Genomic DNA, 72089 nt, shown 5'->3' with positions numbered 1-72089 from the left:
TTTGCAGGACTATGTGTAACTGCAGAAGGAAGCAGTCAATGGTTTTACAGCTGAATATCTGATCTAATTTTACTTAATTTAACTTAAGGAAATAGGAAGTCACACAACGACCTTCTATCCTTATACCTAATTTGTAAAACAGGGCTAAAATGAGTCACCTTTCTTCACAGCATGCTGCAAAAGCTAATTCATATCTTACAGAACCTTTAGCCTAACTTTCTAGTTTTACTTCTAGAGTTTCAGATCTCTCTTCACTTGTGTATTAACTCTCTTGTTGCCATATATTTTCATGTAGCAAACGTCATGTAAGTAAAAGAAAATGGACATTTTATTAAGGTGACTGGAAAATGTGATCTACTACTTACTGGGACAACACCTGGGAGTCTCTGAAACCTCCTGCTTTTTCCTCCCTTTGGGAATTCTCTTTAGCACCATTTTGTTTAGTTTGTATAAGTTCAAGTTTCATCAAAGTAGTATTTATTTGTATAAAACTGTACACCAGATGTCTGCAACCATGAAGCCTATAAAGTATTTTGTTGCCAATGTGACCCTGGTGGTTGCAACAATTATAAACTGAAGCAGGTCTGTTTACACAAGGCTTTAATGTTAAACTATATGCAAATATAACTATGTGGACTCAGAGTCTCTAAGACAGACACATCCAGTTTCACAAATATTCCAGCAGATGAAATCTTAGGACTTGTAAGCTACTAAGTATAGCACAAAGAACAGGAAAATCACGATGCAGTAGTACTTAGCACTTATATATATAGCACTTTACATCTTCAAAGTACTGTGCTAACAATATCTAATTAATCCTCCTCAACTAATTAATCCTTTCCAGATCAGGAAGCTGAGACACATTAATTACAATTATTATTTATGTACTTATATAGCACCATAGGTGTGCATGCCACTTTACAGACTTATGGACCAGTCCCTCACTATTGTAAGCAGCTAAAATTTGTCTTTAATACTAATAGGAGAAAGTTCATGGCATGCAATATTTGGAGGGAATACTTTGCCTGGAAAGGTTTACAACTGTGCACCAGATTCTGCCATCAGATTTGTCTATAAGAAAACATATTAAAAGGCAGCTGGATATAAGAAACTATATTGCAATTTTGTTTGCTTTTTTTTTTAAGAAAAAAATGCTGTTCCGTATGAATTGGTTTTCAAGAAGGTTCAGAACGTGTTCGAGCCTCTCAACACATGAATTATCAACAATAATATTGACGATGTTAGTAGATTTTTATGTTGTGTGTCTCACCCATTATGAAGAATGAAGAAGATCCTGAAATAACAAATGGCTCTATTTTGTGGACAAATAACCTAAATGTTTATGTTTGGAACTCCTATCTGAAAGATAGTCCCAGTTGTCTCAGATTTTGGGTTGTTGTACTGGAGGCCTAGTTATATTTGTAGTGCATCATTTCCCAATACAGCACAAAATAGAGTTTGTAAGAGAGATTATTACTTAATCATTACTTTAAAAATTACTTAATCTGTAGCACCAGTGCTTAAGCAGAAGTAAGTCTAAAATTAATGATCCCCCAGCTCCCAGCCCATTGCACATTCTCTTAGATGAAGGAATATTATGGGGAAAATAGAGAATATTTTAATGGTGATCAGAGTATGACCTATATCTCTATTCAGTTTCTATCCTACCCAGACAGTCCTTGTTGCTAGCAGGACACCATGCAAAGAAGTTCAAGATTTATTTCAGGAGTAAGCCCTAGTAACCAAACCTTACTCAGGAAAAATAATTGTTAGTAACTTGCAAGCTGGTCCAAATCTGAGCAGATTGCTCCTTGCACAGCAAAAAGTTGCTCTAAAAAACCAAGGACAAACTCCCTTCAATGTATAATGGATGGTCTAGAAATGTCTTCAGAAACAGTCAGAAAAATACATGTAAGGGAAAGTATTCGGTCTGAATATATGTGCTCATATCACATCCTATGATATTTGCTGCATTTTAATCTCAGACTTCAAGTCTGTATTTGATGTTGTTCTATGAAATTCTTCATATCAAGTGGATGAAATAAATCTTGTCTTTTAGAATTTCCTAGGTTGAGGGAGTTAGAAAGTATATGGTTTAGTCCTGAGTGAATAAGTTGTAAGCAAAAAACCTTTTGAAAAACTTTGGATTTTTATGTTTGTGTATTGTATATTCACTATTCTAAATTATTTGCTGCAGTTCTTGGTCTGACAACGATTCAGAAGCAGTTTGTTATAAGTACTAATAAATGAGATTCAACTTTTGAGCCAATTTGCTTAGTTGTGACTAGCTGTATTTCTTCTACATTATAGTTCTTGACCAAAAGTGAAGAACACATTTTGGGTTTTTTCCCCCAGCTGAAACTGTAAGGGTTATTTAGGTAAGCAGAATGTAATTTCCTGAACTGGCATTTGTCCAGTATATGTGGTTTGACCTCCTTCTAATGGAGATCTGTTTATTTAAAGTAGCAGGGCACAATCAAAGACCAAGTGTATTTTCAGAGAAGGAGGTGAGGAAGTGAAAACAGGGAGCACCAATAAAGAATTCTAATCAGGAATGAAACACCTAAAAGTGTATTGAAACAGTGTTCTGCAGTGCTTTGATTAATCCCAGGCTGTTTTAACTCATGCAACTGGTACTTACAAGACAAATAATATGAGCTGACGCCAACCGGTCTCATGTTTTCATTAGGATAAGCCATTATTAGAGTGCTTTGGATGTATTGAGTGACAGTGAACTTTCTGCTCTCAGGGTGTGGTGGTGTAGTGCTTAGTCTTCCCATGGGCTCAGGCACCCAGGCTTAAGCCTTGCTTCAGGTTTGTGCAGATCATCCACCAATGAGGTATATTTATACTTCACCACCAAGTGAGGTATAAATGAGTAGCAGTTTATTGAGGCTGGGAATAAGTGTTGATGCCTACTTCTTTTCAGTGTGTGTCACTGGCTAGTTAAATGGGAATGCCTTAAATATTAGAGTGTGATTGGCAACTTCGAGTTGGACTGAAGTTGATCTCTTCTCCAAGCTTCTAAGGCATCCAATCTGGGGGAAAAAACCCAACTACTGTGTTTTCCCACATACCACTTTAAAAACTGATGTTTCAGCAGCCTCAGATAAAATCTACCTTTCTCTGGCTTACCGTGAACTTGAAGCTCAGCAATACTTTTACTTTCATGAACTTTCTGAATGACCAAAAAAGCCAATGCTAAGGATTGCATAAATACTCCATCCCCACCCCCCTGCCCCCAGTAGCTGAATATACAAGTGTGTTTCATCATCATCAGGAATGAAAGTCCTTACTATTTCCTTAAGTTAAGAATTTATTTGATGCCTTATATTTGATAAGAGAAGTCACATTCTCTTGTGTACATGTGTTATCACTATTGCACACTATTAATGATAGTGTACAACCATAAGAATTCTCACCAGTCCTAGTCATAGATCAGATTAATCTAGCTGTGCGTTAATTATTGCTTTGTTATTTAACTCTTCTGAAAGCAACCAGCCGTTGCAGGATAAGTTTCACTGCAAAAATCTGAACAGGCTGAAAGACAGCCACAAAAGGAAATGTTGATTATAGATCAATGCAGGAACTAAGAGGCAGCTTTACCTTAGTCAGTGGCTATCCAGGTATCTATGATGAATTTGGAGCAGTGTGTCTAATGAAATGTGGAAATGGAAGAATTGTATGGAGCATGAATGGAATTTGTAAGGGGTCTGGAAGACAAAAGAGTGTGTAAAAATGGATATTGTGCTGAGATTAAGGCCAGTGGCTGAAGGATGGGTACAGAAGACTGAGGGGGGGAGAGAACAGGCGACCAATTTAGATTTGCAAGGAAGAGAAAAGCCATTACTGATTTGTGTAATTAAAGTTCACATGGGGAACAGGAGGAAGTCCCTAGCCATACGTTTAGGGTGATACAAGATTGATGCAATGAAAAGAAAAAGGCACATACAAGACAGTTCAGCTTTAACTTGTTCTTGAGGCCAACGCAGTGTGATCACAGAATCACAGGATCACAGAATGATAGGTGTTGGAAGGGACCTCTGGAGATCATCTAGTCCAACCCCCACACCAGAGCAGGTTCACCTAGAGCAGATTGCACAGGAATGTGCAAGAACGTGTTCCAAGGTAAAATACTTAACAGTGAACCTCTCTTGTCACAAGTGAACCGTCTGAATGAAGGCGACTCATTCACTCCAGGGAAAGAGTAGTATCAATGCAAACGGTGGAATGATGAAAGAAAAGGTGTTGCTGAGAATCAGATCTATTTCTGAGAATCTGCTTTTTTTTTTCAGCTATCAGTCATGTGCTGCATATGAGAATTTTAAGAATATATGAGCACAATGACCCTCTGAAGATGTCAAGTGGAAGCTGGGTTTTAATTTGTTCCTTTCTTCCTCCTTTTCTCCCCTCTCTCTTCTACTCCCTTCCTCCCTTTCTCTCCTTTCCTCCCTCCTTCCTTCCCATCTTCCTCTTTTCCTTTCTTTTCCTTTCACTATAGGCTCACACTGTGGAGTTTTTTGAGTGGCATGGCAACATATCTTCAAAAGCAGCACACTCAGAGAAGGTTCTCAGGTCATTCTCCCAACCTGCTCAGTGAAACCAACTAGTTGCTGTGCACTACTTGCTGACAGTAGCTGATTCTTTGTTGATAAAGAAGGGTCAACACATATAATCAGATTTGTGCTATTCCTTCCCGTGATCAAAAGGAGGAGGTTCCCTCTTCCCTCATTTGAAATCTTTGCTGAAGTACACAGTCAGCAAACCTCCCTGCTAAGTGCCTTTACAATTGTTAAAGGTTTGCAAATTTTTTCTTTCCTCCCTCTCCTCTGCCACCCTAGATAAAAACTGAAGCTGTTGGTCCCTATCAAAGGTCATCCAAGAACGAAGCTAAAGAGAAGAATCTCTCTCTGCATAATTTCAATATTGATGAATTAAGGCCTAAAACGCCTTTTTGTATTTCAAAAAAACATTCAGAGTCCATGCTTAAAATCGAGATTAGCTCCATCAAGAAGCAGTAAATTCAGCAATAAGATTTAATCTCTGTGGCACTCAAAAGACAAGATTCAATTATATTCTGTGATCTTAATTGAATTACAAAACCCCCCTCAAAAGTAATGACATTATTTTATATTTTCCCCAAGCCCAGCTTACTTGGATTGAAAAGAATTAAATAAGCCATGGTTTGACGAAAATATGTTTGTTTTGCTGCCTAATAATTCACAGCTTTGAGGAGAAACTAATATCCTTTAAGTAAAAGACTAATATCTATCTCTGGAAGTGCTTTCTTTGACCCATCTGGTTTGTCAGAAAAGTCTCCTACCTCTGATATTTATACAATATCATGCAAATGTCAAAATCTGAATGTCATCTTCAAAGACCCTTTTATGTCAGGCAACCCCTTTATAGGGAAAAAATAAACAATTTTATGTATGCATGCTTGATGCCAGTCCAATTAATAAAAGCCTTTTTTGCTATGCTTGGCTACAAGCAAGTTTCTCTTTTGAAAATGAACAGAGGGAGAATGAGATAAAAGGTCTGTATTGTTTCCTTGCAAATTTTACAGTTTCATTTTTAATTTGTGTTTGGATGTGAGGATCTTGGTGCAGATGGTGTGATAGTCCACAGTATGTTCTGAGAACCTGAAATGATAACAAAGATATGCAAATTGAGAGGGTGCTTTGGATGAAAGCCAGGATATCCAATTTCACAATAGCTGAAAACAAATTGATGTGCCCAGAAAACTACTCAGAGTAGCACTAGGAAATGTAACAGTGCCAAAACAAATTATATTAATGACCTGAGCAGTTTGTTGAATTCTATTGGCTAGCTTAATGTTGGTTACATTTGTCTGCACTGGCACTTCATTTACTGCACAAAACAACTTTTGTAAATGAAAAAAAAAAACACCCACCAAAAAAAAGCACTTAATGAAAATCAGTCTTGGTAATTGCAAAATAAAGTTATACAAGAATTATTTTTGCATCTGAGAAATGTCCAGCATATTTCACGTGAAACAAATTGAAAAAGTAGATACTCTTGAAATTCAGAAATAAGAGTAGAAATTATTTCTATGAGGAAACACAAATCTCATCCTCTTTAATGTTTCAATCTAGATCAGCATTACATTTAATATTAACAAAACAAATGATGAAATTTCTATTGATAGAGAAACCTAAAAAGGAGATGCTTTCAAAGAAAATATTTGGGTGTAAAGCCACCATCTGGAGTAATTCTGAAACAGTAATGTTATTCACATTTTTGCCAGTGTTAAAACAAGAACCTGAGCCCTTGGCTGTCATTTCTGTCTTCCCCTCCTCCTTTCTTTAGATGAAAGATTCCTGTCTCTAAGTGAATCACTTTAAACAGACTTTTAAAAATTGTTCCTCTCCTAAACTATGTTTAAATGGATGAGAAAAAAAGTCTGCCAGGAATATTTGTAGTTTGACTATCCCTTAACAGTTCATATATTTTTACATGAATAGCTTCCTTCTATTTAGAATGAGAAAATCAAAGACACTTTCAGTTTTCATAAAATCATACTAGCAATGCAGTGAATTGAATGCACCGTTCACATATTTCAGTACTCCATATTGAATAACATATTTTGAACTACCCAGATCCATAATCTGAATCTTTTTGAAGCCTGATTTTGGATTTGATTCTAAGCACATGAAAAAATTTTATTTATTAATACCATACCTGAATTGGACCTAGTAGTGGAAAAAATAAACGAAGATTTGATCTTGCTACCCCTGCAGTCAATAGGCTACCTCCACAGCTGGCATAAGAATACCAGAGTTTCAATGGACAGATACCAGTCTAAGTCACCCAGATGCCACTGAACTGCATATTTTATTTTAATTTTCAGAAACACCACTAATTCTTTGTTCATCTAAAAAAATCTCTGAGGGCATTTTATAAAATACTAAATCAAAGTAAAAATAGCAGCAGATGCACCCACCCCCCCACGCACATTGTTTACAACTGTGACTTAAAGGTGTTATGAATTGGTATCGTATATTAAAATGGGAAGCAGTTACTTATTGCTTGCAACTTTATTTTAATCTGTCACAAGAATGAAAACAAATACTGGCAGGGAATTCATCAAACATTCAGTATGAAGACAATGTGCCTCAACTCTTAAATGTCACCTATCATATGTACAGTTGTATTTGTCCTAATGCCACCAAGCTCTTCTTGTGAAAAGCACTTACATCTGTATTTTGCACTTTTGCTGACTTTAGCCTTCCCGTACAGAGTCTGTAACTAAAAAGTATGTAGTTCAAGCCAATGTCAATACACTAATTGCAGTTATTGTAATTTCACAGGTAAGCATATGAGAGACCTGCAAAAACCCAAAAAACAAACAAACCAAAAAAACCCTAACCTTCCCCCCATCCAAAAAAAACCCAACACACCAAAGCCCTTGGCACAAGCTTTGTTTGCTGACATTTTGTTTCAGGTCATTATCTCAAAACTTGCATCCAGAAGGATCCTTCTCCATGGATGAATTCGCTCTGGCTGACAGAGGACGTTTCAGTAGGACCTGCAGCACCACTCCTGCAACTGGCCCGAGCTTGGAGGTATTTCCAATGGGACATTTGTCATGGGAGAAAATTGATGTGGAGTTACGATAATTCAAAGGGGAGTGAGGTGGATTGGGTAAAGAGAGTTGAGAAAGAGGGAGAAAGGTATGTAATCTCCTCTTTGGTCCTGCGGGACTTACTTGGAAAACATAGCCCAGGTACATAGCTCCTGAATCGATGCTATTGGGGATTCTGTGGTTGAAGCTGATAGTCACAGCATAGCTGCCTCTTTATGTGAATAATCAACATGTTTAAAAGGCTTCATGTCCTCCCCCTCAGAAAACAAACCCCATCCCTGTGACAGGATAGCAATCACACGTCTTCAAAAAAATGTGTGGGAACGACCCACATCCGTTCCTTAAGCCTTCTCCTCTGCTTACGATAACAGGAGGAGATGATCCGTCTCTGTGGTTTTTAACTCATCCAGCATTCAGAATGATTCATTGAATGAACATGGAAGATTTTAGAAGGTAGGCTAAAGGTTTCTTTACTTGGTGGCACGCCCTGCATGAAAATGTCAGTTTTCTTAGTTTTCATAGTTTTTCTCTACAGGGGAGGTGCAGGCTGAAGTCCCTATAGGCTTACATGACTGATCCACAGAGATGGAAGACAAATTATGTTTTTTTGGAGAAACACCTCAAGAAAAATGCACAGACTCTGTTTAGAGTGAATTGCTTTTCGAGGGCCTGTGTCTCCATTTATTTTGCTGTTCCCATTATCACGCCAAAAGCCCATGTCCTCCTGAGTATATCTGTGCAAAGGAAGAAGTGGAGTAAAGGGAATGGAGAGGTAAGAAACCTGTGGACTTTACAAGCTTTAATATTGTTCACCACCTTTACTGCAAATTCTGTAGTTTTTTATAGGAGCTTTCTGGTTTTTAGTTAAGTAAGCCCCAAAGGGCTAGTCTACCCCTTGCTTCCAGAGGTGCCGGAGTTACCCGGTGGTGGGACCAGTGCAGTCATCCCTCTGCCCTGCTGCAGAGCCAGCTTGGCAAAGTGAGGCTGCACCAGAGCTGCAGGTGCTGCCTGGAGGGCAGGTCTGTGAGACCTCCCTGTGCAGCAGGTTACACCTGAGCACTACTGGGACCTGCCTCTGTTGCAGAAGGTGCACATCAAAGGGCAGGTCCCACCACAGCCGGTGGAGAAACGCCTGCTCCCCTCCACGGGCACGAAATCAGGTCAGAGAGCGACAGCCCCAGCTGGGACAGCCCCTGCTTTGCAGCAGTGGGTTGCAAAACCAAGACCAGGGAAACTGGGAGCAGCTCTTCTTCTTGCAAGAAATGTGTAGTGTCTCTTTTTAGCCGAGCACTCTCAAGCCTGAGGTGCCTGTTCCAAACACTCTCATCTCCCACTGACTTCATTCCTCTGCGTTACTCCCACACTCTCCTCAGTAGGTGTGCAGCACTGTGCCATTTATATATTGCATACAATGTGTCTGAGAGTAGAAGTTTAGCTTTTCTAATTAGGCACTGTGCTATTTTAAAAACCCTTTTTCATAGCAAGATGAAGGTGTAAGTGCAAACTTGACGCACATTTGTCAAAGGAAATAATAATAATAATAAAATCCTCACAAAGTAATTAATAGCTTTTATTAACTGATATATCTATGTAGCAGCAAAGTGTAGGTTTTAGATGAGCCTGGAAAATGACCCTTGGTAAAAAGCTCGCTAACAGGAATACCTTGGAGCTGTCCATCAGTTGCACAGACGCACACAAATCCCGAGCAGCGAGGCAATGTACTCTCTGTCTTCATGCATAATACATACAAAATAGGTGAAGTGGTATGTAAAGTGAATTTTAATTGGTTATAATTGTCATTTCATTTAGTAAAGTATTGTCTGGAGACCAGGATATCAATTAGCACTCTATGGACTCTGTTACTTATGAAAATATGCATATATAGAGATGATGTGCTCTAGCAGCAGATATACTTTAATTAAGAAAGTGGTACAGTAAATTAAAGACCTTTAAAGTATTAATTAATTGGTGTATAGATCAGTTCTGAGTATCAACTCAGTAAAGTCAAAATCACTGTATCTGATTTAAATGAGATAAGAAATGCATATTCTGTGTTGTTACTAGCTTTTTAAGATATTCATTGCCAGAACCATGTTAGCTTAAAAGGTGAAATGAATCTCTTCTCTATACAGCACTGAAGTTTTATCTTAAGTTGGAGCTCTTTAAAGTTATCATTTGTTCATACTAATGCATCAAAGAGAAGTGTTTTGTCAGGAGTCTTTATCCTGCTCTTTTTGTATATGTCCTTCATATTCCTAGGTATTAATAAACATCCCAGCATTAATAAGGTATAGAGAAGTGATTGATGTATTCCATATTATTATGAAATTGTTGGTAACCAACGCAGGGTTTGGTTTTTTTTTTCCTTCTTCTCCTTTTCCATGGGGGATGAAGAGGGACCTGTCCCTTTTTAACCACTTGCTCTGAATGACTTTTATACCCAATATAAGTGAGAAAAGAGGATGAATGTCACCTCTCTTCTCTTCCTCCTCCTGCCGATGCATACTCCTTCTTTTGATTGACAGCTACTAATAACCTTCCTGCCCTAAGTGCCATGGAGACACTTTATTAGGACAAACAGCCAAGGAAATCTAGGAATGAAGCCAAGCCTGCAGTGAGTTATTATCGGGCTTGTATTTATCTCAGCTTTGTAATTTTTTTCAGTGATATGCAAATCCTGAAATAGATCTTCTTCTGTTGAAGGACAGGTCCCTCTGTTAATTGATCCACTGAGATTCAGCCTAACCTCTTTTAGCTATCAGCCAGGGAAACAGGCTACATAAAAGAGTCTCAGTGCTGTATACAGCTCACATAAATTCAGTGTGCATTCTACAAGGAAAACTTCCGCACAGAAAATGCATTTTTAGTTCCTGAACATATTTTACATATCAGTGTTATCTGCATAACAGATCAAACTGGTTTGTTTATTTGTTTATTAGATATGTATGAGGGTGCACTCTTATAATCAAATGTGATTTCAGATGGAGCTTTCTTTCTGGAATGATACACCACAAACATGTATTGTAAAAACACATTAAATGAAATTCAGACATAATGAAAATGCATTTGTTCAAAATCACCTTTTTAAAAAAAATTAAAATAAATGCTACATTACAGAAACACTTTATTACTGAGCAATTTGACTGTTTGGGAATTAGCAACACAGGTGCATCTCCTACATGCCTTGAGTTTCTGCAAACATTTTTTGTTTCGTTGTGGAGATTTGCAGCAAACAGGTAACATTCTCTCAAATAGATCTTGTAATAGCATATTAACAACACCAGCTGGATGGATTTACTTCTGCTTTATCTTTCTAGGGATAGGTCCATTTAGCAAGCAATTTAATTGACAGAGAGCAGAATTTGTAACAAAGGGAAATGTTCAGGGAAACACTAATGATAATAATCATAACAATAATAGTAATATCAAAGAGTCCAGAGTAAAAAGGGATCATCATAAAAAATGGGTATTATTTTTACATTTACATAGAATCTCCCATCCATAAGAATCCTGAAGATCTTCATCAACCCCTAGTATAGTAACTCCAGTACAAGTATAGCTATCGCTGAGACAGGGAAGATAGCCCCGAGAAGGGGCAAATTTGGAGCTGGGTTCAAACTCTGCTGAAGAGTGAACTGGGATCAATAATGCTCACACAGTATGGACCAGCTTTCATTTTGACACCTCACCTAAACCATGGCAACATGAAGAAGTTGCGGGGGAAATCTATTACCAAAACCTTCCCAGTTTCTCAACCTGAAAGACAGAACGATGTGCTGTAATGAGGTGTGAGGCATGAAAGCCTGTGCTCTAATCCCAGTTCTGCCCACCAAATTATGTCATGGCCTTGAGCAAGTCATTTCACCTCTACTGCTTTAAAATGAGGATGATAAGCCTTACAAGGCTCAGTCTATGATTCTTACTCAGTAAGTGTTTGTAAAGTGCTTCCAATATGTGAAATGCTTACGCAGGTATGAATAATTTTTGTGAGCACGACCGTAGTACCTGGAGTGGGGAGGTCCTGAAGGGGTAGCATTATTAGTGTTGGCAGGGATGCAAGGGAATCTGCATTTCAGCTTAGATCAGAACCCAGACCTCTCCAAACACCGAAAATTATTATTTCCACAGCCGAATTTCATGCCTTGTTCCTATGTCTACAGTAAGGTAGTGGGAGAACTAGGCAGGAACATCTTTACACGTTAGGGAGCTGAGATCTAGAATCAATGTCCAACTACAGCACTTTTGGACATGCTTGAGTCCTGCTGATTTTAGTGTATTATGACCCGTGCTTAGAGCTGATGTGTTTAGGGCTGACAGGAATGGAGAACACTGAAAATCAAAATTGAACTTCTAAATTACTGTGCTGTTTTGGGGGTTTGAGATGTGTCTTCAAACTTTAACATGCTGTTGAAAGTCTAGCTTTTCTGAATGAGGAGATTTAGAGCTAGATTTTACAAGTTGAGCTAACCTCTGTTCAACTCCTTCATTCTTTCCATCTGTCCTCATAGAATTTTCTATCAATTGTTGTGTAGAAGTCAATTCACCAGGCAAATCTATGGTTTGCAAAGCTCAGCTGTGTGTAACTCGTATCTCTGGTGGTGCAATGGCAGCCTTAGATATAATGCCTGTGTCACATTAAAGGTATGGTACTACAGCTTGAAAGTTGTTAAATAATAATGGGTTGTGCAGATGATTACTAAACTGGCATTGCAGAAGTTTACTCCTTTGTACTTTTCTGGTTAAAGAGGTCATTCCTGAGTAAGGAAGATGTGAAATTAAATTATCACTCAGTCCTTTTCAAATATCTCTCTCTTTTTCTTCTCTGCATTTTCACTCTTCCACTTCCTCTTTGGTCATTCGCACACTAGTGTATTAATCATTTGGAGGAAATGTCTAGCAAATGACATCACTTTAGGGGCTAGGGCTCTGCAGGGGAGTAAATGCATCAACATGAAGTTTCACAAGATTTTAGAGAAATTGTGGAGGGGGGTATTTAAGTAAAAGCATTCATGTTGCATGAATCAGTACTAGGTTCTAGTAGATTTTCTCTTCTAAAAAGAGCTTGGAAAGTAGATTTTCAATCTACTCTTTTTCAACAGAAAAATTAACTCTGGAGAAGAGAGACAACAGCACTTTTGCTAAGTGCTAGTTTCATAACAAGCTTTTCTTTCTGTGACTTCTGTTTTGTTTAAGTGAAATTGATCCAGCTGAAATTAGTTATGTTTTTATGCCTAACCCAAAAATTTCACAGGATTTTTTGGAAGCAATTCTTTTTTATGCATGAAATGACAGTAAAAGGCAAGCATCTCATATTCTGAGGAATTTTTAATTTAACTGGGTTTTTTTTGTGCAGATATATCAGGACAAGCAAATAAGATTGCAACTAAAAAAAGATATACAAGTAGAAAGTCGGCAGCTTAGTATACAGAGAAATCATAGTGTAGTACTACAGTAGTACCAAAAGGCTACTGTAGGAACCTATACTTTGTTATGTTAGATGTTACAAAAACAAGGAATTAATTATTAGAGTTTCCCAACCTGATTCTCTGGGGAAGGTGATTTCTATATGGAATCTTTGTGAAAGAGAGTAGGGCTTATTCCTGTATTTCTCTTTTTGGTATTTGATTTGTTGCAAACTAACTCGGATAATCTGTGATAGTTTTAAAAGACAACCAGTAATTTTATCTCTCTCTCTTCGCCTTCCTCCCTCCCTCTGTGTTATGTGTATAAAATGACTTTCGGTGTATACAGATATTTATATATACACAAACTTAATACGGGTCCAGAGGAGGGCCACAAGAATGATCAGAGGGATGGAACACCTCTCCTATGAGGACAGGCTGAGACAGTTGGGGTTGTTTAGCCTGGAGAAGAGAAGGCTCCGGGTGAGACCTTATTACGGCCTTTCAATACTTAAAGGGGGCTTATAAGAAAGATGGCAACAGCCTTTTTAGTAGGGCCTGTAGCGATAGAACAAGGGGTAATGGTTTTAAACCAAAAGAGCGTAGATTTAGACTGGACATAAGGAAGAATTTTTTTTATGATGAGGATGGTGAAACACTGGGACAGGTTGCCCAGAGAGGCTGTAGATGCCCCATCCCTGGAAACATTCAAGGTCAGGCTGGATGGGGCTCTGAACAACCTGGTCTAGTTGAAGATGTCCCTGCTCATTGCAGGGGGGTTGGACTAGATGACCTTTAAAGGTCCCTGCCAACCCAAACCATTCTTTGATTCTATGATTCTGCAGACTGTATTTGCCACCTTATTGCAAATATTAAATGGGAATCTTATATTCAGTCTTTAACAATAAGGTGCATTTTTTTGGAAACGGCTGGCAAGGCTCTCCCAACTTCTCTGGGATCACAATTAAGCCAGTCTTAAGTGTTTTTGGAACAGCTCCTTAAGTAATGAATAAGTGAAAGACTATTACGACAAAACAGTGCTGTCTTTAGGAAGGTATTAATAAATAAGACATGCTAATTTTGATTAATCAGGTTAGTTAGAGGCTATAAGTACATAATAACTTTTAGAAGAGTTCAACATCTGAAAAATCACCTTTTCTAGAAGTTATAAACCTCACTAATTTTACATTTATTTTAGTTAACATGTAGAGAGCTGGGCAGGAATACATCATAACACCATCAGAACTGGCTGGCAAGGGTAAATAGTTTCATTCATATTGGTTTCAAATCTAAGGCAGTGCCAAGGAAAAAGGTAGTGCAATTTAATCTGACCAAAGCAAAACAAAGTGCATTTTTTTTTTTATTGATACTGTCTTTTATTTTGTATCTCCTCACAATAAACTGAGAACAAGGAAACTGTCAAAAAAGCTCTTTTAAAACCAAGGACATCAGAATAAGGCTAGTCAGCTTTCCTTAGTGGACAAAGTGAGAGCAAATGTTCTAATCCTTAAAGTGTAAAGAAGTAAAGGTTTCTCAAAGTCAGGGCAATACAGCAGGTGACAGAGAGCACATAGCCTACAGGCACGTCTACAGGCCATTCCCGGTTTCCTCACACAGGCTGTTAAAAGGATGTTTTATCCTGAGGCAAAGTTACACTGAAAGAGTTAAAAACCACTTTAGAACATCAGATGTCATGTCATGGTGCTTCAGAAACACTGCTGAAGTGTTGCAATGCATATAATGCTTTTTCTTCACTTCATTTATCTTACCTAAGAAATCACGCTTAAGCCTGATCCAAAGCTTGATTCAATCCTCAGCACTTTTCCTTGTTTTTTAAGAAAATATTATTATTTTGTTTTACACTGACATCAATAACCTTTAGACGAAGCCAAATAATTTTAGTATCCCAAACTGACAAACATTAAAAATATTAAAATGGCCTTCCAGATTAGGAATAGTTTTGGCCAGTTTTCTAGCAGTTGAAGATTAGTATAAATCCATTGAAACCAATGGTACTACACTGATTTATGTCATCTGAGGTGCTGTTACAAGACATTTTTGGGGAAAAAAAAAGGAAGAAACTAAGCCTAAAACAATGCACGTAAGCGAAAATGAAAATAACCAGCATTTTCACAAAATCTAGAATATATAAAAAGAGACACAGGTTCTCTTGATCTGAAACAGCGGGTAACTAACAAACATTAATCTAATGTTTGAACTGCTATAACTGATGGCAGTGCTAAAAGAAGAAAGCGAGCAAAAAATCTTGTTTATCTCAAGATAGTATGACCCAAGAACTTTGAGAGCATCTCTGTATAAGCAGCCAGTCAGAAGTCTGGCTGAAAGAGCTGTGAGGAAACAGGCTAGTGTTATAGACCAACCAGTATCTCTCACAAATAGGCAGGAACAAGTTTTGGATCTAAAATACAACAGAATCTGTCAGAGGGGAAACAAAAAAAAAACATTTAGCCTATGTTTGCACAGGCATTTTACGATCTTACACAAGCTGGCAAGAAATAAAGCAATATTCTAGCTGTCTGAGCCTGGGAGCAGGCTAAGGGGGAGTTGCTCTTGTGAGAACAAGGCAAAGCTGAGTGCTGTCGCTATTCACCATCCAAGAACAGAGGAAAATGGGTTGCTAGGCCAAGAGGAAAGGCTGTGGAGGGAAGGATGTCTGAAGCAACCGTTGTTGCTTAAAGCTGACCCCTGAACAAAGTAGGACTCTTTCCAGGCTGACTTTTTGATTCCTGACCCTAGTGAGTTGTATTCACGCAGTCCAGCGCTCACAGATATGTATAGCACGCATTGTTACATGCAGTTAGCCAAATCACAGTGGTTAAGCCAGGCTCTTTGCCCAGAAGAGTTTATCTGTTTGTTACCTTACGGCTTTTGCCAGACAGAGCTTTCAGCCTGGTGAGGAGCCGGAAGGAACATCCACTCAGAGCTACATGGCATTTGGAGTCACGGAATTATTTAGGTTGGAGAAGACCTTGAAGATCATCGAGTCCAACTGTAAACCTAATGCTGGATGGGAGTTGCATTCACCCAGAGGTCAGTTCTTAATGTTTCCTCTTCAGACCTTGTGGACAGGTACTCTAGTTGCCCACGTATAGACAGAAAATGAGAAGGATCTTTGAAAGTGTCTCCACACACAAGCCTGACCATTCGAAGGTGGTCTAACTTAGATAAATATCGGTATCTTTGCTGATACTGCCAACACAGTTAATGCCAACTCTAAAAGCCCTATTTAACGTGAACATCTCGCCCATAACGTAGCTGCTAACTAGAGTGAAACCATCATGCACTTTCTGTATAAACAGCTTACTGTGTCACATAGTAACAACATTTGATTTTTAACAGTCTGGGTGCTTTCAAGCCGACCCTTTCCTCAGAACTCTTTCCCAAATATTAACAACCCCTTTGGCTTCTACAATTCCCAAGAGTATCTCTTCCACACATTATATAACTTGTTTAGTTTAAGTTTTTTCACTCCACACAGAAACCTTAAATTGCTTTCTCATCTGCTGCTGCACCCATCTTGTTCATCTCAGTACCCAGAAACAGCACAACCTGAAATACAAGCACGTTTCTACAGAAAGATGAGAATCCCTCTGGCTAATCTGACATGTTCCATGTTGGATCATCCTAGCTATCATATACTGAAACTGTCAGAAATCACAGTAAGGCCCAAATATATACAGCTTCTCCTATGCTGGACCCCCTATCAAGCCATGATTACTGTCATGCGTTGGATGAGTTGTACAAGAGAGGAAGGGTTGTTGGGTTTTGTTACAAATAACATATCTGTCAGTGAAGTGAAAGGCATGCCACATCCAAAAAGGTGATGTATGACATGCTTTTCACTTCACTAGGAGGGATAGAGGAACAAATAAACTACATGTTTCAAATGCCTTGTCTTCCACTCACAATTTATCTAAGCGATTTCCTTGCTATCGTTTTCCACAAGGTGCTCCAATCAGCAAAGAAATTGTATTTTAGTCTATCTACAAAAGGAAATGTGTCGTCTGTTGTGCAGTTCTCACCTTTGAAAAATACAGGTGAGTAAAAGCCAAAATAAATGAATGTAACTCCTGTTGTTAATGGAGTCTACAATGGAGTCCAAGCCTAAAGCTGAACATTGCAGATCTGCATGAGGAACCAGGAGTTTTTGGAAGACTGCAGCATGGTTGCACATTGCAGGCACTGCCGGCACCAGAAAAATCTCTCAGTCTTCTGGCAAGAAGGCTGCTTTGTCTCAAGGGCTACTATACCTGTGGACGGTTTCTTCACAAACTCACTCACTGTCTCCCCTTATCTTCCACCTCTGTTCTCCTCCCCACCCTCCTTAGTACACTTTGCATACTTTTTTATCACTGCTGTTATTACAGAATCACAGAATGATAGGGGCTGGAAAGGACCTCTGGAGATCATCTAGTCCAACCCCCCCGCCAGAGCAGGTTCACCTAGAGCAGATTGCACAGGAATGCGTCCAGGCGAGTTTTGAATACCTCCAGAGAAGGAGACTCCACAACCTCTCTGGGCAGCCTGTTCCAGTGCTCTGCCACCCTCCAAGTAAAGAAGTTCCTCCTCATGTTTAAATTGAACTTCCTATGATCAAGTTTGTGCCCGTTACCTCTTGTCCTATCACTGGCACCACTGAAAAAAGACTGGCCCCATCCTCCTGACACCCACCCCTTAGGTATTTATAAGCATTAATAAGATTCCCCCCTCAGTCTTCTCTTCTCCAGACTGAAAAGACTCAAGTCCTGCAGCCTTTCCTCATAAGAAAGATGTTCCAGTCCCCTAATCATCTTCGTAGCCCTTTGCTGTACCCTGTCCAGCAGCTCCCTGTCCTTCTTGAACCGGGGAGCCCAGAACTGGACACAGAACTCCAGATAGGGCCTCACCAGGGCAGAGTAGAGGGGGAGGATAACCTCCCTCAACCTGATAGCCACACTCTTTTTGATGCACCCCAGGATGCCATTGGCCTTCTTGGCCACAAGGGCACATTGCTGGCTCATGGTCATCCTGTTGTCCACCAGGAAGCTGCAGGAACCCAGTTCTGATCCCTGGTTTGTGTGCCCTGTTTGGTAACTGTCTTGCTCTTTGCAGCAGCATATCAATTCTGAAAGTGATATACTGCTTTGAGTCAAAGGAAGTTATAAAATGAGCGGGAAATATAGTGGCTCAATAATACCTCCATAATAGATGTTTCACACTGGATTCCATTATAAATATCATATTCACTCTTATGGCTTTGCACAGGAACAAATTTCATGATTACTGCCAGGGTACAAGGGGAAAAGTTTCTGGCAAATATACAGGCCATTTATCAAAGCATACTCAAGGTATGGAGGATTACAAAACTATGCCAGAATACCAGGCTGCTAAAGCTCTGAATAATGATTGGAAAGGTTTGTTGTTTTTTTTTTTTAAAAACTGATTTTCAAAAAAGAATTTTTGAAAAGTATTATCCTACAGGTAGCTTTTCCTAGGTAATTACTTTGATCATCCAGCAACACAGGCATGCTCTTTGTGGGGGATTCATTTAGCTGAACACTCTAGAGATTCAACCTGGGCTCTCTTTAAGCACAATAAAAAGAATTAGGAACACAGAACGTGCAATTCATCTAATCCCAAGGTAGACATCTGTATTAAGTCAGATGACTCACCAAACCCATCTGCATTCTGGGTAGCCAGAGCAATTCAATGGGAATGCATGCCCCAGATGAGTAATAGGTGAGACCACCTTCTGTAGCAGAGCAGAGCTTGGTGTACCGGGGGGATGGCGAACTGCCATGCCCAGCAGGGCTTTCCTCAGCACAGTGCAATTTGGCCTACAATATAGGTCATCATCTCTACATTTTTCTCCTTTCATCACCCTAAAATTTCTGTGCACCTGCACCTCAAATATCTAATGACCGTTTATAGCCAAACACCCTCAGTGCAACAGGTATCAGGAGCACCTCATATGTGGCTGCGAACTTCCAACAGGCAGCTAAAGAGTGTAAGGAGCACATATGAAGTACAAAGAGTCTGTTACCTTGGGAGCAATCAGTACTAGAAAGTTTGAAATTACCAGAGCTGTGTCTTTCACTGCCTTTCTCACACCCACAGGCTAGGAGCATTGGCAACACTCCTGAAAAATACTGGCTAACTAGTGATGATTTCAGTGTTTTAAACATCAGTTTCTCTTTAACATGTCCAATTTCTGTATTTACACCTGGTAACTATTTAACAATGTCTGTATTCAACCAGAGTGAATTAAATCTCCCTGCTGTAGGCAAATACATTTTAGGCATTTCAGGCAGGATTCATATGTCCATCTATAGCCATCTAGAGTGTATGCAGCCTTAGTGTTTAGCAACTATCCTCCATCTATGAATGGAGGGAAGAGAGAGAAAGAGATTTTTAGTGCTTGATTTGTTATCCTAGAAAATTAACTTCATATGGGATGAATGGGCTTCATGTTATTGACGGTAAAAGGGACTTGAATACTCACTTCAACTGGTGCCTGCAGCTGGCCACAAATCAGAGGCTTGTGTCAGAGAGGATGAATCCCACCCCAGAAGTGCTAATGACATCTCAAAAACGTGAAGAAAACAAAGGATTCCCGTAGAAAATTGTATTGTTCCCTGGAGCTATTTTCTCATTGAAAATAAAGCACTATGTGCTGACCAAGTTTATTTTTTACCTCACTGTGCCCAAACCTGCTCATGTTCATGAAAATGTAACCCTGATCAAGGTTATTATTAACGTGTGTAACCCATGTTAGTAGTGGTTGACAAAGTTAGTCTAACCTAATCACCTCAAGTTTCAGAAAGATCCATTGGTCATTGCATTTTTTTCTTAATTCTCATTTTTCATGCTTTCCTCATTTGTACCATTTTCACATTTTATTTCTTCATTTACAACCATTTTCTCATTTGCATTTTTTCTTTTCCATGCAACAGAGAAGCTCTCATTTACAGGCTGACACCTGTGGTTTTGAATAGCACCTTTTAATATAAGTTATATGAATGAGATGTGCTGCATGATTTTTCAGTGTACCTTACACAATAATTGACCTCACATAGATTATCAGTTATTCATGGCCTCTTGCCTTGAAAAGGGTCCTAAACAGCCAATCACAATTTAAGGGCATATTATTCTGCCTTAAACACATTTATTCACAGTACCTTTCACAAGTTATTGGCCATTTTCTTTCCCAGAATTAAGGATTATTGAAGCTTGCGCAACGAGAACTTTGTTCTTCATAACTCATCCTCTTACTTGCTTATGCAATGAAGCATTATAATTTGCAGATAGTCACTTCAGAGGACTTATGACTTCACTAGCTGTACAAAGATGAGGACAAAGACAAGTCAAGAGGAAGGAAAACATTTACAACATAATGAGAAGGTAAATCAACTTACATTTCCTGCAAATAGGTTGATGGAAAATATCACTGATATTCCCTTTTAGCTGTGAAGATGAGGTGCTTCTACCAGTCCTTTTTCAATTATAATACAGTACTTCATGTGGTCTTTTCTTTGGGGTTGAAGAGTCCAGACGTTGCATACCTAATTTCTGATCTTCAGGCAAAAGTTAGAAGTTGAAAAAAACAGGGTAGGGAGTGGACCTTATGAGAATTCCTCTACCTAGAGCTGCAGTGGGGTCCAGCGCTAGAAACTTGGTTTGGGGGCTGAAAAACTGCCCAGACCCTCTGCTAAGGTAGCTAGAGTTATGCACATCACTGTTTTGCATCCTAGTTTCGGGATGTAAGAGAGGGGAAGTACTACCATCTGCATATGGGCGTATCCAGGATGGCAAATGAGGTGTGAATTGAGAGATTACGCTCTGGAAATGATCCTTAGCCAGTCAAAAATCGTGTCAGTTCTGCCATCAGAACATTTCTGAGAGCTCCTGGTTAACAAAAGCACAAGGAATTGCAGTGCCCATTGATATATTCAGGAGTTAACAGTGTTCTTATTAATTTCATTCCACTTAGTCCCTCTTGTTTGTGGGGTCTTCCATCCTGGCCTTTGGTAGAGTGCTTTGAGATCTGCAACAGGAAAGGAGCAAGAACTGCTAATTATTATTGTTACTGATGGAAGACTGCAATAAGCTTCAGCAGTTTTTGGATGAAAGCCTAAATTACTGAATATTCTGTAAAGACTTTTTTACTCTCTCTCCTTTTATAAGAAGTATATGTAATACATAAACACCACCACAAAGAGAAAGGTGCGGACCGAAACCTGAACAAAAGTAGCAACTTCTCTTGTTATGTCTATCTCATATCCTTGGCTGTTTTTGTTTGAATGACCCTTCTGTGGTAGGATAGGAAAGAATAATATATGATTAATTTCTATTCTGAAGCCTTGTTTGAAAGGTGCTTTATTTGCATTAGCATTCATAATTACTTAATGACAAATCAGATATGGTTCATTGCTAGTAAGTGTAGAAACATGTTGTCTGAAGGATGTAGTTTAATTAGTATACTCCTAAAAACACGTCCCTCATGACCATTGGATGTAATCATTATTTTATGTATTTAACTGTGAAATTTATGTTTACTCAGCATGCTAGAGACCATCTTTTTTTTTCCAAAGCTATTTAATGCAATACATTTAGACTTTAAAGGAACCCACAAAATCTTCCCAACAGCAGGTATTAAATAAATAAAAAAACCCCCAACTATTATTGCAATGAAGCAGATATATTTTTTAAAAAATATAACCAACATAATATTGCATCCATAAAACATAGCAGGGGGAATAAATATGCAGGGAAGCTCATTTTAATTCCTCAGTTAATAACTTAGACAGAGGAGATGCACATTCTCCTAGATCAATGAGACAATTTGGGCATTCTTTTAGTGTTGATTAGTGAATCTGAAAATGACCTCATTTCAAGGGCATCGAGCAATTTCTCTTTCTCTGTGCTGGTATAACACAAGTGAATACAGTGAACACTTTTTCTACCCAGGCTGCTGTAGAATCTGAGGATGCCCTTTCCTTGGTGACACAGGGGACAGTGACAGCAATCAAAAATCATTAGGACTTTGCAAAGAGGTCTCTGAAAGCCACACAGTCTCTTCAATAGTAATCTCATTTTTCCTTAAATCTCACCCTGGCAAAGCGAGTCCTTCTTCATTGAGCATTTCCAGTGGGCTGTGGAAAACCTGTTACCGAGTCAGAAGTTACCCAAGCTGTATAAGGTAATCGACCTCCCTTTCAGCTGCAAAGAGGCTACCATTAAAAGAGACAATAGTTTTCCTCCATTCTTCTGCAAGGCATGTTTCTAGAATATTTGTATTTTTAGGATACATACTATAATTTTTAGGATTTTAGGATACAACTATTAATATTTTAGGATACATACTACCTGATATGCTTTCTACTTTATTATTTCTGCTCCTGATTCTTCATTGGCTTTAGGCTCAGTCTGGTGACTTAGAGATAGGCGCCTTCTGCACCTGTCAGTACCAAACCCTTCAGGTTTTTTTTGCCTTTTATCAGGGTTTACCTCTATTAATAGGCACAAGCACCCTAAAGGGGTTACAGGTGTCACCCCTACTTCCCAACTACAGCACTGACAGCATATGGCTCTGCAGTGCAGAGCCTCCAGTGATCTCCACCTTGTTATTATCACTTGCCTAGAGAAAACCTGGGTGCTGGGCAGGGGTGAGAAGCATGTGCTTTCTGCCTGAACATCCCCCACAGCTGGTATAACTGTGGGCCTCCTGACAAGTTACGTGATATGAAAAGAGGAGAAACATGGCTCCTCTCTTTTGCAGATTGTCACTGGGGCTGTGTCTGCACTTGGTATTACGAAGAGCAGCTCATGACATTACATTAAGTAATAAATGTGCCTGTTAATCATGAGTGGTAATGAAGAAAACAGTCAACTTTTGAAGAACGGTATTCTATAAACATGACAGGATGTTTTAGTACTTACTTGGTTCACGATGGCCTGGTTCTGCAGGGTTTGCTGGAAGATGCTGAATGCTTTTCTTTCCCATTCTCCCTGCAGGCCGTGCATGCATCCATGTTCTCCCAGAGGACATGGGTGTTCTCCCAGACTACACTAGTAATTTAGACCAAGACAAAAATTTATGGATTTTCTCATGCCAGCGAACAAGCAAATATGATAAATGAGATGTAAACTATGACATGTAAATGAAAACTAATGCAAGGGTCCCTTCAAAATCACACCAACTGAAAAATGTAAAGCACAGTCATAATCCAAAATAAAAGGTCGGTTGTTTTTTTCCCTTTGCAGCAATCAGGAAATGTGTCCTTTGGCTTTGCCTTTTATGATACATACTTGAAGTATCACGTAGGAAAATAGGGCGTCTTACGCAAATCTCCACAAAGAAAACTCTGTAGGGAATGACACAGGGGCATTGTCTGAAGGACGCTTCCTTTTATGATGAAAACAGAATTTAATATGCAAGAAAGTGCATTTCCCTAACTGAAAAACAGATTGAATAGCTGAAGCAGGAGTGTGTGGATGAAGACTGTAGCTGGAAAAGTACAGAGAGCCTGCTGAAGGGGTGGAGGGCAGGTGGTACGAATTGGCAGCAGTGCTGGGTGTGGGCTGTTAGAAATCTGTATGGGGTGTAGTCATGAGGGAGACAAGAAGTATTGCTCACACCACAGAAAACTTTGTGAGGTAGAGGATGAATATCATGAAGATTCAGAGAAACATTTTGCCATAAATCGTTGTACTTTTATCTCAATACTCAGGACATTTTCACACTCATTCATTCCCAGTTTTGTTCTTTATTTAAAAAAAAAAAAAACAACAAAACCAAAACTTCAACTTGTCCTGTGTTTTTAGTGAAAAAATGAGGAGAAGAAATAGAAGGGTGCTGAAAGGCACCTAACCTTGTTTCTTTCTTTGTGTTCCTACATGCTTGTTTCTTTTTTTCTTTTCCCCATCCTGAGGTGGAGGAGTAGAGATCATCCCACGCAAAAGGAAATGTGTATTGAAACTAAAATGAGTCTACATGTCATATGAGTTCAACAAGTCCAAATCTTTAATGGCAAAGCATCAGCTGCCTTGCCACGGAAAATTTCCTGTTGTTAGAATTGCAGGTTGTTGGTGGTGTTATTTAAAGAAAAAAAAAACATTTTGTTTTCGAAATTCTCATATGTCACTAACAATGAGGGAAATATTTTAAAAGACAGCAACCAAAATCAAATTAACACAATAACACAGCTTTATGCCACTCATGCATGCACAGGAAGGAACAGTAAAAGAGATATTTTTAACAAATAAAAATTCAGAACTCTGTAGTGATACTTTCTTACCTGTTCAGAATGATGTGATTGTACTGAATAAAAATCTGTTTAAGAGCAAGAACCGTGTTTACTACTATACTGAATATGAAATGGAAAACTTCTAAGACAAATTACCAAACAATGACGGTATTATATAAATTAGAAGGTTTTTATCAATATTGCTGGATACTGAATATCCTGTCCAATTGAACTGAAGCTGTCATATGACGGATAACATCTGCAAAGGAAACCTATGTAACTATAGTCAGTACGTCTTTTATCTAGTGAAAACATGAAATCCTCCAAGATTTAAGTCATTGGGATATTCTGCTTTGCTACATCAGAGATGCCTGTTCAAAAGATGGTCTCCCTGAAACTGAAAATCATCCACTCACTTCACAGATTTCATCCTCTGTCAACATTGAAAGATAACTGATAGCAAGTACATCTGTTGTGCGAAGCAGATGTGGCTCTTGGTTGCTCGTGACAGTCCTGCCACTGGCATGCAATGCCATGAGCCTCAGGAACATAAAGGAATTGCACTTTTGCTACTGCTATTGAAAACCGTCAGTTTAATGCAAAAACAATGCAAAAGAATAGAGATAGGAATGGCACTGTTGTGGATTATATGAAAAGTCTGTCTAGTCTTGCCTTTGACAGTGGTCAACAGCAGACCCAACAGGGAAATTGCCTAAGTGATGCTTCTGCTCCTAGATCTCCCTACGTGCAGCGACTTGTGGCATGGGAATGTCCTAAGTGAGGGACTGTATTTGCAGCTTGTACTTAAAGGACCTTCATGGAGTTTTCCACCATAAAATTAAATTCCTTTAGTTTCTCTATTATATTAATACCTGTTACAGAAGTAGTATGAGACACTACACGTTCTTTCTTTTGGCCACCTCGAGCAACTTGCCCGCTTATTCATGCTGTTTCTTGTCCAGTTATACCTCCAGCAGGGCAAAACTTTACTGAGTTTAGTGGCACCCAGATGAGGTCCAGTAGCTTCCAGGTTTGTTCTTTCAGGTCAGGGTTTTACATGGAAAATATTATGATGGGAAGGCCTTGTATAGTTAGTTGTACAGTTCCTAGCACAATGATAGTAAGTAGCATGAACAACCTCTGGTTGTGATTACAGTGTGCTTTGGTTTGTAAAAACTGTTACCAACTTGTTCTACCTAGTTCCACTGCAGATGCTATTTTTATTAACATAATTGCTTTATCTTTCTTGAAACTTTTCAAGCAGCCCTCAATTATTATTCAATAATAACATACGGTGGTCAGTTCAACAGGCTAATTATATGATGCAATGCCATAAAAAGTATTTCATTTTATCACTTCTACATTTGTTGCCTTTTCCTTTCACTGAATGCCCTCTGTGTCTTACTGTAGAACAGAGTAGTGAGGACTACCCACTGCTTTTCTCTGTACCACTCATTATTATATATGTCATCTCCTATTCTTTTTGCTTCACACTAAATAATCTTAATCTTTTCAGTTTCTTTTCATATGAACACTCCCTATCCAACTAATATGTATTTTCTGCCCTTTTTTAGACCTTTCTTCTTCTACTGTATCTTTCTGATATGCGACTGAAACCCGGTAGAGTATTCAACATGAGGATGTAACCTCCATTTATAGAATGACATTATAATAATTCCTGTATTAGTCTCCATCCCCTTCTTAATATAGCCTAACATCTGAGAACCTTATCAAAAAGTGAAATGTGAAGCAATTAAATCTACAATATGTAAATCTGAACCTGACAGTTAGGCCTATAAGAAAGATATTCTTTATGTACAAAAAATAAAACTCACTCTGAATTAAGGGAACAAACAAAAGATGATGCATGGGAAGTGATAAAGAGGATTAATAACAAGAAATGGCTGTAAGACCTTCATCACAAAATCCATGAACTAAATTCTGCTCTCCATTACAACCCCAATGGATACTATGAACGTTAGTAACCTGCAATTATGTTGTATAAAGGCTGCTGAGTCGCATTGTAATTAACATCCTTTAGGGTGACCACAGTAATTTTAAATGTTATCATTGAATATACAAATGAAAGTGGAAGGTGTTGAATATTCTATAGCAAAGTTGAAGCTGATGTCAGTTTTATATTTTCTTTTTTCATACAAGACAATCAGGCCCCCACAGAAGGGTTTCTTCCTCATGGAAGGAGTGCAGTCAGCTGCAACTTGAATATTTTCCAAATTATTTTTTCCAGTCTTGTCCAGATTTACTAAATATTACTAGCTATAGATTTTGAAATTAAAATGGCAATGATAAATGCTGTTATAATTACAGAAGTAAACCCTACTTGCACTACTTAAGTGGGAGACTGCTTTACCTCTAGCAAAACTGAGGAAAGCCTCAAGGCTGATGTAAAACCGCATCTTCTTGCAGTGCTGTCTGCTGGCACAAGTTACCAGAAGACTCATCGCAGTGGATTTAGAGGAGAGAGGCTGTAGTACACCTATACCACCTTTCCTTTCTATGGGGATTCACTGTTCTGGAAAAAATACACGTTGCTGGTTTGGAAACGGGGTTTCCTTTGCACTCATCAAATATTTGAGGCAAAAGTCATGAAAGTACGTTGTGAGCATAAGTGCATTGCTGGTGCGTTACATGGTTGCAGTTCCAAGTTCTGGATAATGGTTTCAGTGGCTGAAAATGAGAAAGGAAGTGTCAAAAGCCAAAGGTTGCAGGGCATGAGGAATTTTAATACACCTATGAGGTTTAGCTAATCCTTTGTACTTCACCCAGCAACACTTATGGTCCTCAGAAAGGGCCCATTTATCCATTAACATCTGACTTTTGGTGCTGGCATGAACCGTGTCTAAACAGCTTCTATAAGGCTTTTCCGGTCACTTATGAGCTCTCTAGTGTTCTTACAAGCATACCAATGACAGTAATATAACAAAATCTCATAAAAGAAAAAGATACACATCTATTAGACTAATGCTGTGCCATTGCTGTGCTGTAGTGAATAACCCACTCCTCAGCTCAGTGCTCTGCAGCACTGAGGACTTCTGCAGCTCCACGAATGGCTTGAACCTCGGCCCTTACACCACAGCGAAGTTTTGAAAGGCAATTTGAATTGTGCTATAGACATTCCTTGACTTCTTGTTAGCCCTGGGTTTCATCCTTCTATATGTCCACGGAAAATAAAAAAATCCCTTCAATATAAAAACATAGCAGCTGGTTAACTGCTTCACAGAGCAAAGCAGTGCTGCACAACAAATGAAGAAATGAATATTTTATCTAATTGAAACACAAGAATGAATTCTTCTGGTAGACAAAATGTAGTTTTCCAAGTGGGATTTTGGCATTGACACTGTCTAAAATTTCCAAACTTGTAAGAAGTTCCATAGGACCTATAATGTCTTCAAGCTGTCATAAAGGACTCTTTCCTACTATTTTTCCAAATATGGAAGCTACTTGGCCAGACTAAAGATTAAATTTATTTCCCAGATGGAGATGAAATAAGGCTTTTATCCAAGCAAAGTCCTTAGACACGCGCTCAGCTTAAACATGTGATTAGGTCATTTGAAGTAGGACGTTTCACATGTAACGGAAATGAAAAACTGTAGTTTTGGTCTGTAGGTAACTATGCTCATTCCTTTTTCAGATAAATAGAAAGAAATCTTATGCATGCCATGTTATTTTGTACCATTAGAAAAAAAGATAAGTGCAAATACAGAAATGTGTATATTTTATTTGCTTGAAAATTATTCCTTCACCTTCAAATGCAGGAATATGCCTTATAGCCTTTGAATAAAACGGCTGACATTTTGGATTGATAATTCTTTAAATTAATGATACATTTAAATAAATAGCTAAATTGCAGTGGAATTTTGTGTTACATCTACATTAATAATACCAAATGAATTAGTCATGATTAATGTTATAAAGAATATCAAATGGATTAATGATTGGCCACTTATTGCAAAATGGGCAACACTTTATAATAAGTGGCAAATCATTCTTACTTCCTTTGGTATTTCTTGCAATAATTTTAATCATGATGAATCCTTTTGGTATTCAGGTGCATATAATAGAAGATTCCATAGGAACTCCATTGTAATTTAACATAATCTTACTGAAATGGTTCATTTAAAGCCTGCCACTATATTTGGGGCCAGATCCAGGCTGAACTTAGGCAATTCAGGGTTTGTCTATCATCTGGCACAATGTAGTTGCCATGGGAAGTCCTTCAGAGTCATGGATGTTGGTGTAGAAGTGGGTAGGTAGGTACAGAGGTGGGTAGATAAGTGACCGAGGTGCACAGGTGACTGAGCTGGCCTGTTCATGATAAATAACTTTTACCAAATCACGCTTCCAATTAAAACTCATCTAGCTATGGTACCTTTAAGGTTGTATGGTTTTTAATATATATCTATGAATTATTAATTAATAGCAATAATTTATTCTAGTGTTTGGTCATATCTAGTATGCAGTGACAGTCTCATAACGTCAGTTCTCACATTAGGGTACTCTGTTTCCTGGGATCCCTCATCTTCTCGTAGAAAATATTCCAACTGCTGAGCGTTGATTTTTGCAGATGTCTGGTCCTTGGTCTTGATGCTGTGGTGAGCAGGCAAAACACAAGGCCAGCAAAACAAAGGTTGAGTAGACTTAGCGGGAAAGTAGACTTCAAGTAGACTTAAAGGATGTTTTAGTTTTGGTAACAGAAGGGAAAAGAAGAAAACATGAGCAAAACCATAGGTGACTGTATGCTAGATACACCTAAGCCTGCACGCATGCACAATTGCACTGAAAAACATTATGCTTTGTAGAGAAAATTTTTCCAGTAGAGATGTTTGTGGTCCTTTTGAAAAATGTAAGTAAAGAAAGCAAACAGTCAGATCAACATGTACCTGGAGCTGCCATGTAGGAGAAGGCAAGAGTGGTTTGATGTTTTTTTTGTCAGTGGACAGATTTGGTTGTTTTGAGGCTGTGGGCAGGCAACACAGGCAATGTCTGCACCTGGGAGTCTTTCACTGGCCTGCAAGCACTAGTATGGTAACAGGCTCCAGCCCAACAAATACCAGAGCACAGGTTTCGCTTCACACACTGTGAAAACAATCAGTTAAGCATTTTTTTTTCCATTGCTGTAAGCTTAAATACTTAAAAGGAAAGGGATAACATACAATTTTTATTGGAGCTATTATGGTTAGATCAACATTGTGCTGTTACTAACAAAACAACCTAACAGGTTGGTCTTAGACCCAAATTTAAGAAGCAAAAATATTTTGGCCAAACAAGCAAAATATTCTGTGACCTGCAATGCCATATTAGAGCTTTATTTTAGTTTTATGGGTTTTCTCCTGAATATTTTTAGTAAGAATTTCATGATTAAATAGTAATAGGGGAAAAAAACCCAAAAAACCAAATAACAACCATTTTAAGTTTGCACTACACTTGTTTGGTTTTTTTTTAATAAAAAATGTCAATTAAGTACTTTGCAATACACATTATTTCTGAGTTTATAAGAAAAAGGGTTGTTGCCAGTTATTCACCATCTGAGTAGAGCTGAACACGGTGATACTTCCCAAATGGTGTAACAGAGAAAATACCTCTTATCTCATAGGAAATATTGCCTTTGGTACTGTAAATCCTGAGTTTGGCCTTGTTCTATTAATCAACCCTGTTCCCATCACCGTTTCTATCTTGCTCAATGGCATTTTAAAATGTATTTCTTAAGCAGTTCTGCAACTTCTTGCTTCTGGACTTCTTTTCTACCATTTTTGCTTTGCACAGCCAGTGTACATTGCATTGCTAGGCATTCTTAGTGGACCGTTGTCAAATATCCTTTATGCTTCGGAAGGCCACATTGTTGGCTTTGCTTTTCTTCCATTTACTTTGGTCAGCTGAACAAAACCACAAATAACTACGATCCTTATTTTGCTACTCAATGGCTTTATCCAAACATTTGCTTTTTTTCTGGATATAGCAATGGAGTTCATTAAAGAAGAAAGCTGAACTTAAAGTGTATCCCTCAAATTTAACAGCAGATGAGATGGAGCCTTTCGAGACTTTCTTAACCAGCAAACCTATAATTTCCTTAGAGGATTTTTGATCTCTGCTTTTCCCAAGGGACAAATTGCCTACAAACTCTGTCATAACATCTTTGAGTTGAAGGTTTAATACGTTTTGAAGGTAAGTCAATAGTTTGTTCTTAAAACCCTTAAGAAGAAAAAGGAAGGGGAAGGCAAGGCAAGGGACCCCCAATACACACCATACTCTTTTGACACTGATACTATAATCAGATTTGCATTTGTTGTGTGAGTTCTTATTACTGGAGTTCAAGAACTGACCCTTCAGAAAATTCTTTTTTCTTCCCCGAATATTTATGGTCAACTACAAAAGACATGCATGATATCATATAATGATACTACCAGAATGCAAATTGTATAAGTTAATCAAATTCTGTCATTAGATATACATTTCCTAGCATCTATATCAAAAATAGATATAAATGCTCCCAAATTCTGGTTTACCTCTATGTAAGTAATAAAATGCAAGTACTGCTTTCCTGTTTAGGGTGTTTTTTTTTTTTCATGAGGCTAAGAATCAGAGATAAGAACAGATCAAAAGCAAGGTATACGACTTTTTATCCATATTTTATGCATACAATAATAATCACTTATCACGAATAGAACTGACATTATTAGTTCTTATACAAATGACATTTCCTAAAGGCAGACTATTTTTAAACATATACTTAAATAAAAATATGTGCACCTGCAAGCTTAAAAGGCCACTGCAAGCTATCAGCGTGTAAAGCAGCACCTACAAACAGACCCTGTTTAAAACAAGACTCTGCACTCAGATAAATTCCAAAGGATAAGTGTTTAATACCTGTAATGTATTTAATTTTGTGTTTCAGACATTTTACCTGTTTTCTGTCAGAAGCATGTAGCTTTTTTCTTCAATTAATTGTTTCCATACTATTTATACAGACCACCACTAAATACTGGTTATACATATTTGCTGATCCAGTCCAGCAAGAAAAAATCAGTCAAACCAATGATTTAATGTCTAAAGTAAAGGATTTCCATTCAAAAAAGAAGTCCAAGAAACTGGGAGATACAGGCAGCCACACAAGTTTGACTGGTATTTCTAAATGAAGTTAAACTCTTTCATTCTTATAATCAAGATATATCTACTTTTTCTTGACACTGATGGAGTTTAGCAATCTGCCATGATGATGTCTTCTTGTCAGGTACTTGTTGGAACTTCCTTTATAGCCAAGATAACACAGGTGTTTGTGCAAAATGCATTTGACCCATTTCAGATGTTTACTTTAAGATTAAACAAATTACTCAGGCTACTACATAATAATTTTAAGAATCTCTGGTTTTGTCTTCTTATTCAAAACACAATAGCAAAATAAAATATATAACACTAATTTTATGTTCATGTTCTGCCTTAATAGATATCATAGCTCTTTTCAGGAATTTTGAGAGGTGAATTTTTTTAAACACTTTAGATGAAGACTCATCATTTCTCAGACCAAGGGGACTAGTCTGTTGATTCTAATTAAGCTAAGATTATATTTTTTTCTTTAAAATACAGGCTAAGAAAGTTTAGATTCTCTTAAGAGGATCACAATCTTTCAAGAAGTTTTAAAATACAGATGTTTTGTCTGCATTTGTGTAGCTTTTATTTTTTTCAACAGAGGTACTGCTGTATTTCTTCTGCTTTGATTGTTGCATTCAACATGAAATTTGGTTTTGTTCTTTGGGATTTTTTTAAGTTGAACATCTCAGAAAAATTCTTCCTCCCACCACTAACTTTTCAGAATCCAACTGAAGGCTAAAAACTGAGAATTTGTTCTTCTGCATAACTTAAGCAAAAAAGTGCTCTGCTTCAATGGAACATAGATGACCTGGTGGGACAGCAGAATAATTTAACATGCAGATTTTAGAAAGGAAGTTCTTAAAGGGAATATACCCACAAATGCTAAAAGTGTTAATAAAAAGTTCTTCACTCTAAACCACTGGTGACATTTCAGGGCAAAACCTTTTGCATTTTGATCCGCCAAGGTCAGGAAATACAGACTCCCTGCCACATATTTCTCCCACTTCTGGAAGGAGAGGCTAAGAAATTATAATGCTTTTATGGATATATCTTTTTTCATTCTTATTGCAGTTCTTATGAGAAAAAGAATCTTTACTAATAATTCACTTTGTCTGGCTCTGTGAAACCAACTAGTAATACCTCGTTATTGTTCTATAGTCTGAAAAACCTTTCCATCTGTATGCTTTTATATTTATTGTCCAACTGTGATTTGGGCCATTCATTAAGAGAAGTATCTCTATTACTTTGACAAAAAGGTGATAACCTTGCCTTATTCTGGCCCAGCTATTTATTAATGACTCCCAGATACCATTTTCCAGTTCTATGCACCGCAGTATTTTAATTTGATGATACAAATTGGATAATACAAATGTCCTCAGACCATGCTTACAACTCCCAGTGACAGCAATGACCATGCCCACAATGCTTTGTTGAATTGTTCTTGATGACTGCCCCAACCAGCGTGCTTCATCTGGTAGCACTTTTGCAGGCCTTGCAGAGCCTCCAGACTGCTTCAGTCAAGTTGCATTTCTTGCTGGAGGGGATGCATTGTCACACAGTCTCCAAAACCTTTCTGATACCTGCCTTGAACGTGATTTGTCTGCAGTAAATTTACCCCTGACTCCAACATATAGCCTTATATGAGTGACCCAGGTTGACACAGCCTGGTGGCATCCCAGAATATCTGTGCCAAACTTAGGCAACAACATCTGCAGCAGCCTGAGTTCAAAGCAGGTAAGAAGAGAAATTAGGAGCTCCAGGATGCTTCAGTTCAAGGAATAAGTAAAGCTGTCACTAAGTGGGCAATGTAATCGTCCTTTCCACAGGGCTGGTTACCTAGCACATCTCAAGAGCTGTGATTGCTCCCTGTCTCCACAGGTGCCAGTACCAGCTGTGTTTTTCACATTGCCTTATGAACCAGGCAAGACCCAGGTTCTGGAAGATGCCTGTGGTGTTTTGAGGGTTATGGGTGTCAACATGAGATCAGCAGGGGTCTGCTAATTTCTGGGTTAGAAAAAACTTGACCTTCTGCCAGGAAATAGCATTGTCTTAGAAGTTCCTCACACCAGTTCACAAGGGGGTGAACATCACCTACCAGCAGAACCTGTGGCAGAGCCTTGCCACAGGTTGGTGGCAAGTCACCCTGGTCATTTTTGTCACAAATGTCATCCATTTGCCATCAGTGATTTGTAGCCACCACAGTATCATCCTGAACATCTCTGCTACATCCTTGCACTACTTCATCCAGAAAGACCATTCTCAGCTGCATTGTGGCCATAAACAGGTTATTCCCATTAGTTGTTCCTTTAAGAAAGCAGGAACTTACTATAAGAAGAGATACTATTCCATCATATATGAGGCTCTCTCTAGTCACCACAAATGTTTCTGACACTCCAGATTAGTCTGTGCATGATAATGTTAATTTCTACAAGAACAGGACCCTCTTGTTCAAGCATTAGGACTGTTGCCACCACTGTGTCACTTCATCCCTGGGACTCCGTGGTCACCCATGAATGTTTTTTCAGCCTCCAGTACAGCCAGTGCCCCATCACTGGGTTTCAGAGCCCTAAGTGATGTGGGTGCCTCATGTGGGTCACATAATGAAATAAGGTTCATGCCAAGAAGAACGGTAAAAGAACACAGCCACTGCAGCATAGTTGTATGTGCAGTCATGGCTTTCACTAACATTGAAAAACATACAGGATGGAAAGCTTCTTGAATCAAACTCAAGGTCTCATCCTGCTGCGCTTTTCATCTTCCTGTGCTTGTTCAATTTAAGATATTCAAACCCAGACTTACAAAAGTTCTAAGGTGACTTGGTGTTTTCCATGTGAGAATGATTGTGGAGAACAAATTGTAGGCATATCCTACTATTGGATAGTGAAGAACTCCATTACCATTTGCTACTTTCTGAAGTAGAGCTAGTCAAAACTGTTATCTGACAAGTAACTGGGTTTTCATTGGATCTGAGGTTTTTTTGTTCCTTTCTGCTAATGCTTTTCAAACATGAATCAAAATATTATTATTGTATGTCTGTCACTGTATCTCATAGGATTGAAAATACAAGTGTGTGACTGGTATAAATAGTGTGAATTTTCCTCCACACATTCGTGTCAACAGGAAATACTTAGGCCAAGTCCAGTCTTTACCTAAGCAGTTAAATGCCTAAAATGGGATGAACATGAATCTAAATTTTTGGGTTGGCCACAGCAGAGAACCCAGCTATCACAGTTCACAAGCTAGTAAGAAACTGCGTCCCTTATCAGTTCCTTACAAGGACTACACTACAAGACGCTGGCATTGTGTTGTGTTCTCTTTGAAGGCAGGGTGGCAGGTGAAGAAACTTCCTCTTTGTTTTTGTAGGCTTAGAAACGCAAATTATTTATTTTTAAAAGTCATAATAAGGAACATTCCTTTTTGCCCTTTGTTTAAATTATTGAAGTTCTCTTGTTGACTACAACTAGAAGCTTCTAGAAGCTCCAGGTCACTAATTAGTTATAATAAGGTATTTGTTTCATAGCTTGTTTTAATGGTTCACAGAAGCAGAGTAATAACAAAACCTGCATTACAAATATAAGAATTTTTGGAAGCATTAATGTAGAGCAATTGAATTAGTAGAAAGCGATAGGAAAATAATGTGAGAAAAGGTGCAAGATGTGGACAGGCCAGTAAGTCTAGTTTCAAAGGTAGTAAGCATAGCTGCTAAGACATGGCAAGCATTCTTCCAAAGATGGCATTCAGTCATGGAGCTTAAAAAGGGAATTCATGCATATCTTGCTTAGTTATGTGTTAAAATTATTCTTTGCTGCACTTTTTCGTCTCTGCTCTGAAAGGTGAAATTTTCCGAATGCTTGTTGTGATGGGAATCTTTAATCTATTAAAAACGTTGATGCTGCTGTTCTTCTCAAGAATTTTTACTTTTAAAATATTTGGTGCTAGGTTAAGAATACAAATGTGAGGCGTTATCTTTCCCTAGCTGTAAGCAACCTGGACTGACTTATTATTTTCTCTTCAGTCATACTTTAGATACATTTTTTGAAGACTGACTGGCATTTTGGGCCAGAGAACTCTATCACTGAAGTCAGCCTTTTGCCTTAGAAAGCACTATCATGATATTAAACCTTGTCGATAATGTGTATAAATGTTAAAAGCACAAAACAAAAGGAAAGAAAAATTAAGACCATTAGATGTGAAGAAGATCCAATTTGTACTAATGTTATTTCTTTCCCTGTGTCTATGTGGAGGTTTCTTGGGGCAGGAGTCATTTGCCCATGTTACTGTTATATCCCTGCTGATGCTGTTTGAAACTACCGAGGTATTTTTGAAAATAAAAAATTTTAAAAAACCCCAAAACGTTCCTTCAATAAGAACTTATATTTCAATTTTTGTTTATTGTGATAGTGTCGGGAAAAAACAATATATGCTTTCTTTTCAATAGGGGCCAATTCTGCTTTTTCATTCCTTTCTTTCCTGGCTTGAATCAAAAAAAGGTTTAAAAATGCTGCAGAATCTGTTGATGAGAATCTTACTGCCCACAATACATTAAGAAGTTAATGGCTTCTTACAAAAAAAGGAACATAATAGGCCAATTAGGCTTGATAATAAAGACTGACATCTTTTATAAAACTTCTTTATATACTGCATCTATGTTGCTGTTCAAGATGTTTCTCAGATTCAAATAAAGCTGCTTAATCTAGAAAGCTTGTAAGAAGTGCAAAAGTTCTTGGTTTTCATAGCAACTTTTATAAATGAAGGAAGTAAGTTTATGTTCTTGTGGGATGGTATCAATCAATATTAGCTAGCTCTTGAAATGCACTATAACAGAATGTGCTGGGATGGTACAAGATAAACTATAATAAAATAATTATTATTTTACGAATGCATACTCTGCGATTTTCTATAGTGGGTTTCCATTCCAGATTCAGACACCAAAATGTATTGCCTGAATGTAGTTTGCACATTAGGGCTAGATGTCTAAGCTCCAGTTACAGTCACTGCAAATATATAATTTGACTTAGCTGTCCACACATAGACATCTAGTAACATTGTGTTTTCCCTGCACAGCCTGTGCATGAGTGGAAATTGACTTTTTCCAGTGTGACAAATAGTTCTAAAATGGGATTAAACCGGCATCTCTTTGAAGTCAGGCCCATTTTAAGGATGGGTATGTTTTTCACATGGATATTTTTCTAGTTGTGTTTGTGTACTAACAGAAAAGCTTCAGGATAAGGAAAAGGTATTTAGTTGCTGAACATTTTATCTACCTAAAGATAAATTAAAAATTGAAAATTACATTGCTTATTCATCTGATATGTTCACAGCGCAGAAGTGAAAGAGGCCACATCTAAAAACGTAGGTAGAGTTACTTTTTGGAAGAGGTAGTTGATGAATCTCTGTTGGTCAAATTTTGACAGTTAAAACACTTAGATAATTTCAAACACCTGTGAACTAAACAGAAGCAATGACGTCACATGTCTCCCTATTCTACAACAAAAAAACTGTCATTTGACAGCCACTTGGCATCAGTGGAGATGAGGATAGGAAGCTTATGAGCGCGACTGCAAAACACAACCTCAAGACATTTATTTTCTGTCCCACTGGCATACTTTCATATGAACTCTGTCTCACTTACATTTATTCATCTCTTTGGGCCACTGAAATTGAATATTGAATACCCAAGTCAAGTCTCTTTGTGCAGCAGGAAGGTCAGACAACTTGATTACATCAACTATAATCAAAGAGTATTCATTTTTCTCATATCTGCTCACCATTTCTGCAAAAACTGAACTTCGCCAGAAACAGCAGGATGGATGAACAAGTCTTTGGAAAAGAGTAGTGCAGCACTGCATGTATGCAGCATTTGAGAAAGAAAATAATCTCTGGTACTTAAAAAAAAAAACTCAAAAAGATTAAAGTGTGTGGATATGTTTATTAACTATAAACTAAATGCATTTTTACCCTATGCAGAAACAAAGTGAGAAAGCTAGTGCAGAGCCAGGTCATCATCTGTGAAAAAAAGGTAAAGCTCATACTAAGCAAAGCTGAGCATTCTTGTTGTCGGTTTTCATTCAGCTGCACTCATCTATAAAAGAGCTATTAAAAACATCCATTAGCTGTTAATTTAGAATACTTCAGACAGTGATCCCTAAACCTTCATTGATAGCTTTCCAACAACCTCGTAATCTCTGAAAATTGTTGGCAAGAGTTACACTGAATCAGCCCACCATCAATCTTAGCATTCATTATTTGAGTTAACACAGATGCACTACCTGCAAACACCTAGAAGAAGTACAGATCTTCCTTTTTCTTGAAAGGCATACTTACAAGCAGAATTTGATTTCATGAATGAAGCTGCTTCTCTTATCTATGTCATCTCAAATTAATGACACAAAACCAGCACATAATTTAACAGTGGTAAAGCCAGAAACCATCTCTGTGCATTTCAGAAATGTAAAGTCAGGAATTACTGCTAAGATGTTAAAATCTTTAGTTTGCCTCCACCCTGGATATTTCTACTAAAAAAAAAAAAAAAACAAAACAAAACAACAAAAAAAAAGAAACAAAAAAAAACCCAAAAACCAAAATGCCAGACAAAATCAAAACCAAAAAAACCCTCTGGCAAACTAAGTAAAATTTTGGTGGGTCATGACATTAATCCCCTTTTTTTCCCAGTTCAGAAAATGTTGCATCCTATGTGGATGTAGTTCAGTACAAACTTTACTAAGCTGTTCCCTCTTTATTTTTTTTTTTTATGGTTTATACAGTGTTTGAAACCAAAAAGCTATGTTATGATATGATTAAATAAACTGACAAAGGCATGACATGCTATTTTACTTTCACTAAGGTAATAGATGCAAAATGCACAGTGCAATGACAAGCCAGCATCTGCTGGGTTGCTAATGATGTATACAAGCTTCGGATGGAGCTGGATATGTGGCTTTCTTTTTGAATTTAGAAATCTTGAAAATGGAGCATTCAATTAATTTAAAGATAGAGAAATCAACTGCTAGCATCCTTTGTGATTTTTTTGCTGTTAATTTCTCAGTTTTATATGATTTTTCTAATAGGCATTGGGCTAGGAAGGTTCACTATTGGTGAAATAGCAGATTGAAAATATTTCACCACCAATTAGAGAGACATTAGTGAGGGAGAGCTATTAAGGTGTATTAAGTTTGATTGAGGGTCATTTAAATACTTTCAGTTATCAAATATAAAATTTCCCCCCTTTTTTAAATGTTAAGGCCATCTTTATACACCCTGGAAACTGGAATTTCTTCCAGCTTTTTCTTATGAGGGCTAGGCTCCATAACATTATTTATGAGTTGCTCTTAGTACAAACTACAATGTGTTCTAAAGGATGTCATTTAACCTACCATCCAGTCTACCGTCATGCCTGTTTCTCTCAGACTATTTTTCTATGTACTAGATTATTCATCTACAAATGAATTATCTGTACTTCCTGCACTTGATTCTTTTTTCAGAAAATACAGAGGTAGTTTTCTAAATTAGGACTAATTTAGGAGGATTTTCTCACCGTCATTTCTTAGACAGACCTGAATCTTGCCATTTATTGAACAGGGAATACAGACACTAGCTTTAAAATTTGTTGTCCACTGGCAGGGGGATACAGTTTTAAAACATTGTGGGGGTCAACTTAAATTAGGTGGAAAGATCGACTTTGCTTGATCTGGGCCATATCTTTTATTTTAATGGCCAGTAATAGATTAGCATTGCAATTCATGCATTATCCTGAGCATTTGTTAGTTTAGAATGCTTCCTTAGATTAATATATATTGCTTATTTTAAAGGGTATGCTTTTCTTCATAAGTTCTAGCTATCCACAATAACAATTATAACACAAAATCCTAGGAGGTGGAGGATAGTTTGCTAATTGCCTCAAGAGGCCATCTTCCTTCATATGAGATAAATTTTCTTAATACAGCATTCCTATGGGTATTGCTGGTACTAGAGTTGTTGTCTTTGTGCCCAGTACTGGTGCCTTTTGCTTCTGCAAACAACCCCCAATATAAGACACCTCCCAGTATAAGATAAGATACTGTCAACTTGATTAGTTTGGAAAGATCTTAGAACTTCTGAGTACAGAAGGTGGAAAAAGTAGACGACTCTTGCTGATTCAAAATACTAATCTTGGGAGAAAGCAAAATATTTAGAATAGCATTTAAAGATTTGTGAAACACTATGAGTGCAAAGACAGAATTCTAAAGAAAAGACGAGGAATCTTTCTAAGAGATTTAACCAAGCCTTAGATTTATGATGAAAGTTCAAAAATTTTTTTTGCTTTGAAAAAAATTACGTAGATATATGCTGAATTTCATCTTTCACATTCTAATGTAGAAACACCATATCTTGAAGCTGAGAAGCTTTAAAAAAAAAAAACCTTGGAATGCTTTTTTTAGCTCAGCCACTTTGGAAAGACAGAAACACAAATATACATTTATATTTGAAAATAATTTTGGATTTCAATCAGCATGGACTTTTTTCATTGCGCCACAAAACTAGGCACAGTTGTTGGTGTCCTCCAAGCTAAATTTACAGAGCCAAGTACAAGAAATTCATGCAGAGCTATAAATATTAATCTGAATTACACACCAAGGATGTCCGCTAACACAGATTCAACAGACTAATGTGGATTTATTGCTTGTTTTTGTAGTCAACTGTACTAATGTAATTACTTATATTCTAAGTAAGAAGATATGTAATAATTTAAAACAAGCCACATACTATCTCCCTACTTTCCACTGCCAAGTGGCCATTAATAAATGCTACCTCATGGGTAAGATGAAATGAAGTTTCATTGTTCCCTCACAATTTATGTGAGGACTTTTTTTTGTTTTGCTCTTTTGAAATAACAGTTTCAAACAAAAAGAACAGACATATTCCATTAAGATTCAAGCACATGTGAATACATAGGATCTGTGTTCAGGGCGTTTTTCTTTCATGGTGTTTTCCTTTCATGGCATCCACCACATTCCACAGTTTAATCATAGCCTTATAATTAAAACATGTCTCAAAACACGGATAGCTGCAGACTATTCTACTAAACTGCCATTAATGTACAATATGATTCTCTGGTTCTATTTAAAAATACTCTTGGTCTGGCTTCCAGCTTATCAGAGGCAGAGGATCTGTATCTTTCTTAAATGCTATGGACATGGGGTACCAAATTAGTTAATTTTCCCTTGAAATCTACACATGGAAAACGCTGCATGCAAGCTCATTCTTAGACCCAGGTAAAAGAGAAACATTTACACTCTCCTTCTTATATGCTTGTTAGAATAAGTTGCAAGCCTTAACTTCTTAAAGTCCAATAAACAGAACAGTAGTAATAGTACAATGAAACAACAACAACAGAAAAAAACCTCACCAAAGACGGAAGAGAACATTGCAATGACACTGAATAATGGCTGTTAGGCAGCATCTGAATACTGTCTGAAAGAAAAGGAGGAATTTCAAAAAAGAAAGAAAATGCCTTTGCAACACAAATGGTGAAATCCGAAAGGGTTTAGTATTTCTTGTATACACATAATTTATATTACTTTGGATTTTCTTCTTACCTTTTTTTACAACCTACCTTATGTTTTGTATATCCAAATGTGGGTTCCTCAGGAAGCTAGCAATGACACTGGACAGCTTCAAAATATCTTATGAGAGCTATGGCCTTCAACATCAGATAAAAATAATATGTAAATGACCAAGTAGATAAATGCAGGAACTAATCATTTGAAATCCAAATTTATTGCTAGCCTATATTGTATGCTCAGTTGTGTGCCTGATTTGTCAGTACAGTTACCGTGACACTAGTGATAACATTTTTTTCATGAAATCATTTTTATTTCTATAGCCTAGTAAGATTTGGAAACAGCTCATGATCCCCCACTATATATGAAATCATAGTAAACATACATAAATTTGACAAATAGTCCTGCTCATTTTTTGTTAAGCTCTTATGTGTGCCTAATTGAAAAATCAGATCCAATGTGCATCTTTTTTTATACCTCATGTGTATAAAAATGCATAAAACACGTCCATGTGTATTCATTAAGATTTTTATTTAAAATTGACTCAGTAATAGGTGGAAATGCTCTACATAACGTTTTATTATTTACACCCCTGACTGGAATGGAGAAAGTTCTAACTCAGAAAAGCAGACAGCTTGTTTTTCTGTCCTTCATTTCTACTTTACAGTGTGCTATGCCAGGTGAAAACCATCTTCTACATAAATCTGTTTCTCTAGGATATATGCTACTCAGAGGACATAAAACCTCTTGGGTCTCAGCTTCAGCTGGTGTAAACTGGCACAATCCCTGTGAAGTCAAAGGAACTATAGCAAATTATGCCTGTAAAGGATCTGGCTCAACTGTACCTGAGATAAAAAGCAAGAAGTCTTCTAAGATATTACACAGCCATACACAGGTATATACGGCAATTGCAAAGCAATTACTCCAGGTCTCATTAAAACAGCATTAAACACATAATGCTACAGACATTTTTCTAGGAGATCACCTTTTCAGGCCCTGACAGCCCCCATGTGCCCAGTGGAACTGCTTGACGAAATATAGGGTACAGACTTACTGCACTTCATATGCTGCAGTCATCAGTGTGACGTAACGATATGGACTGATGGGTGCTGTGGAATTTAACTTGCAATGCTTCCTTTATCAGTATTAGTATTTATTGCACTTTTATCTTTGATTTCTAAGTGATACAATATTATCTCCTTCTACCTTTTTCTGCTTCCTTGTTTCTTTCATTTTCTCAGCCAAATTGGCAGTTACTTCATGACTGCCACAACCTATTAATTGACATTAACCTCAGATGATCCCTGATGTTTGTCATACTAAAAATGTTCAGATCGTAATTGCCCTAAGTTTAATAAGGGATACCAAGGTGGAGAGAGACAAGTAAAGGCTACATTAATTTTCTTGGACTGATAGATGTAAAAAATCTTTATCTTCTATTGAAGGCATGCCCTGAATCTCTACATAGCATTACATTATTTTATGACCTATTCTGAAAGCAAATACCAGGTGAGTTCAGCATCCACTCCTATTCACTTCTAACATGTAATAAAGTGATAGGAAAAATTAATAATAAAAGACAGTGTGAACATTACCTGAGATGAAAGCAAACAATAAAGCAGACCAAACAGAGAAGCAGACAGACAGGAGAAAATATGCTTATTTATTGGAGAAAAAAAAAGGAGAATTATGTTCTTTTGCCCAATTGAGGGAAGCACTTAAACATACGCAAAAATTCATCCATATTAAGGAGCACACTTGAGCTCTTGACTTCAATGGAGCCTAAGCTTGGGTTTCCCTCCAGAGCCATCCTGAACAGAAGCCTTAGGTTGTCAGCTATCTCCACAAAGCACAGCTGTCCATGAGCCAAATTCCTTCTGGGCCGACCTCTGCCACCAGAACAAAGTTACGCTGGTCTCTGTAATGGGTGTCTCACTGCGGCAGGCAGCAAGCAAGACCTGGGGCATGTTTCGGTCCTGAGGTCAAGAGATCTCTGATGATGAAGGGACTAAAGTGTCCATATTACCAGATGTTACATGAAACTAGAGAGGAAGAATATCATTGCGTTAGGAACCTGAGGTCTGCTGACTGTATGAAGGGGGCTGATACGTGGTTTTACACAACAATACGGGGCTGTAAATTGCTAAAGGTTGTCGCTATTGAAAATGAGACACTGTTCAGAAAAGAATCTCATGAAATTACATGCCTATCTTAGGAAAGGCAAGGTTCAGCCGATGTGGCTAAGCTTGTCTGACAAGCAAACAGTGTAATAAACTGCAGAAGATACAGGTGATGTCTTGATTGAGAGAAAAGCAAAGGCAGAGCTCCGTGAAGAAAACAGGATGAGAATATTCAGTGCAAATGAGTTGGATTTAAGGAAGAGGAGAGACCAGCAATTAGAAAAATCCGATTCAACATTACCCGATTCATTGTTTACAAGGTTGAACTTGCAAACAGGGCTTGGCTCTCCAAACTTGAAAAGGTGCTAGGAGCCAAGAAAGGGTTGATGGAGTGCCTGGAGACTCCCTGCTGTCTGCATTGCAGTGTTTTGCATTTGGCCAAGGAGTCCAGCCTGCAGACAGTGACGCTGTGGGAGAGGTGGGGGCTGTTCTTATCCTTCAGAGCTGGAAGGGAACCAGGTGGGAAGAAAGGGACAGTGAAGAAAAATAATGCTTAGGAAATCCGCATGTGGAAGATCAGTTGGGATTTAGTCTTTCTGAGGCATAACACGGATGAAAAATAGCAGTTTGCTCTGAAGATGTTGTGAGTATGTCCAGAATTACATTGTTGCATGCTCCCAAAATGAAATTCTTGAGGGGTACCCACACCACTGGCACTGGCCGTGGTTGGGAATCAGGGAGTTTGGTCAAGTCTGCAGACGCTGAGGAGCAGGAAGCCAGTGCTCTCGTGCAAAGTGGGCACTTAAGAAAAATTTTAAGCACTAAATTAATGCTGTGGCAATGACTGGGTGGCCCAGAGGACTTACCCCTGCAAGTAATGAAAATGTTGATGGAAAACAGTATGAGCAAGAGGTGAAAACAAGGTCCAAGGATCAATGGGTCCCAAACCCCGCAAAGGCAAAAAAATAAGATATACATGGTAAAGTGGAAGTTCAAACGTATAATGTAGTACAATTGATTTGTTTGTAAATGGATCCTGGAAAGAAGATCACAGTTCAACTCAACTCATAAAAATTTTTCCTCTGGATCTCTAAAGTGATTAAAGACATGGATCAGCTAGGAATCTAAAGTTCCTCGAAAGCTTTTATTACCACAGGTATACTAAGTATTAAATGCCTAAAATGCCTCTGAAAATGTTGAAAGAAGGCAAAAAAAAGAAGGAAAAAAACCCCACAAACCTGTTTTTAATTTTATTTGTTCTGCATGAGTTTTTAATTCATGACTAGAGTATGAAAGAAGGTAGTTTTACAAGTTTCTGCTCTTCAGATTATGTAACATTTGAATTTAAGTGAGTAGATATCTTGCATCCTCTTGTTGTTTCTCCCATGCCCATTCACTTTATTGCATGAAAATAAGTCCCACAGACTGTCTTCCAGACTGTTAGAGCAGGATGCCTTTGGTCTGGAATAGTTACGTGACTTCCCTTATATTCTTCCCAATAGAGAGATATATTATTTTAAAAATACCTATTGCAAGTTTCAGAATTATTTTCAGGGATTCTGTGAAGGTACTGAAGTTAAATTAATTAGTCAGTTTCCAGTTTCTCATTTGTTAATCAGGTCTGAAAAAAACAGTATTGTAAGAAACCAGGCAGCAGCAGCTAACTATCCTAGCAGTCTCTGCTGTCTGTTGTTGCATGGAATGAAGATGCAATTAATAATGAGGCTGACTCCAGGAGAATATATATTCACCTCAGCTGGGAGGATAGAATCACACCTTCAGTGATTTAAATATATGTACTGTAATGTTATCAGGACACTTGAGTAGGAAGATTGCTTCTGTCGGGATCACAGCTGTTTTTGTTGGAATTGTGTTTTTAAATTGTGGCCCACCATAAGAGGCATCCTACAGATATTCCCAACCTCTGCCCCAACCCCCACAAGACAAGGATGCATAGGATGCTTTATCTGTTGGTACCTCAAGTGTTCTGAAAGGGAACTATGTTTCTATGTTGACATATGGGGAAGATTCCTCCCCACGCCTTGTTTACTCACAGGTTCTTCACCTTGCCTCTGGACACTTTTTCCCAGGATTTTCATCCTAAGTACCTCCTGCTTTGAAATTTGGAACTGCAATTCAGGAACTTGCAATGAGAACCTTGAAAAGGACCAAAACTGACCTTTTCTCTCTCCTGCACCTTCCACAGCTAGTGCATCTCCTGGCTGAAGTAATTTAACTCATTTAAAAATCCATTAAAGGTGAAAGATTACCAGCTAAATAAACTTCCTTTCCCCTTTATCTAGCAGAATAGAATATGGCTTTGCACAGCTATTAGAGTATTTTAAAAAGCCTTATTTAGGGCTTGGACTAGAATTAGCCACAGTCTTGGAAAGGAAGAATGGAAATGCAGAGAAGAAAGAAAGAGGAGCTCCACAACCTGCTTCTGCAGCACTTGATCTGTTGGACTCACTTCATGAGTCAATGAGGCAACAGGATGGCTGGAGCCTTCTCAGCCTCTGTTCCAGCCCTGGCAATGCTGCTTCACATGGGGCATGCAGGAACTTCATGCCATCGGTGTGGCAGCCCTGCCATGCTCAGCAATGTGACACACACCTAGGGCTGGTCGTTTACAGAGAAGCAGGATGGGATAATATCCAATACTCTTTTCAAATAGTTCAAGCAGATCCACAGCTTTTCCCAGATGCATTTTTGTCTAGCACAACCACCAAAGAGCAGAACTGATAACTCTCCTAGCCCATAAAACGCTATAGGCAGGTCTAAATCACAAAGGCAGACTCAAAAACTAGTTCTTTCACATACTGGCAAATAAGGAAAGTACAGACTAAGTTGCAACTACAGGAAGTAAGGATATTTTTGTATCATCCTGGAACATTTCATTGACAAATATAAAGGGAGACATATATGGCTCTTGTAACCATGTGTTAATGATGAAGTACAACATCAAGAATTTTAATTTTACTGGAATTACAGTTGTCAAAATAATTGCATTAGTTAATTTAAAATTCTTCATTGGAGAATGGCCCAGGCTATATCTCTGTTGCTCAAAATGTTTTATTGTGTAATCACTGTGCTTTTTTGATGAGTAATTTCTTTAATGTTATGCTATATATATGTATTGCAAAACTGTGAGTGATCTTTGTTTTTATATGGTACTGTGTTTTGCATATAAAATACATTATGCATATTCTGTTTTTCTCTCTCTCTGTCTCCAGCTCCTACCTACAGAAAGCAGAGAATGGAGACCCAGTGTTCCCTAGTGTCTGTGATTTTTTTTAGTTTGGCCAAGGCTCTGAACTTCTTTGTTTCTCAAACTATCTACCTGTAAAATAACTGTAACAATCTCGGCCATGCAGCTAGTTTAGATTCCCAGACTGAAGACTGATATAGTGCATTAGGTATGTCAGCCCCAGCCTCCTCCCTTTGCTTCTGCTCTTCTCCCCTGTTACACTGGCAGCTTGGAGAATAAGCAGGAATTATTTCTTGCAGGGGAATAATCCTTCCTGGGCTGCTTAAATTAACTTTATGCAGAAAATGGCCATGCTACATCACAGCCAGGCCCATAATGTCTTGACAGAAAAGGATGATGAAGTATTCCCTTTTCTCTGATGGCATCTTTCTCTTTGGATGCTGAGCTGCTGTGTCTGCCTGCCTGCTTTACTTGCACCAAACGGTACGTTCACTTTCACTGAGCTTCTTCAGAAAATCTACTGACTTATTCTCTTCAAAATACACATTTTACTGGTTCGTGTGTCCAAGGATGAACTGGATGATGTTGGCAACGGTTTTGCATTCCAGCAAGCTTAAGGATGGTGAAAACAGATATGGCATAGATCAGACATTAGGTAATGGGATATTGCTGTCCCCATAAAGAGGAACAGAACTGCGATCAGCACCGGTTCAATATCAGAAGACATTTGAGAATGAGGCCACGGAGCTGCCATAGAACAGTTCAGAAGAAAATCCATGATTTAGAGTATTCTTTCTGCTGTGATTCACCTGTTTAAAATAGCAGACCATTAGTGCTCTGTTCAGGTCTGCATTGTTGAATAGGTGGAGCAGAGAGTATAACCTACAAGGGGAGGTGTAGGGAATGACGGAGACAGACACAGGCACAAAGAAGAATAAACTCCTGTCTGGGAAATCACACATAACCTGAAATTATTTATAAGTAATGGACCTGGTGGTGCTGTGATGCAAACTGTGATGCCACGTGCATTTCAGTGGAGTTGCACTGACTTAGATTCTCTGAGGATTTAATCCCCAGACTATCAAACTATTCACGCTGGAATGGGGGTATTAAACTAACTTTGGAGAGCTACAAAACGTGCATTACCAAAACAGTCCACAGAAACTGGGAAGGCAAAGTAGTGCGGTAATTCTCTGCAGCACACCATGATGTACACAGTCTGAGTGTGATGGAAATGGTTAATTGATAAATAAAGCTACTAAATACTGTCTGTGCATTTAGACAGCGCATTGAAGGGTTTCTCATTGTGCAGGGGAAATAGGTACACTTCCAACCACCCTGATTCACCCTTGGACATTTCATGACTATTTCTTATCGCTCAGTTGAGCATAAATTCATAGATTTTACGGTTAAGGGAGCTTGAGATGGGCTGCTATATTTTCAGCACTTAGTTCTGCCACTTCTTATTGGACCATCTGCTGTCACCTTAAAGAGACAAGTGTGTATTATCAAGGTAAACATACAAATCACTCCTGCATTTGATATTAAAGAAAAAGAGAAACCTTTAAATGTATTGATCCAAATGTGTCAATAATGTTACAGAGATAAGTCCTTGAAAAAGAAAATAACATACATACTGTCTGTGCAGATTCAAAAAGGATGCTTTCACCATAAAAATGGTTGCTGTGTACAGAGCTTTACAATTTATTTCTTTCAATGAAAACATAAAATTCATTCTAGTTCCAGTAAGATATTTTTAAAAGGAAGGAAAAGAAGGAAAATGTTAGATTTATCACAATTATTTTTAAAAGTGAGTGGTATTAGCTAACACTATGATTAAAGTTAATGTTTCAGGGACTGAGTGCATCTGAAAACAGATGAAGACACTGCAACATTCATCTCTGTGCACACAAAAGAGATTTATACACACAAATATATGTGCACACACAAAAGCAGGCTTCATACATGCCATAGCTTCAAATTCTAGAAAAAGATAGGTATATGGCACACATTGTTAGGGGAAGGATCATTGAACTTTGAAGCAAAACTAAATTTTGTCATGGTTTGTATACATATGTGCTCCATAAGACTGTGATAATACTATGAAACTAGACAATAATTATTGTACGTAAGACCTATGGCATGAATAAATCTGCTGACACACTTTCTTCTGTAGTTTCCATTATTAACACCTTGACCTTATATATATATATATATATATTTAATTATTGGGTTTTTTCTTACCTTACTGGAAAATACTCTTAACTGTAGGATGGTTATACTGAGTTTACCTGTTTCATAGATGCCCAGTGTAATGGACAGCTAATTTAAGACGTATGATTGCCAGATGACACGACTGGTGGAAAAATAAATGTAAAGAATGTATATTTGTACATAGCATCCTCTACTATAGAAAATACATTTTAAATTAATTCTTTTTATTGTCTAGATCAATACCATTGTGATTTGAAAAATCAGTACTGATTAAAATGGAAACACTTATAAACAAATACACTAAAGTTTCTCAAATTAATTTCCCCACATCCTGAACATTTAAAAAATAATTCGCAAAAGAGTTTGAGCATCTTGTTTCTTTTGAGGCAGTCTAATCATACATATTTTCATTCATATCTGATACTACAAAAGCTACAGAAAGATTCTATTGTTAGTATGTGCCATATTATTGGTATTAACACACTCTAAATATGTGGAAATCTCATTCCAGTGGGGTTTTCTGTTTAATTTGTTCCCCTGTGATAATTACAGTTTTTGTCTGAGATGAGAGTCTTTTTTGTTAAGCTCCAGTGCTTCTGTGCAGTCCAACTGTTATGCTGAGAAGTAAATGAAAAAGCCTGTGCTCAAAAGCAACGGAAATAGGCCTCAGTACATTCATTTTCAGGTCTCAGCTCTGTGCAGAATGAAAAGACACAGTGTAATTTCCAAAGATGGTGTCCTGTTGATGTATCAGAAATTATGGGAATTTTCCATTGAAAGATGGGAGTCCCTCCAAACAGTTCATTTTTTTTTATTAGTGTATTTGGCTGTCTTACTTATTAATTGTTTGTATTATGAACAGTTTAAGCAACAAATACATATGTATATACATACACATGCATGCACACTTAGGTATATGTATATGTATGTATGTATGTATTGCTCTTTACCCTAATTTCATTTTACCAAGGTAGTCTAAAGTAGGGTTATAGGTTTTAAGATTAACAGCATTAACCAATAGTATGTATGCTGTTTTCCTCAATTATGATCCATTTTATTGAGAGAAGAAAATGGTGCAGAGCACCACTGTCCCTTAGATGACATCTGTCATCTCATCCTGCCCCTACCACATAAATAAACATCAGATACACAAAGGATACAGTCTTTCCCATTTTCTTCTTTCATACAGGTACATACATACACACACACACAGGCTAATGGAATAGAGAAGTATCCTTACTGACCTTGCAAATGGCATGAAGCTAGGAAGAGCCACAAGCACATTGCAAGAAAGGCTTAGAATTCAAAATGACCTTGACAGATTTGCAAAATGGTCTGGAAAAGAAAAGGGAGAGGGAGGATGAAATTCAGGAAGGACAAGTGCAAGTGTTACCCAAAATTGGTGACCAAGAAAACTCTCCAAACCAAATGATAGTTTAGAAAGCCGACATTAGTTTATTGCAGCGCTAAGTGCATGGGGGATTTTTCCTCCTAGCATGCACACCGGGTTAAAATCATGACAGGTATTTAAAACAGTTAACAAAGTTAGTTACGCCTACTGATCCTACCCCTTAATTAACTATTGGTTAGTACCTTTCTTACTTCACCTTAAAGATACAGTTCTCTCTTAATTCACTACGCATGCCCAGAGAGTAGGGGGCTTATTTGGGTTGGAGGTGTTTTCTACCTAGGAGGTGTGGTTTTCACATTATAATGAGATTATAATGAGGCAGGTTAACTTTAGGACACTATTTTGGCACTCTATTCTATTTTTCTAGAATTCGTCCTTGTGTTAATCGTTATTGCTAGTTAGTGAAAAATTAGTGGAGACAGTTTTTATCTTTAATATGTCTTAATACTAGGTGCATTCATTACGAAGTATTTTCTTTCCATTCTTTCCATTCTTTTGCACTTATTTTTGTCCTTGTGTTTCGAGATGTTCTGTAACACAAGGCGTTACTTAAAAGAGAAATGATCAATAAATACAGGATGGAAGTGTAGCTGGTCAGGCAGAAATTTTTCTAAGACATCAGTAGCTATATGGGTCATGCTTGCTGCATGCTGGACATGTGTTAGGAGCATCAGGTTTTTGAGGAAAAGATAAAATTTTTTCTACAGTGGATATGCAAGAGACAATATACATAATATTTAAAACAAAACAATCCTTTTGGTTTACTCAACATTGTGGAGGCCTTAATGAAAGTACCTGAGTACCACACTTCAGAAGTGATGTGGATCATTTTGATAAGAATGATAAAAGGCCTAGGAAGACCTTCAAAAGAGACTGAATACATTTAGTTCATCTAAAGAAAGTAAAGAAGGGAAGCATGGTACAGTTTTCAGAGCAGAAGGGAATCACCTGTTCCTCATATCCCTGGTCAATCTGAAAAGAAGACATGGACTCAAAATCCAGCAAGAAAGTTTCTGCGTAAATATCAGAAGAAATTTTTTATTATCAAGAAGAATGCAGCAATATTGCAAATTGGTTTGGGGCATGGGGAAGCAGTTTGGTGGACAGAGGGACACTGTGGTGGACACAATTTAATCTTTAAGAATGAGTTAAACAAATGGATAAGCTTATCTTGATTTAGGGAAGGGGATGGTCAACAAGCCGACTTGGACACCCTCCAGACCCATTTTTCTGCCATTTACATAGAATACAGTTTCTGCTCCAGTGTCCTGTTCTTCTGCTTTTGCATTCAAATGTCCCACTGCACGTCACTCTCTCATTCCTCTTTTTTGTACAAGCTCTTTTTTTTCCCCTTCCCTTTTCCATGATACTGCTTCTATCGTGCTCTCTTGCTTTTCTTCTCTGCACATTAATTTGCACCACACTCAGTCTTCCAGTCTTCCAGCCTCATTTCAGCCACAGTGTATCTCTTTCCCTTCTCTCCTAGCTCGTTTCTGTCTCCTCTCCCTTTAACTGTCTCCCTTCTTGCCCCCTCCTGTCTTTCAAGAGGAAGGAAAAGCCTGGGGCTGGATACTCCCAAGGGCAGTCATTCCTCTTCTGGGATTTCAGAGACAGAAGGCGAGGGGTCAGATCTGCTGCTTCTTCCCGGTTCTTGGGTTGCAAGGTGGGTGAGGGGAAGCAGCAGCAGGGCAGCAGGATCTGCTGCTGAGGGAAACTCAAAGAGGAGAGATGCCCATCGAGCCGCAGCTGTTGCTGCTGACAGTCTCTCTCTGCCCCAGCATGGGGGTGGCAGCTTAACCATGGATTATTTATTTACTGTAGCACCTAGTCTATGCTTATTTTCACTCCTCCTGGAGTTTCGTCCCCTTTACTACCACAGGGGAAAGAACTTGGTTTCAACCTTCAGCCTGTCAGGAGTGCTGCGAGGGAACATCATCTGCTTTTTAGGGCATCGGTGGGAGAAACCTTTTTTTGGAGGGAGAGGAGGAAGATTTTTCTTCTCCTCTCCTGTTTATCAATTCCTCCCTGTCTTGGCTTAATCTAGAGTGTGTTGTTGCACAGCTCCTGCAATGGTCTCTTCCCCTGGGACAAAGCAGGAGCCCTGCTGCTCAGCATACAGCAGAGCCCTATCTTAGCATATTTGTTTCTTCTTTTCCTGTTTCATAACTGATATTGGTTGTGCAGTAGTTTATACAGAAACTCACAGATGTCACAAGCACACTCACACATGCATGCATCCGTTTGGGCAGGCACTTGGCTCCAAACCGCCAGCGTTTCCTCAGCAAGCATATGGGATTGGATCTTGTAGCCCTTCCTCTGATCTCTCCACAGGGACTCCATGAGAATGCCCCGACTGCACTGCTACTCCCCTCTCCTTTCTCACAAGGGCTTTCACTTGCCAGCTGGTGTCACAGGAACTGCTTTAACTGGTCCTGAAAAATCAGTCCTCTCTGGGACCGTATTAGCAATGACGGTCTCGTTACTGTAGGGAGTCAGCTCGGCACAGTCACTGGGATGTTGCGAGTTGGGAATCCTGCCACCAATAAAATCAGACACCGTGCACGTACATAGTCTCTTGGCTGCTCAGAGTACGAGCAGTACGATGCCCACTTGGCAATTAGCAAGGCCCATTCAGGGGGGTAAAGCTGCCAAACAATAAAGGAGTTCGGTGGGTCCCCCACCAGCCGCTACAGCAAACATCATCTCCTTTGTGGGAGCTCCCTTCCCTGTGTCTGCGCTGCTCCATCAGTGCCAGGACTCTCCCCCCAAACTCTGCCAAAGAAGCAGGCAAAACCCTTCTGACTGCTGGCTCCAGCTCCAGTTGTGCTGCGGACAGGCTGAGGCAGGCCAGCAAGACTGGGGGACTGACCCCTCGGACCCGCTGGCTGCCAGCACAGCCTGACAGGCAAATAAACAAACAGAAATGCCAAAGAAAATAAGAGCGATTGAACAAACCCACAGCAGTAAAAGAGTCCTGAAGGGTTTAAGGAAACATATTTGTCACCCAAAAAAAAAAAAGCACCCAACAGCGACCAAAACTAGGCATAGTAGATTCGCCACATCCCCTTTCCCCTCTTGGAATAACGCTTCAGCACCGGCCCGTTTTAAACAGACTGTGGTTACCTCGGTTATGTGGTGGGTACCCTTTGTGAAAACCAAATAAACAAACAACACACACATTCCAGGACTGCAGAGCTGCTCTCAGACTGCATATTGGCTCCGAGCCACATCTCCCGCAGGAAGGGGAGTGTGGAAATGCACAGCCTTGGCAGCAGCTTCCAGCGCCTCAGGCTCTCACAGTTTATTTTATTTATTTATAGGATTTTCTATGGCACTCATCACCCTCATATCTAAGCATCTTAGAGGTATTAGCAGACTTACCCTCACAACCCCTCTTTGAGGTAGAAAGTGTTATTATCCCCATTTTATAGATAGAAAACTAAAGGCTCACCAACTTGCTCAGATTCAGAATGAGAATTTGGCAGAATTAGGGACAGGACAACAAGCCCCTGAGTTCCAGTCCTGAGCTTTAACCACAGAAATCCCCTTCCAGGAGCATTAATGAGATCGTTGAAATACAGATAACAGAACATCATGGATATATTTGACTCCTGTTTTTTTTTTCTACAGTGCCTGGTCTAGCATGTGTTAAAAACATACATAGAAAATAAGGCAAAACTGTATTTACCCATTCCCTTATTTTTGAGGTCTGAATAGGGATATTAATATGGCACACCTTTTTCATTAGTGTATTTAATAAAAGCAACTGAGATATTTTAAACTTGCATGTAGCCAAAGTCTAACATGGTTTTGGCATGACACTAACCCTAAATTAGTTGCTGTATGTTTATTTTTATTTTTCGCTTCTGTTTGTGGTTCATTTTTCTAATTTGAGGACAGTCTGGTGCTGCTCTGAAGTAAGATTCTTTTTTAATTCCATTTTTTCCCCAAATCCTCTCAGTTGGTAACTTCAATAATTAAACTGTCCGTCATGCAGCTATTTCAGTGTTCAAATGGGCCACTGCTATAAAGATTTGTGCCTCTTGCTCTCCATCAGAGATGCATTGCCACTGTACAGAAAAGCAGCAGATACTACTGTGTGTCAAGAAACCAGGAGGATCCCATGTCTCTGCGAATGAACCATGTATTTCCAGGGTTCAAAGGACAACGAGAAAGACAGGATGAGTCATGTGTCTTTTGGGTTGCACCCTGATAAATGGCAGGTCAAGGAGGGTTGTGTTTAATAGTATATTCCTCAATGAAATGTCACTTTTTCCTCAATGTGTCCTCTGTGTGAGCTAATTAAAATCATGTTTTACTGCAATGTCAGCACATGAAGTTGCTGACTTTCTTGTTGTCTTCTACATAGTACAAAATGAATGTTGTCATTTGATAAATTCAGGATCTTAAAGGTTCTGTCTGATGGGGTCTAATGTATGCTGCTCTATATATGTTTAATGCTTCCAAATGACCCCTCTTCTTTTGTACATAATATTCTCTCCTGCCGTCCTTAAGCCTCACCCTCCTCAGAATTAACAGAATTTTTAAAAAGAGTTCAAGCCAATATTGATATTGCTTTCCTTCCAGGCTGTTTTAACTTAGACTTTAAGCAATGTGTCCAAAAGCCACACTCATATGCATCCAATGAGGACTGGCTGTACAGATGTTAATTTTCTTACAGCTTATTTTTATAGTGATGTCAGGGTATGTTTGCTATGTTCATTTGAAAAGAAATTTTTCCACCTTACACCTAGGATAATAAGCAGTAATTAAAGAGTATGAATATAGAAAGCAAGGGATGTGTTTCTCTAACCAGTAGCCATTGTAGGATTTGCACCAGGATTCATATTTGGAAAGCTTTTGGAAATTGTTGTTAATGGTGCTTCTCATCTCAGTAACAGGAATGTGAATCAGAGAAATAAACTGCCTGCTACTACATGTGTCTTTGCTTTCACTATTTCTATCATTGTAAACTGTAAAATTCCTTGCCCTTTTTTTTTGAAATAAAAAACAGAACCAGTATCTCTGTATGTTTACAGTAAATGACAAAGAACTGTTTCCAGGCTTGACCTCAAGCTGTATCACCTTCTGCTGTGATCCACACAGACAGACCTCACGAGTTAGTTTGGGACTGGGTTGATTCTTCAATGAGAAATCTTCACAGATTAACTTATTGATAGGTGCTATAGAAATGAGTGGTGGCAATTCAAGCAACTGCTCAGTCTGAGGTGTACCTTCACCCTCCTCCACACCCCCTTCCTTATCCAGCTCCCTTCTTTAGTGCTGAGGGACAGTGTGCTGCTGACTTCTGGCTGAGATACAAAGCGCAGATCTCAAAGAAATTCTCTCACCTCCTAAGGACCTGATCCGAAGCACATTAAAGCTGATGAGAGCCTTCCCATTGACTTCAGAAGGCCTCAGATCCAGTCCCCCAGGGAAAAGATGTTAACACTCGTGTGCACATCCTTAAACCAGCCAGGAGAGAACTTCTTGAAATCAATATCTGTCTATCAATATTGGTACCTAAAACCCTAAAACACAACAAAGACACTTTACTTGTGAGTCCTTCTGGCTGCAGAAAAAAAAAGAAGAAGAAATAGAAAACAAGCCCTTGGGAGATGCTATTATCTAAAATAAGCAGCTGATTGTGAGCAGTGACCACAACACCTAGAAAGCCATATCCTAACCTTACTGTGTTTGTACTCTCTCTGCTTTGCTTTACTGTATTCCCAGCTCCACACTGAATACACTAAATGACTCACATTACACACACTGCAACAAAGGCAGTTATACCCCAATCTTCATTAAGGTCTTAATGCAGCAAGGTACTTAAGCACATGTCTAACTTTAAGTACAAGGGAAGTCTAATTAACTTCAATGGGACTGCTTGCTTGCTTTAAGCTAGGCATGTGCTTAAGTACCTTGCTGAAACTGAGCCGAAGACTCCAGGTGTGACCATTTGTACAAGTGTCATTAAACACGGAGTTAGTATACTTACGTACACAAACTTCCTAACCCCTAAAACCAGATCATTAAATTATAGCACTTACTAGAAAACAGCAAAGGTGAGCATGTTGATGAAGCATCACATATAGTAACGAAGACAGTAGGCAGTACAGCAATCAGAAATCCAATATCCCATGCAAATTTTCAGTACTCCACCTGCGGTTTGTACATGTATATGGGTTCCTTCAGATTTCAGGTATCAATAGCCAGAGACTGCAGACTTCTGAAAGGCCTAAGAAAAAGATCTTGATCCAAAAACAATGCCACCTGCAACTTACGTATGAAAGAACAAAGAACTGAAGCTGAAAATGGTTAGTGCTGCAGGGGGAAAGCAAAGATTCTTTGGGTTTCTTAACAGGCCATTTTTGTACTTTCAAGCATTTATGTTATTTTACAGCCCTCTGAATATCCTGTATTTTTAATGCCTGTTTAATCGTCATCAGATAGAAGTTAAGCCACTCACTTGCTGTGTGACCGCAGGCAAGTTGCTTGACCTGCTTTTTACTCCTCTTATCTGGCTGTGTAATCCAGTATAAATGGGAGCTCACTGAAAGCTAGAAGCTATGCATGTGCTGAGCAGAAGCACTTGGCTAGTCTACAGGTCAGTTCATCAACTGCTTTGTCAGTGTCAGAAAAGAATTCACTGGGAGAGGACAACCTGTCCCAGGCCGGGCAGGTTTTCCTGCTGCCCACTCCCCGTGACATTCTTTGGGCTGTGTTTCTTCATTAAGAATTGCAGCACACAGCCATAAGCTGCAGATTTGGAGCTGCACAGAGGATCCTACTTGGAAACCTAGGATCTCAAAAAATGAGGTCTCCTTCCTGCTTTCTCATTGCAGTTACCAGCTTGGCCAATGACGTCCAAAAAGTTATTATCGTTATCATTTCCCTGTGGGTATTGGGTTAAGAACATGAAATTATGCACAGATTGTGTATTATGCTTGGATATTTCTATTTGGTAAATATAATTGTGAAATAAAGTTTGCCTTGTACTCAGGACAGTATGGAATGACTCCCTCAAACTGAAAATGAAGGATTTAACCCACAGGGAATAGTTCACCTGAAGGAGACCAGGGAAATTTGGTTTTTAGGGTGAGGGGAGAGGGAAAATAGACAAAGCTAATTGATATGACTCTCATTTGATATATGACAGTTAAATACTATGGTGATGAGTATAGCCCTGTTTTTTCTTCTTTCAATTGATTAACTGATTATTTTGCTGAGGTTGGTAGCAAATGTCTCTGACCTCATCGTTTGCTGAAGCAACCATATTGTCACCAGCACTGGAGTGGAACATTGCTAACTGAATGGATTAGGAAAGGTGCTCATAAAATAAATGCTGAAATGTAACTCAGTTACAGTAGAAAAGGAAATACTGAAAAGAGCATCACACTGGACAATTGCTTCAAATAATGATTTGTTAAACATCATTCTACCTACCTGTTATTCTACCTACTGCTCAGTGTTGACTAGTTGGATGCTCTGAAAAATAATCAGATACTTGCGATTAAAATTTTTATAGGAATAATGACATGGAAAGCATTTCTAGACAGTCTTCCACAGTGAAGAAAGCTATGTATTTACAAAGTTATGCAATTACTCAACAATATTTGAGCATACTTTGAAAACTGTTAAAAGAGAAGAGGAAAAAAACCTGCTTAGTTCTTTTTAAAGGGAAAAGCGCTTTGCTTGATTTCACAAGCAACATGCTGTTCTGTTGTCAGCCTTTCTGCATCTGTTATATCATGGGTCTTGACAACATCATAGGCCAATGTCCCTTCTGATTGAAGTAAAGTATTAAATTTTAGTATCCAGAACAAGGTGATATTTCAAAGGGCAAGCTATTATTGAGCTTGCAGGTGATAAGTCTCAAATTCTGAAATTCTGCATTTTATAGAGAAGCACAACTGCTGACTTCAAAAATAAGTTTATAAGAAACTGCCAAGCACAAATGAACAAAGTTCCCAATACTCTGGACCTGATGAAAGCCAGGGGGTTCCAGGGCAGGGTGCAGATTGCTTTTCTTGAGCTTCACTGTGGCTTCTCCACTTCACAGAATAGGAAGCACCTGCTGGTAGTGGTGTTAGAGAAGATTATATTAAAATCAGGCCCCAGCCTCACTTAAGAGCCACAGAAGAAAAGTCCTGTACTGAAGTCGGTTTTGCACCAGTAATAGATCCGCAGCAGTACAGTTGTAATAATTGTATAATGCTATTTTAATACACGATAAAGAAGTAATACTGAAGTTTGATGATTTACTGAAAAATACTCTGCATGAGTAGTAGATTGCATGAGTGCAGACATCTCCTGGTGGCTTTAGCACAGTAGGACAATTGACCAGTTTTCCGGATATAGACGATGAATGCAAAAACGTTTACTTTAGGGATCATCAGGTTGCACCTGTTGATCTTTCCTGCAAAGAAACAGCAGATTAAGAAGTGTCATACCTATCACTTGGAATGGATGTAGGTCCTGTTTGAATGGTGAAGCCCGAATTTTTGCCCCAACAGGTTCAAAAGGATGGAACTGGCTAGAGCTGAGAGAAGAAATAATGTGAATTGTAAAAGGTGGACATGAAAGCTAGATGTTTGGTTAATCAGCCAACACAAAATACTGTGCGTGTTGGTGTGGTGTTCACTTTAGCTATGGAATAAACCAAGATCCTCTTTTCCAAAATATAGTAAGGATTTGTGAAAAGAAAAAGAGTACCTAAAATCAGCTTTCACACTTGGTCCCCACAAACAGGAGTTGGTGGTAGAACACTTGACTGACAGCTAACGCAGGAAAATCAGAGGTAAACACGATTCCCTTTCCTGAGAAAGATTCGTGACATCAGGGTCATTCCAGTCTCTGTTACTCACTATGAGAGGGACAGCAATCTCCTTCTCATGAACCATTTCATTCATTGTATCTTCCATCCACTAGCTCCCATAAAAATTCCAGTTTCTATAAGGAAGATGGGGGGTTATGAAAGACAAGAGAAGGTAGAAAGACAAAAACAACTTGACATTGAAAAGTAAGGAGGTAAATAATTTAACAATGAATTTCTGCAGAACTGAGCCGAAGTCGGAAAACCACAGAGTAAAGCCAACCTTTTTGTCTGATCTTACTGCAACTAATGAAACATTAACTATAATACATAACCATTGGTGATCATATGTCATTTGATAATCCATTAGGGGCTCACATAGTTCTCTGCTTTTTCATATAAAACATAATACTTTAGGGGGAGGGAGGCAGGCAGGCAAAAGGGGAAGAGGATTTGTACTCACACTGTGTGCTGGCACAATAATGTTCTTCCTGCTGAACTAATGGCTGTTCATAGGGTTTAGGTCAAAGAGTTTAATGGAGCTTAGCTCTGGATGTCTCAGTAACTTCTTAAATTCTAAAACTAAACTGCTTCAGTCTTAAAATACAAATGATGATGGTCCTAATAAGGAGACACATTCCCAACCAGATTCGAGAATGAAATATATGATGAGAATGCTAAAGCAGACAATATCTTTCTTCCAACTAATGCTGTGAGAGATGTCCATTCCTTACCACACATGAATTCACTGTTTCCTGCAGTTCTCCAAGGCAGAGGAGGAGACGATGTTTGTACTCAGAATGTTTGTTGCATTTTATTTAGCCTCTGAGATTTAAAGATATATATTTAAAGAAATACTGAACATACATATCTATATGTATCCTGCATTTTTTGTTATGTGGCAAGCAATTTGTGGGGAGAATGCAAAGGCCCCCTCACCACATTATATTCCAGGATGCAATGTAAAATAGCTTGCTCCTATGTCAGCAACAGATGTCACTTCAAAAAAGCAGAGATCTTTATAAAATGGTTTCCTTTTTCAGACTTTCCACTGATAGCTTCCTCCATCTCTCTAAAAAGTTCTTCTCATAACATAGAATTGATGTTACAGACCAATCTATTTGACAATCCAAATTTCTCTACCAACATAAATCTGCAGCTTCTGCCTGATTTTACTGCATATTGAAGTTTCCTTATATATGTCCTACAATTGCACTTATATCCACCAGCTTATATAAGTTCCCAATTAAAGCATATTTTGTTGTCTCCAGACAGGAATATCCTGAAGTTTCTTTCAACGGAAGGCAACAGTTCTTTCATCTGAAATTTGGAAGAAACAAAGAAAACTTTTCATTCTCTTTCATAAAATTGCTTATATTTTTTTCTGGTTTGGCATACTCTGTCCTAACAGATCTGTCAATGCACAGAAAAATAGATAGGAAAGATAAGGAGAACAGCTGCCTTTGCTTCAGAGAAGAGAAAAAAATGTCTGTAACATACCTTACCAGTTGTGCAGTGGAAGTTTCTTTTATAGCATTTGTGCAAGAAAGTAAAGGCAATGAAATTGTTCTAGACAGCTTTCGAACATTCAAGGTATAAAGGAGGAAAAGGAGGACTCATATTTTCACACTATTGGACTTTCAATAGGCAGCTGCATCTTTGCAAAGCTAGCCTAAAGTAGGGTTAAGCCTTATCATGCTCCACTAGCAGCTATCACTTCTTGCAAAGTAAGCACAGTTACAATTATGCTGTCTGGCTTGATGGACCAAAGTGAGAGCTCCAAAAGGCTGTGGTTGAAGCAAAGTGCAGCAAGGGGCAGCAAGATGCAGCAAGGGGCAGCAAGATGCAGCAAGGGGCAGCAAGATGCAGCAAGGTACAGAAAGCAAAAAATTGATCCTGCACTTGTGCTGCTGCTGGATGCCTCAGAAGAGGCATTGCAAAAGGCTGAGGTAGGTAAAGGCAGCCCACAACTGCTCTGATCTGAGGAACAGTGTCTATGCAACCTCTTCCATGCAAGACCCCTGTTAAAATATGTCACACTAGTTTTGTGATTCCTCTTGCATCTCTGATGACAGGCTCCTTTTCTCTTCACCTTGCTATACTGCCTCATGTGTAGAAGAGCACTGCCTGACAGGTAAACAAGGAGGAGGTCCCTTTGCCGTTGTAAGATGCTGAGAACGGATTGCACAGAATGTGCTGGCCACCTATATGTGTATAGAAGGTACTGAAGACTTGTGCAGGCAGATGTGAGAAAGAGGAGACACTGACAGCTGAGGTGATTATTAGCTGAGGCCCTTAACATCCAGCTTGTAGGCTAATGTGTGAGTACTGCATGGGTGCAGATTTGAGGTAATTTTGCAGTGCCTGTTGCACGGGAGCAAGAGATTTTCCACTTTTCCTCTACAGATATGCTGAGCTTCAGGAGCGTCTTGTGCCAGCTTTCACACACAGTGACCTAAGATCCTGCCAGCCCTTTTGCTTCTCTTGAAATTCCCTAAGCAGCAATGACAGGACCTGGAGATTATAACACCCTTGTGAATTGCTGTGGGTAGCCAAAGAGCCTGACTCCCTTCTCCTTTACAAGGGCATAAATTGGGAATGTTGTCACTCAGCTGCAACTTGAATGAAACAGCCTCGTTGGCCTCATACAGCCAAGGAGAGAACTGGGTACAAAAGGATGGACAGAAAGAAGCAGGAGAGGGAAGAGGGAAGCCCGTCCCTCCAGCTTCTGCCTGGGCTCTTCTCTGCAGCTGGGAACAGCTAACGTAGAATCTGTATTTTCTAACAGGGAATTATCCACCGAATTGCATCTACAGGGTTCATTTACTAAACATAAAACTGAGAGTCAAGCTTATGCTTTGAGATTAAGCCAGGGAAACAGCCTTATGCTACACTTTCTTACTGTGTGCTAACAAGGGTAGAGGAACATGTATCGTTTAGAGTGGAAAAATATCTCTCTCTCTCCTTTGAAAACGCTATTGTTTTGAAACACCTCAAAAGTGTGCTAGGTACGTTACAGACATATTAGGCTGCCTGTAACTCACATCTCAAGCAATATTTATGGCTTTGGATTTTGTTTTACTTTGTTTTGTTTTTATCCACCAATCTAAGTACGACAGAATAGTGCTCCGTACCGGCATGAGGTAAGGACACCTTGATCTTCTTGACTTAAATCTTCATTTTCAGTCTTCACTGTCAGCTGTCCGTCATGGGGATATCTGAAGCCCAATTTTGAGTTGCTGTGAGTCATTCTCAAGACACAATATGGGTGGGTTCTTCTCCTTCCCTTAATGTTTTGGTTGCGTGTGATTCTCAATTCTGTTATAGACTTCCGCTGCACTGTCCAACTAATAGAAACAGATATGCTTCCTAAAAAGTACTTAGATCTGCCATAGATTGCTTTAGTTTGATTTAGTTTCAAAAAACGTGAAAAACCCTTAACTCTACAGAATTTTGTAATGAGGCGTCATGGTTGAGACTTCTGAAGAAAGCAACATCTTGTTGTATTGGAAATTACCATAGCTCTTGTAAACAGGTGATAAAAGTACCTATCTCAGTGGTTATCAGCTTGTTCATGTGCGTAATTACTTCTTACAATGCACTAACCCTCTATGGTCTGACAAAATTGGGAAGGATGTTGCATTTTATTTATGTTTTTATAGATATTTTTGAGGATGGGTTTTATATATATATATGTGTATGTGTGTGTGTATATACATATATATATAAATCCAGCACATAGATGCAGCAGTGAAATTTCCTCTCCTGAAAGCTAGAAAGAAATAAAGAAGAAAATGGTTATTAGTGAAAACAGGGAAACAATAGAAGGGAGCAAGAACAGCAAAAAAGAAGAAGTCTGATATAGAGATTGGATGCGGGGAGAAAGGGCTGAGCTATGTATAACACCTCCACCATGTACAAGATAAGACCAGGAAAGTCCAGGTTAACTCACCCTGGTTGCAGAAAGCCATTAAAAAGTGAAAAGAATAATCTTAATTTACCACATTAAACAGACGAAAAAAAGCCAGTGCCAGATCTAAGACAGATGTTTTGCAGTATAATGGGAAAATGAAGACATTTTCAAGAAGCAAGGCTTGCAAGTCATAGTCTTGAAATGCTTAGATCAGGTGGCACTGTCTGTTAGAAAAGCAAGCTCTGTAATGATATTGATTGCTTCCAAGGCCATATTAGAGATGAAGACAAGTCCCAGGAGACAGGTTGTTGTCACCTTGACCTTGGGTCAGTGCTAGACCACTGACCCCTGACACCCAGGACTTCTGCACCACGTTGTGATATCTTTCATGCCTACAGACAAAGTCAGCAGGGGACATGTGTCGATGTGGCTCTTGCCAAATCAGAATTGACTGGCCTGTAGGAAGCTGGAGAGCAGCGGGAAATGTGGGTTAAAGTATGTCAATAATGTTTCACAAGAACAATTTCTCCCAAGAATTGTAGCTGTTGGAATGTTTTGACATTTATTCGGTAGAGAAATGTAGCATGTTTTGTGAAGCACTTCAAGAGAGCTGCTGCTAACTGCCGCGGTGTATTGATCTTCCTGTTAAATTGCATGGGCACACTTGGGAGATCATTGAGATTCAGGCAACAGGACAGAAAGGATCGGCTGCACCCGATGGTCACTAATGGTAATTGGTTTCGATCCTTGCACTTGAAGAAGCCGTGATTTACTCGGTTCACAGATGAATTGTAGACACTAAATATTTTGAAAAGAAAATATACTGTGATTTCTTTTTCTCATGTCATTTACAAATTATTGCCTCCACTTCTGAATGTTTCATATGAAGTATATAAATCCACATGACTGGATATAAAAAACATGCCAAGCAAAATTTCAAGGAATTCTCCCTCTTATCTGTAAAGCTTGTATTAGTGCAAAGCAAATGAACTTTCTGATCCTAATATAAATTATTTAATTAAATAATTATAATAATATTTAGCAGTATCTTAAAAACCCATCAACCCTCTTAAGCCTCCCTATCATCACAATACATCTTTTTTACACTATACACATTCTTCTTTCTGTCCCATTTGGTGGTGTATCATCACAGTCTTAACATAACGAATGTTAAAAATAAGCATATTGAAGGCAACTACAAAAGTAGAATAATGTAGGCAGGTATGGATAGTAATGTAATACTGGAGTAAATTATACTAGAATGAAGAATGTGATATGAAAATTGGATACTAATGTTAATATCAGAGTAAATTATTGCTACAATACAGGATCTGATATAAAAATTAGAGTATACTTCTGAAAATGAATGTGGTGATAACACTGCCAAAATTCATACCACACACGATTTTCAAAGCAGATTTTATAGGGCTTCTGTAGCTTTCTGCTTTATACAAGATACTTAGCTAAGTATATGTACATAATTACATGAAAGCAAGTATATTCAGTAAATGATGGCTGCTTTAATACAAAGAAATTCATATAGACTAAGATTCTGGGAAAGAACCAGTTTTGTACTTCTTTTAATCTGTTTCAAGTGCACGTGTCCTTTATCATCCATACAACATTCCTATGTTTTTTTAAAGGACAAAAGGGTTTTCATTTTTTGTTCTGCATTTTTTCCCTTCAATGGAGAGGTCAGCAGTTTCTACAAACAGCTGAGTTTCATGCATAAACTTGCATAAAATATCCATAAAATCTATATAGCACTTTGGCAAATAGAAAATAGCACAATATGAAGTAACAACATTTATTGTTTATTTGTTAACTGAGATCAAAACTATGCCTATCTGGAGTCTTTTGGTTAAAATGACTGTAAGTAGATTGTAATTTCAATTACAGCTAAATCACGCATTGTAGACTTTGTATCATCCAGAACTAAAATAGAGAAAATAGAGAAAAATGGATGTCTGAATACTACTGAAAATTCAGTGTAACAGCAATATGGCACTTGCAATTGTTATACAAGTCTCAAATTTCTGAAATATTTACAAACCTTAGATAATGACAACCTCAGGAGAAAATCAAGAAAACAGACGGTATACAGGAGATAGCCTGAGGCAATCAGTGATGAGGTCAGATCTATACAGTACGTGTGCTTTACATGAAAAATGCTCTACTAAAATGTCTTTGCGTCCTGTGTAGGGCTTTGGGATATAGCAGGTATTCACTAGGGGAAGGTAAGGATTATTTACTAGGATCAGTAACATGGAATTCGATATTAAAACCGACAAAGGTTATCATCTATTACACATTAAATTCACCACAGTTGTTTGACAACTCTCATGGCAACAGATTCCACCCTTAACAATTCAAAGCAATCTTTCAGATTAAAGTTCATGTGATCACTTTAAAGAACTATTCAGTGTTAATCAAGCAATATTGCTTCAGGCATCGTGTTTGTCTTTCACTTCAGGCTATTTGGTTGATTGCGGAAAACGCTGAGTTTCTCTGTGTGTGTGTGCATATGCAGAGCTGTGTGTCTGTTAGGTGGAAGTGACAGGTGAGGTAGTGATGGGGGGATATGGGGGCTGACTGAATGGTCTCTGCAATAGGGATAAATAAAGGCCCAAGGGCTCACTATTCTGGTGGGATAGGGTAAGCAGTATATTCTATATTAATATTTGTATATTCTGTCTAATTTAATTTTGCAGGATAGTAACTAATGATGATATGGTTAAAATAGCAACAATTTCTTTAAAACACCCGGTTTTATATATAAATAATATATACATGGATAAATACATATACCTGTATATATACACACACATACATATATGCATCTAATTTTAGATCATTGCCCAGATTATCTTGAACTTGTAGTACTTCACATATTTTCTAGTCAGAGCAGTTACTCAAAGGAAGGTACTTCTCAGTGGGCTTAAGAAAATTCCACTCCAACATTTTAGAGGACAGAAAACATCTTTTTTCTCTCTAGTTGTGCAGCATCTGCTCCAGGCATGTCTTATTCCCGATCTAACTGTTGTTCTGAGGTATTGCAGATGCAGTATCCATAACACTAACATTGTAGAGAGGAAAGACTAAAGGTGCTGGGGCTGTTATGTGCTCTCACATTGCTGTTGGAGACCCTAGGATGTTTGCTTAAGTGAACTAACATCTGTGGTAGTGTCCAGCACCTTCAAAAAACAGTCCTTTTGAAGAAAGCTTTCATTCTGCAATGCTGTCCTGACATCTAACCAGGTGCTGAGTCCAAGCTCAAGGTAAGAGACTGCTTGTTATTAGTCAGTGCAATTAGCCCATCAGGATGAGCTGTAGGTTCTTATAGGTAACAGTAGCAACCATTGCTATCAACAACAGAAGTCACAGAATTGCTATTGAATCTTCAGATTCAAAAGGCTTGTAAGTGAAGACTTTTTAAGTGGTCAAATATCCCATTTAGATATTTTTAATAAAAACTTCCAAGTTTGGCTCTGGTTCAAAATGATCTTCCATTAGAGACTGTGCTGAATAAAAACAGTTTGTAAATCAAAAACCTAAACAAATGCTTTGAAATTACTGGAATTATACATGGTACTTCACCCAGCCACATTTTTCCCCCAGTTCATCAGTTTGCATAAGTTCTTCAATCCTGAGATAAACCAGTTCCAGCTGTTGGAAGTTTGTGTTGTTGGGGAAATACTGTCTTACTCAGCTGTCTTTACCATGACTGTCTCCAGAATCTGGAGGAAGATGTCATTGGAAAAGCCATCATATTTTGTATTTTGGGAGATTATCCACAAAATCATCTTTCTGTTCTGCCCTTCTCACCATTTCTAGTGATAGTTTTCTGGGATCTGATAAAGGGTGACGTTATTTCAGAATTAAGTCAAACATTAAAAATGAACACTAAACAAAACTTCCTGAATCTTTACAGTCTGCCTGATGTGTGAAAAATATATATGTCTCATAATCTTCCATCATATTTACTCCCAGTTAAAGATATTCTTACAGTTAGAATACTTTAAGCATGAAAAAATGAAATAATAATAATCCATAATAATTAAAGCATAATGATGTGCACCTATTTACTCTTTCCTCCTTTAGATTACCCAAAATAAACATGGAAGCTGCTGACCTTGCCCTCCAAATGTGTTTTCTAATGGTCACAATCATTCTGGAAGAATTACAGTTAATCTTTTTTCTTAATTTTTTTTTTTAAAGATGGTATTTTATTTTAATGATGCTTTGAAATTCCTTTTCAGCCAAAAAGAAATCCAGTTAACTGGGGAAGAAAATTCAAATCCTGATGATAATATCCTTGACAAGTCTATGCTTCTTCAGAGTAAATGAGATTTTACTGTGTTTTCTTTCACTTTCTCTTTTCATATTTCATAAGGAAGAAAAATAGTTTCTAATGAATCACTGATCCTTCTTTTTTTCCCTTCTTATATTATTACCGTTGGTAAGGAACATTCCCATAAATGTGTATCTTCTTTTTCATATCATTCTGAGCAAAAAAAGAAAATAATTTTACAAAGATTTCTAGGGTCAGCTTCTTTTCAGTTGGAATTATTGCCTGATTTCACTATATGCAGATTAATTCATGTCATCTGGATTTTATTCTTTAAACTCCTTTCAAGTGTACGTATTTACTTCATATGTGTGTATATGTACTAGCATAAACTATACATAAAAAATAAACACACATCAGTAAAGCTGAAAGTAAAAAGATTATTTATTTCAAAGAGCTCTGCATGGAGGGACAGCAGTGCAGTAGGTATTACAGAAGGATAGCAACAAAGTAGAAACTCATGGCTCTAGCTAACAAAAACGTGCGGTCAAACACACGTAAGTGCGTAAAGCAAATACCATAAATACCTTTCATCCTCTTTTGGGAAACACAGGTAATTTAATAGCTCATGACTGGACACTATGCTTACACCCTCAGGAGGCCCAAGTGAAAGCAGTCAAATGAGTAAGAAGTATTCAGTCTGCTAGAGGAGTGAGGCTTTTCTGGTCAACATTTTTGGATTCAGCTGAAGAAGCCAGTCAAGAAGTAATGAGATGTATCTGTAATTAGACATCTCAGAACCACAAACTGAGTCTGTTTAAAGCTCAGAAGAGCAAAAATAAAGCCAGTGTAGGTAGCTCTAGATGTGAGGAATTTCTGTATTTATGTTTTTTTTCTGCAGAGAGTGCAGAGGAAGTCTCATTAAGAGTTTATTGGAGGTATCACCCTTACGGGCTGTGTCTTCATGGGTGATTTTGTCTATAATGCCACAGAAGGGGTAGAGTCAGGAAATAAATGAAAGTAAGAAGGATCTTCTAATACTTCCAACTTAGCTGCACAGCACAGGGTGTACTCGCTGTTCTCTTAACTTACTAGCATGGATAAAACATTGGTGTTTCACAGGCCATCACGAAGATGTTCCCTTGTGACCACTGTCAGGCCTGTGGTAACAATAGACACGCCACTGTCATCATGCTGTTGCACAAAGGTCCTAAAGATGTGCCTTAAAACCTTTAAGAAGGGGTGTGCAGGATGTGTGAGCTCCTGCTGTTTATCATCCTCTAGCAGAGAGAAATAAAATGAATATAATATAGAGTATGTTGTATCCTATGAAAAAGGATACCATTTTCTCCAGGCACTAAGAGTCAAAAACTCTATTTGTGATGACAGACTGCTCTACATGCTCTGTATGTTTCCATTCGTTAATCCCTGCAAGATCTGGACTGATAGATTGCTCACAACCAAACATTGAACAAAAGTGTGACTTCTCAACAGACTGACTTACAAAGGTTATTCTAAATTGGCACGTCCAAAATACTCCTTATCAAGGGACAAAAGATTTGCAAAACAAGCTAACAAGGGGAAATTGTCATATAATCTTTTTGGCCTGACTCTCATCCTTAATATTGCTATGCAGACTGTTTTATGGATTTTTTTTTTTAACTGTAAGTTTCTTGCAGCAGCCCTGCTAATACTGTGGTATATGAAGATGGCAGACGAGCTCTGACAGGGTGTTCAAAATTCATATATTTTATATTGTTAACATCATTCCTAGCTGCTTTTGGTATTGCTGATTTCATAGATTGTCTTCTTTTTATTCATTATGGGCAATTCTTGCTTCAATTTTATCTTCTTTTGAATATTTAATTCCTATTTTTATCAGTTTACATGTGCTTGCAAGAAAAAAAAATAAGTACAAGGGGGTTTGATGGATTTCTTGAGAGGAATAGTCACCCTTCAGGATACACTGATACTTTTTGAGAAGAATTTGGCTTAAAGTTGATGCAATTTACTTTCTTAGACTCTTTGAAAAGGAACACTTCAACAATACTGTTTAATTAATAATGGGATTATGCATATGGAATGCATATTTAGCTTCATTTTAAGGATGTTAATATTTGAAAGACTTAGCAACATTTTCTTGCTAGATTGTCAAAATGTGGCCTTTATTCTATGAATATTCCCTAAAATGGTACCACTAACATGGAGAAAACAGCTGAACAAATGTTAGTATTTATGAGCAATCTATTGGACAAACACTACAGGGAATTAACATCAGTGAATATATTTGTACCGTGCATGTGACCCAACCTTTCTCCGCCCATAGTTATTCCCAGAACAAGAAAAAGTTCTGAATTCACTTTTAATACTATCTATTTATTCCTTGCTCAGTCCTACGACTATGTAAGGGAAAGTTCCACTAATAGAAATTTTCATGTGTGATTTTCGGAAGCAATCAGAATTTATCTGAATTTCTGAAGCAATAGCGATTTTAGTGGAAGCAGACTCCTGCTGGAAACATTTGAAAATTCTGCCATCATGCTTTTGGAAAGAAACAGGTAAATAAATACCCTCTGCTTGCAGTGATATCCTCAAAGAATATTGCATTGAGCTATTCCTCTAACTTGGATTAACTCATGATACTGGTGGATAGATGCCAGAGTGTTAATAATATTGGATTTTTATATATAAACATACAGAAGAAAAATGGAGGATAAAAGAGAATACAGTTCAAAGGAAAAGACATGCTGACTTTGATGTTTCCCACAGGTGCAGATTCATTTACAACAATGGGCCTTTCTGAAGAGTTTTTGTTTTATTTAGACTTCCAGCATTAGGGTCGTTTTTCAGTTGAAACCATTCAGATTGGAATACTGAACCTTGATTTTGCTTTAATATCTATTCAGTAAGAACCAATTGGTATAGTTAGTCATCCTTTTATCCATGCTCATCTGGCTCAAGTTCAGAGATTTTCAGTAAAGGGATATAACTTACCCATAAATTGTTCATGCAAGGGTGACAGAAGGGGAAGCCCAAGTTCATATGTACACACATATATAAATATATTTATATATAAATATACACATACATGTCAGTATTCATATACATGTTCACATATCAGTGGATCAGAAGAGGGGTAACTCAGGAAAAGATTGGAAAGAAAGGGGTAAGAAAGTGCACATTTAAACTTCCACTGTCTCTCAGACACATACACACCTGCATCCCTTAACTCGAAGAACTTTTAGGCCTCTAAGTGTATATATTACACCAACTAAACCCTATGGCTTACAGCCTATGACTAACAGGCCGACCATACTTTAAGGCTTTCCCTGATTGCTCACGTTGTTGAACCTCTGGGCTGCAATTAACCTGTCCCAGTTGGGACAATGAAGGAAAACCTATAGCTTGTTAGTGTGCTGTAAGGTACATGCACATGAAGTCTGGAGAGCTCACACCTGGGAATGTCCCTGCCTGAAGTGCTGCATCCAACAGCACATACCCTGCTAGGCAGTGTGGCCTGGATCATGCACCACCACTCACGTCCTCCATCCCTCATGTATGGGAACCCTTTCTACAGCCTGGAGGAGCTCTTCATCAAGACGGCCAGGAGCTACCTGTGCAGGAGAGAAGGGAGAGAAGGTATTCCGGGAGACATGTACGAGGTGACCAGCACAAGGCAGTGAGGCAATGTGTGAAATGTAGTGTGGTCATAGGCTGCTGTTCAGGCACCTTAAATGCCTAATTGTTTTTATTGGAACAGATTTAATGAAAACTCAAAAATTTGTATTTTGAATTGAATTTTTTAAAAGCAATTTTACGGTCTTTTTAATTAAAAAACACCTTGGAAAATTATTTCTGATTTCATCCCTATCATTTTGGGCTTTAGCCTTGGGAGAACAAACTTTGGTTGAGTTGGTTCTATTTACGCTCTCAAAGCTTGGTTCTTTACACCTTACATTGCAGTAAGATAGAGGTTAGATAATATACAGCAGAATGTCAGACAATGCATGTGTATATCCATAAACACAGACAAAACAGTTATAAGGGAAAAAGAATAATGAGCAATAAATGAAAGCCAGGAGCACTAAATTCAGCACTAAATTCTGCACTTGTACTTATGACAATTAATGTACTACCTCAGAAATAGATTAACTTTTCCATTAGACCCCTCATATACTTAGGTGTCACTGTCTTCTGTGTATGGGAGAGAATTTGGCCTAAAAGAATTTGTCCCTGTCTAAACAAATGAGCAGAAAAGCACATCCATATCACAGTGTTGCACATGGAACCAAACACAAGTGTGTCTCTGTTACCTTGCTTTTTGTTTTATATGTATTTTCTCTGCTTGTTTCTTCTTTCATACACTTTTTGGAGCAGACATCCTATTTTTGCCTTTCATTTAAACCAGCTCTTAGAGGAGATTTCAGAAGTAAATGGAAATGTAGCATATTAAAAAACAGAGTCTAGTTATAGGAAAGATAAAACATAACTACATCTTGCTAAGGTTGTTGTGGAGAATTAAGTGTGCAAGTGTCTTCCACTACTTGCATATGTATGACCACTAATATTTCTTAACACAATAAAAAATAGGCACTGGTTCTGGAATGCCAACCAGTGTAGTAAAAAAAAAAAAGGGAGGGGGAGCCCCATCAAACCTTTCATAACTTCTCAAATGCAACAACAGCAACAATAAAGAGGAAGAAATTACATTTCTATTCCTTTGCTCCCTACACAGAGATAACTGGCAGTAGCTAAGGCCAAGCAATGGACTGTCTTCCATTTAGGCATGTAGTCCAGCATTCCCTGCCAAGAACAGGGTAAAATATAGTCATAGATTATTGGGGTGTCTATCACAAAATCACTAAAGTATTGTCAGTCTTCTAGATATCTTATTTAATGAATATTGAACCACATTTTAGTGCTGTTCCGTGATGTCGGTCAGAATGAAATTCAAAAAATCAATGTTGTGAAATTTGGAACAGCAAGCCTAGTGAAAGTATGGGTCAGATTTAGCACATTTGGGAATGAGGAATAACAGAAAGTGAGTAATCAAACTACTGCATGAAGTTCATTCCATTAGTGAGGATAACATTGGGAAAATTAGTGGAAGCACTGAATTCAGATCTTACTCATTTAATGAGACTTTAGGAGCCACTGGAAACAAATTTTGGGTTTGATATGACTGAAATCCTCAGCCAATCAGGATACAAACATGAACTG

This window comes from Gavia stellata, chromosome 1 (assembly GCF_030936135.1).
Source record: "Gavia stellata isolate bGavSte3 chromosome 1, bGavSte3.hap2, whole genome shotgun sequence".
Taxonomy (NCBI): Eukaryota; Metazoa; Chordata; class Aves; order Gaviiformes; family Gaviidae; genus Gavia; species Gavia stellata.
This window is presented reverse-complemented; position numbering follows the sequence as displayed.